Below are 64,585 nucleotides of genomic sequence, written 5' to 3'. Positions count from 1 at the left end.
CTCGAATGGGAAATCCTACAAGTGTCAACATCTGTGAAAAGCTATTCGAACCAGATATTATATATTAGCATTTGAAGCCATGACATACAGACAGAATTATGATAAGAATTAGTGCAATAATGATTCCCAAAACAATCAACTTAATCTTCATGTTCTGAAGCCACATCTTCCTCCTGATTTGTGTTCCTTGCTGTCTAAAATCCTGTGCCTCAGAGCAAAGGTTCTCAGTCTTATTGACAAGCAACTAAATTTTCTCACCACGATCAAGAACCTATAACCCAAAAAGATCAGTTAAAAAGAAACACAAAGAATGTCCTCAAGCAGGGAATGCCAAAAACCTAAGAATGAAATAATGTGACATCACAAGCACAAAGAACCTTTTCAATGTTTTCCATCATAACTCCTTTGACTTCTGAAACCTGAGCTTTCACCTTTGTGAGTTTGCTAATCTCTTCAAGGTGATCTATGCAGTACTGCATGTGCTCTTTCAGCTTGGACCTGATGAGTTAGCAAAATGTTCCATGATAATCGTGGTTAGACAAAAGCTGAAAGACTAGAATCTGAGTGATCATTGAAAACATTACCCAAATTCACGGGTAAGGCTATTGGTTGCAGCAATTGCAGCTTTTCGTCCATATCTTTTGTTGAAGTCCTCCTTCACCCTTTCCAGAAAGGCAATGGGAATTTGCCTCCCTAGTGATTCAACGGCAACCACACAGTATGCGAAGTGCTCCATGAAGGAGAAGAAGTACAGCAAGTCATGCCCAGAGGTTGTCGTCTCTTCCCTTGGTAAGAACATTTTATTTTATAGCTGGCTCATAAAATATTTAATTCGTAATAAAATTATACATCGAACCAAATTCAAACCCATAAACTGATAAAGGAGTAAACACAAACTGAGCTTCGATTACCTAAAAGAATCAACTTGAATGAGTGTTCTAATTAAGAGAAAACAAACTATGAAGTTGCAAACAAATCCAAGAATCACATACTATACAGAAACATCAAAATATATCTCAAAAGGATGTTAAGACCATAATATGCAACTCACAAGCACTATCAGTCAAAGTAAGCGAAAACAAAATGGGGAAATGAAGAACAAAAACAAAGGTAGACACCCTAAGGAGATCAGATTCCTAGGACAACAACCACCAAAATATTCCCACAAGCATTCAATGAAAATGCCCTAGAGCTAAAAAATTTCCAAAAGCAATCGAAGCTCAGGTATGACTCTCAAACCATTTGGAACCTGTCAAGAAAGGAAATCATATCAATAGATTAACTACCATTTCAAGTGCACATATAAATAGACTTAGACACATACGAGATCGTTGATGTCTAAGGGAAGGAGGTTGCAGGAGGTGGTCCAGCAAACTGCACATATGGGAATTGCACCTATAACATGTAACAAATTTAAACTATTAATGAATTCAGTTTGGGAACAAAGAAGTTACATGTAGTTCAACAAAGATGTATATATACCTGAGAAAGTTGTGATGTCAATAATGGTGGAAATTGAGTCTCAGTCATATTGAAACTACTAACAGAACTACCAATTGTCGGCACAAAATTTATAGGCTAAAACAAAAAAATAAAAAACAATCTTAGCTGGTTATAATATAAATTATCTAACATAAGTAAAACAAATACCAACTTGATCACTAAACCGGTCACATTGTACGCTGGCCACGCTGGAAATAGTTTGATCTACACCCTGTGTTATAAAAAAATAGTGTGATTTAACTTATTCGAATTTAACAACAAATAATACCAAATAAACAAAATTTGCGAAGTTTTGGAATAGAAACCATTACAATTGTTGAAGCTTGATTTGTTTTCCTCGCTGCTTTTCTTTTCCTTGAAATCTTCTCTAACCCACCTTTCAACCTTTTACCTGACACAGTTTTTTTCTTCATTTTAATCCCTTTCACTCCAGTAGAGTTCCCTTCAATTTCCCAGGATGCTTGGCTCACATTTGATTGTTGGACATTTGATTCAGTACCTTGTAACTTATCATCCACCATCTTACACAAGCTCAACATAGCATCTTTAACAAACATGTAAGTGTCATCCCTTTCTGCTGCCTTAGTAACCAATTGAACATTCAACCCACACAACTCTTTGTAACGCATATTTTGAAGTACTTTTGGATCCAAAGTAGCATTTGTTAGGAACTTTCGTACGGCTAGAGAGGGGGTGTGAATAGCCGCCCCAAATTCTCGCGTTTCTTCCTACGATTAGGGTTAGCGCAGCGGAAAATACAATGTAGAAACGACAAAGAAAGAGATCAAACCTCAACGCATCGATGTAACGAGGTTCGGAGATGAAACTCCTACTCCTCGGCGTGTCCGTAAGGTGGACGAGCCCTATCAATCCGTCGGTGGATGAGTCCCCGGAAAACCGGCTAAATCAAACACTCCTTCTGGGTGGAGAAACCTCGCCACAAAGTCTCTTGCAACAGCAAGATAAGTGTACAAGAAATACAACAAGAAGCAAGAACAATAAGAATGTAAAAACACACACTATCTTGCCTTCGACTGGTTTCCGTTGACGAAGCAGCAACTTCACGGAACGATAGCAGCAGCTGACCAGCCGGGGAAGCTCACACGAAGCTTCACGAAGTAGAGAGCTCAGCAAAGCTCAAGCACAGCAAGAAGCAGGGGCAAAGAGAAGAAGAAAAAGGAGTTCAACAGTAGCTTCTCAACCTCTTTTATAACCTGCGAAGAAGACAGAAGAAACTAGCCGTTGCGTCGCAACGGCTAGAACCCTGATCGGTCTGTGGACCGATCAGGGAAGAGGCCTTTGCTTCTGTTCCGTCCCTGATTGGTCCACAGACCGATCAGGGAACTTCCTGATCGGTCTGGGGACCGATCAGTGAAGAAGCTTTGCTTCTGTTCCGTCCCTGATCGGTCCATGGACCGATCAGGGAACCTCCTGATCGGTCCATAGACCGATCAGGGAACTTCCTGATCGGTCTGGGGACCGATCAGGCTTTGTGCTGATCGGTCCCTTGACCGATCAGCCCCTCTCGCGCCTCGCTCCTGTTCGGCTTCTGATCGACTCCTGATCGGTCACCAGACCTATCAGTTATCACACAGTATGCTACTGATGTGTTACTGATCGGTCACCAGACCGATCAGAATATTCGCGGTATCACTGGATCGATCACCAGATCGATCCAGCTCATGGTTTTCGCCCAAACCAAGTTCAAACCAACATCCGGTCAATCTTGACCTGTTGGTACATCATGCTTAGCATCCGGTCAGTCCCTTGACCTGCTAAGACTCTCCACCAAGTGTCCGGTCAATCCCTTTGACCCACTTGGACTTTCCTCTTCGTGCCAAGTATCTGATCACTCCCTTGATCTACTTGGACTTCCCAACACCAGATGTCCGATCACCCTTGATCCATCTGGATTTTCCCTTGCCTGGCTTCACTCACCAGGACTTTCACCTAGCTTCACTCACTAGGGTTTTCACCTGGCTTCACTCACCAGGATTTCCAATCTGCCTGGCTTCACTCACCAGGACTTCCAAACTGCCTGGCTTCACTCACCAGGACTTTCCCGAATGCCTGGCTTCACTCACCAGGACTTCCACTTTCACCTAGCTTCACTCACTAGGATTTTCACCTGGCTTCACTCACTAGGGTTTTCACCTGGCTTCACTCACCAGGACTTTCCCGACTGCCTGGCTTCACTCACCAGGACTTCTCCGACTGCCTGGCTTCACTCACCAGGACTTTCCACACTGCCTAACATCCCAGTTAGGACTTTCCCACTGCCTGGCTTCACTCACCAGGACTTCTCCGACTGCCTGGCTTCACTCACCAGGACTTTCCACACTGCCTAACATCCCAGTTAGGACTTTCCCACTGCCTGGCTTCACTCACCAGGACTTTCCCTCGTGCCAAGCTCCCTGCTTGGACTTCTCCGTGCCAAGTCTCCATACTTGGACTTTTCCAGTGCCAAGTCTCCATACTTGGACTTTTCCCGTGCCAAGTCTCCATACTTGGACTTTTCGCATGCCAAGCTCCCTGCTTGGACCTTTCCAGTGCCAAGTCTCCATACTTGGACTTTTCAGGTCAACCAGGTCAACCTTGACCTACGGTTACACCAATAATCTCCCAAACATCTATTCTTGTCCCATATCAAGAATAGAACTCCCTCACGAGTGTCAAACATCAACATGCAACTCAACTAGGTCAACCTTGACCTAAAGTTGCATCAACAATCTTCCCAAGTCAAACATCAAAATACAACTCGAGTCAAGTCAACTTGAGTCGGGTCAACCAGGTCAACCTTGACCTAAGGTGCAAACCTTGACCTAAGGTTGCACCAACAATCTCCCCCTTTTTGATGTTTGACAAAATCATAATCAAGTTAGGTTAACCCGATAACCTAACTTAGGTTTTCCAACCATCTTCCAATGTCCAATGTTCTTTCCTTGAACATTCTCCCCTTAGGTTAACCCGATAACCTAACTTGGGTTCTCCAATAATTCTCCCCCTTTTTGACACACATCAAAAAGAATTCCAATGTTCTTCCTCGAACATTCCTTGACATTCTTCCCCTAGCTTAGGTTAAACCGATAACCTAACTTGGGTTCTCCAATAACTCTCCAATGAGCACTCTCCCCTTTTTGACACACATCAAAAAGAAAAAGGAGAGTATCAAGGTCAAGAGTTTCTTCCTAATGAAAGTCCCATACCTTTCATTGAAACTCTTAATTTCCCCCTTGATACTAAACTCAACAATCAACTTAGTGATAATCCCATATCACTAATCCTTAAAAATCTTAAGGAGTAAAAACTCCCCCTAAAAGCCAACTCCCTGACCATTGCACCAACAATGTCTTTGGGAGTTCCAAACCTTTAGAAATCTATAAAACCCAACTTCTGAAATTTCAGACCAACAATTGAAATCGAATCAGATTCGATCGGTCCCCGACCGATTGAATCCCCATGGATCGTCCCGCACCATCAGCCTTCACCGATCGCACCTGCAATGAATTTATCGATCGCCCCGCACCGATCCATGCTGGATCGGCCCGCATCGATCAGATTTCACCGGATCGGTCCCCGCACCGATCCGTACTGATAAGATTTCAAATTTCCTTCCCTAAATTCAGAAACTCCTAGAAAATTCCAGAAAATTAAAAAATGTGAAATTTGAGGATACATTCCTCATAACATATACTACCATGGAAAAATAGTTTTCTATGAAAGTAGTTTCCATTTTTCAATCTTGATACAAAGTTCAAAAACTTTGAAAAAGTTCAAGTTTAACTCAACTTTGTATCACAATGTTCAATGATGAATGCTATCACTAGGAAAGCTTCATCAAGGTTTTTCAAATCAATTTTAAAATGCTTTTAAAACCATTTGAATTTAGGACCATAATCTTAGGGCTATATGCACATAACTTGTACACAAGCTTTCCCTATGATCCTCCATATCTTGAATTAGGCTCATCTAGGTACAAGAACTATGCACCTTGATCCTAATTCATGATCCTAATATCTCACACACATCTAAAGTGTATCAAGCACATCCATGTCAATTTTGATGTGAGATATGGGTTTAGGTATCTTAGGCTAAGGTCTCATGCATTTTCTAAACACAAATTTGATCTCAATATCAAAATATGTTTTTCATCCTTAAATCAATTCAATTGATTATTAATGCAAGAGATGATGACATGGCATAAAATGGTATCATAAATGAGAACATGTGCCAATGTCATGATGTCATGGCATAAAGTTTGAAACTAAACTAACACATGACATATAAACTAGCCTAAGTATTATCATGACATTTCAAATGATAATAAAATAAATATGATGTCATGGCATGGCATATGGCAACCAATCATGGCAAGTTAGCTCAAATAAAATACCTAAATCCGTATCTAAGTATCCTTAGCCTTAGCTAACTTAAAATCTAACCCTAGATTGCCCATATATCCCTAAGAGAAAACCAAAATCCCAATTATGGTATTTCTCTAGGTTTTCCTCAAATTGTGCCAATTGAAATTAACATCATCATTTTCCATGATGGCACATTTTACTCTTCCAAGGAGTAAATGATAATTCCTTTTCATTTTCAAAGGTTCACAAAACCTTGAAAATGCTCCTTGAGTGTCAATTTCCTCAAAGTTGGGTTAACTACCCTTCTTATTGGAGTTGACACTCTCTAACCCATTTATGGGGTAGAGAAGATGCTCCTAGGAACCCAATACCTATTAGAGCTCATTGGGTTCACTAAATATTCACTAGGGATGACTTCCCTAGCAACTCTCCTAATGACCCTCTTAGGCTTTAAAGCCTTGGTCATTTGGGACTCATCAAGATCAACTCTAGGGGTGACTCCCCTTGTGACCTTGGTGGTGGTCTTCCTAGCCCTAGGTTTTGTTCCATAATTGAATGGAACATTATGATAAGTGGGCTTGACCACTTGGGACTTAGGTTTGTGACCCAAACCCTTTTTGTCCTTGGACATTGGTTTTTGACCCTTAAACCCTAGAGATGACTTCTCCAAGTTCTTAAGAGCCTTTTCCAAAGTATCAAGTCTTGACCTCAAGACTTGATTCTCCTTCTCTAATACCTCAATTTTTGATTTGTCATTTTTCTTTGAGGCATTCCTAGGCATGTGTCTAGTTGATTTGGGATTCCTACCTAGGTTCTCCTTAACCTTAGATGAGGTAATTCTAGGGTTGGCTTTCCTAGGGTTATCCTTATCTAGGCTCACATGTTTGGCACCTAAGCATGTGTATTGATTTCTAATGTTATCATGCTTATCATTATTGACTAGTGCAATAAAATTTCTAGCATGTATCTTACTAGTATTGCACGAATGAGACTTAAATGATACCTTAGGGTTTGCCTTAGCTCCCATAGAAGTGCTCTGCTCTGCCCTTGTGAGGTTGCCTCCCCCTCGGACAATGACTCCGATAATGTCCCCTTCGCTTGCATTGGAAGCACACCACGTGCTCCTTGCCCTTGCGTGTCGGGACTCCGGCTACCTTGACCTTTGGCGCCGGTGGAGTCTTCCTTACCCTCTTTGGACACTTACTCTTGTAGTGCCCAAATTCCCTACACTCAAAGCATATTATATGTAACTTATTTGAAATTGAAATGCTTGAGTTACCTAGGTTTGGGGATGGGTGTGAGCTCTCTTCCTCATCCCTTCCGGAGGTAGATGTCTCTTCTTCTTGTCTGAACTTGAACAAGAGGAACTCTCCTCCTCTTCTTCCTTGGATGTTGAGTAGCCCTCAACTCCCAATTCGCTCCCTCCATGATGTGAGCTACTTGGCTCACTAGGCTCCTCTTCATGGCTTGAAGTGGAGCTCTCCTCATGGTACTTGGCCAAGTTATCCCATAATTCCTTGGCATTGTTGTATTCACCTATCTTACGCAAAATATTAGTAGGTAATGAAAATTCAATTGTTTTAGTTACCTCATTGTTGATCGTGGATTGATGGACTTGTTCCTTTGTCCACTTGTTCTTCTCTAGAGGCTCTCCTTCTTTATCCATTGGAGGAGTAAAACCTTCTTGTACACAAAACCAATTCAACATATTAGTCCTAAGAAAATACATCATCCTTACCTTCCAATATGCGAAGTTGTCGTTGTAGAAGGGTGGAATGGTGATGTCTTCTCCGAATTGATCCATCTCTAGCTTTGCTCCCACGGGTGTTGATCCGATGAAGAGCGACCTCGCTCTGATACCACTTGTTAGGATCTTTCGTACGGCTAGAGAGGGGTGTGAATATCACCCAAATTCGTGCTTCTTCCTACGATTAGGTTAGCGCAGAGGAAATACAATGTAGAAACGATAAAGAAAGAGATCAAACCTCAACGACGATGTAACGAGGTCTGAGATGAACTCCTACTCCTCGGCGTGTCCGTAAGGTGGACGAGCCCTATCAATCCGTCGGTGGATGAGTCCCCGGAAAACCGGCTAAATCAAACACTCCTTCTGGGTGGAGAAACCTCGCCACAAAGTCTCTTGCAACAGCAAGATAAGTGTACAAGAAATACAACAAGAAGCAAGAACAATAAGAATGTAAAAACACACACTATCTTGCCTTCGACTGGTTTCCGTTGACGAAGCAGCAACTTCACGGAACGATAGCAGCAGCTGACCAGCCGGGGAAGCTCACACGAAGCTTCACGAAGTAGAGAGCTCAGCAAAGCTCAAGCACAGCAAGAAGCAGGGGCAAAGAGAAGAAGAAGAAGAAGTTCAACAGTAGCTTCTCAACCTCTTTTATAACCTGCGAAGAAGACAGAAGAAACTAGGGTCTCGCTATAGTTCGATCGGTCGTGGACCGATCGGGAGGATGCCTGTTCGGTCTCATGGGGTACAACACCTAATTCGGTGCTCACTCGACACATTCCTAGAACAGAGTGGAGGAAAATTGAGCTCGATTGACCTTGAGGTCCGAACGATTCTGACCGCGGATCAGGGAAATTGTTATTTACCGATGAAAAGAGCTTGTCGGTCCACGGTTGCTATGCCAACTCCAATCGAGCTGGAGGCCCAGGATGGTGCCGGGCCTTGGTTCAATCAATCACCTGATCGATTGACCAACCCAAACTTGCTCAAACTCAAGTTTAGGGTTCCACATCCAACATCCGGTCACTGTAACCTATTGGAACTCCTCATTGCCTAACATCTGGTCAACTTTGACCTGCTGGGACTTCATCACCAAGTGTTCGGTCAATCTCTTGACCAACTTGGGCTTTCTTCCTCATGCCAAATGTTTGGTCAACTTTGACCCACTTGGACTTATCATCTCGTGCCAAGTGTCTGGTCCTCCATAACTCACTTGGACTTCCAAACACCAGATGTTCAACCAGCCTTGACCCATCTGGATTTCCACATACTTGGCTTCACTTCACTAGTGCTTTTCATCACCTAACTTAACTCACCAGGATTTTCCTCTACATAGCTTCACTCACGAGGACTTTTCACCTGACTTCACTCATCAGGACTTTTCCCACTTCCTAGCTTCACTTACTAGGGCTTTTTCACCTGGCTTCACTCACCAGGACTTTTTATCACCTAGCTTAACGCGCTAGGATTTTCCCACCTGGCTTCAGTCACAAGGATTTTTCAAATTGTCTGGCTTCACTTACCAGGACTTTCGTTCTACCAAGTTTCACTCACCAGACTTTCCACACCAAGTGTCCGGTCAACACTGACCCACTAAGATTTGTTAGGACCTTCGGATGGCTAGAGAGGGGGGGTGTGAATAGCCTCAACTAAAAACTCAATCAATTCCTCACAAAAGCTTGTTAACACAGCGGAAATAAACAAAAATAAAACTGATGCAAGGAAAGAAGCACAACCCACAGCTTACACAAGTATGTACGAGGTTCGGAGATAACTTGCCCCTACTCCTCGACGTGTCCATACTTGGACTTTTCCAAGCCAAGTCTCCATACTTGACTTTTCCTGCCAAGTCTCCATACTTGGACTTTTCAAGATGCTAAGCTCCCTGCTTGGACCTTTCCAGTGCCAAGTCTCCATACTTGGACTTTTCAGGTCAACCAGGTCAACCTTGACCTACGGTTACACCAATAATCTCCCAAACATCTATTCTTGTCCCATATCAAGAATAGAACTCCCTCACGAGTGTCAAACATCAACATGCAACTCAACTAGGTCAACCTTGACCTAAAGTTGCATCAACAATCTTCCCAAGTCAAACATCAAAATACAACTCGAGTCAAGTCAACTTGAGTCGGGTCAACCAGGTCAACCTTGACCTAAGGTTGCACCAACAGCATTGTTGGCCATTGAATCATTAACTCCAAAATATCCAATTTTTGCTTTTCTTGTCCACCTTTTCAATACATAATCACTTGGGATTTTCATGATATTTTTCCACATAAATATTTTCAGAATATGAGAACACAAAATTCCAGCAAATTCATATTTTCTACAGCTACACTCAATTTTTTCACACTCCTTATCAAGTGTAACAATATGATGGTTTCTCTTTTTGTGAGGAGTAACTTTATATTTTGCAAATGTATCAACATCCTCACAAATTTCTAGAGTAGAATCATGAGATAAGCACCACTCCTGTTGAAAGCACTTGTATACCTCAGGAGTATAAATTTCACTAGCATGCTTTAAAATCTCAATAGGAAACATTAAATAGGGAACAGTTGTGTTAGATTTGAAGTCAGCTTTTAATTCCTCGTATCGACGATCATCAAGGAGTCTTTGGAAGTGACTGAAGAAGTCTAAAAACTTGTGTTTATAAGTGACATACTTTTTCACAATACTATTCATGCTCTCACTTCTTTGGGTTGTAGTCATATCCGCACAAAACATTTGTCGCCTATATACTAAAGCCCATTTTTCCTTGATGTTGTACATACGCCTCAACCAATCATTGTCTTCAAGTGTATACTTGGCTAACATCATGTTCCATGCTGAAATAAAATCTTCCTCTTCATCGAAATCATATATACATGAGGCAAAATCTTTAGCAAAGTCTCTAAAGTTAGAAAAAACTCCACTCAAATGTATGGCAGCATTTTGATAAATATGCCAAATGCACAAACGATGATGTGTTTCAGGCCATCTAGAAGCTAACGCCTTTGCCATTGCTGCATCTTGATCTGTAAGAATAGTAGTTGGCTTTTTCTCACCCATAGCTCTAGTTAATGTATCAAATAACCACTCAAAAGTCAAACTAGTTTCATCATATAATAAAGCAGCACCAAAAAGTATGGATTGTTTATGATGATTAACACCTACAAACAATGCAATTGACCGACCTTCATTGTTCTTTCTGTAGGTTGTGTCAAAGCAAACAACATCTCCAAAATTAGCATAATCAGCTCTCATCTTAGCATCAGACCAAAAAATATTAGTAATCAAATCATCTTCATCAACTTGGATAGCATAAAAAAAATTAGGATCATCAAACTGCATTTTCTGCAGATATTCCAATACACCCCCTGTATCCCCAACTCTCATATTTATTGTTCTTTTGGATCGCAAGTAATTTTTATAATCTTCAGGAATAAATCCTAAATTCTCCCTCCCACCTACTTGCCTCACCATAAGATCATGAGATGCTTTTGGGGGGATTCCCACATCACTTGCCATCTCAATCTGTATCGCTGCAGAAGAAGAAATATTCCTATGACTTCTATAGAGGTGTGTTTTGCTTGGACTTGAGAGATAATGATTATGCTCTTTAACAAACTGCACCACAGTAAACTTGTTTTTTTTCCGATTACAAATCTTCATTTTAGCCTCACAACCAAACCTTGTTTCATCACGACTTGCTTTGACATAAAGATCTCGTTTGTCTTTTCCTCTTTTACCTTGGGCACAACAAAAAAAAACTCTATCAAGTAATTTACCCGATTCATCCTTGTGGATTCTACCTCTCCTTACACCAAACCCAACCTTTTTAGCATATGTCAAATAAAATTGATATGCATCTTCTTCTGTTTCAAATTCCAATCCCAATTGTGGTATATCCAAATCTGTTTCAATGTTCAAGCCTATACAATCAAACAAACAAAGCAAGATGGCTAAAAAAAGAAATTTGATATAATGAAGCTCAATACAATCCCAATATGATTCTTATTACCTTCATCAATATAATCAAAGTCACCTTCTTGTCTATCTTCATTTCCTTCAAAATTCAACCGACGACAACTTGTAGATTCATCCTCCATGATAATTACTTTGATCCTGTAAAAATAATTCAATTTAGGGCAAAATAAAAAAAAACAACCACAAAAGAACTGCATGTCCTCGGTAAACCTTCACGTCGTGGCAGAGCAATTACAGGAGCAGGAAGAGGTAGAGGAATCATGAAAAATGAAACAAAGAAACCTATACAAGCACCCCAGGATGGCATCGGCAAGAACACTGGTGATATTGAGATGGTCTATTTCTAAGATACTTATTAAAGAAGTATGTCTTGTAGAAATTCACTGTGCTTTTTGCTAGGCAAGTAATTTTTAACACAATTCACCTTGCAATCAGGCGGAGAAGGTTTTTTAGCACAAGCTCAAGTTTGAGTTACTATATAACTTGAATCTCAAGCGTTAATATACCAAACATGTCTGGTCTGCATATCTAGACAAGCTAAGTTGTAGATCAGCCCAACTATGCTGCAAGCTGATGGGCGTCTCTCTTTCACATCTAAATCAAGCAAAACACACCTAATCCTAAGGGTATGAAGGATGCCAAGAACTTGCTGAAAGTAAGGTAAATTATACAAATTATACAACTCAGTTAACAACTTACAAATGAAACAAATTAGACAAAAATTTTGATTTAAAAAGATATTGGAAACAAATCAACAGGAAAGGTCAACATTTAAATAGGAAGGAATTATTAAAGGAAAATTCAAACTTGCTAGAACCAACAGTTGAACTCCTAAATCCTCACTTAAAGAGCGTGGGTCGTCGTCGGTGAGGGCAGGGCTAGGCGTCGTAGGAGGTCGGGACTCGTGGGCGCGTTCCTCTGCGTTTGGGCTCGTTTCCGCGGGCACGCAGAAACCAAAAGTGGGATGTCGCGGTGGCTGGAGGTCGTCGGGGACGATGGAGACTGTCGGGGACGTTGGAGGGTGGAGTCTTCGTCTTCGGTGTGAGAGGTGGAGGATCGCCGACGGAGAGGATAACTCTGCGTGAGAGGTATGAGATCGGCGACGGAGAGGATCGCGAGAGTTAGGGCTGGGGTTTCTGTCGTGAGAGAGGTTTCTGCGTGCACGCGGCGTGCACGTGAGACCCTTTTATATGATTTTTTATGGTCCAGAGTGGTCCAGAGTTATTTGGTCCAGAGGATCCGCTCTGTTCTTCTTCCTCTTCTTCTTCGAAAACGAATTTGCTTCCGAACCAATTCATTGGAGCCGTGCGGCGTCATCAGGTTAATCTTCTTCTTCCCCGATTTGACTCAACCAACCCGGTCCACCGTTAAAGGTAGATCCGCTACCTTAGCGACCCCCCTAGTGTCGGTCCCATGGATATGGAGAAAGGTTCATGCAGGTACACAGGCCATAGGCGCATGACAGGGTAAACCTGATCCACCGTTAAGCTTCCATTATAAATGCTGAAAATTAATCACCTTAAAGGCTTCTGTCTCGTTTATAAATAATATAATTCACTCATCTCTCTCCAAATTTTCCTTGCCTAAAGCAGCAGCTAGCAGCAATCAGTAGACTACACACCGCCACAGCAAATGCCACCGTCTCCTGTTAAATGCATGCACAACGCCAGTCTCACCTTCCATCACAAAACTGAAACCGAACCACTTTTTGTCTCCGATTCCCATGGCCGTGCCGGCAGCACTAGTACTGTGATGTTTCTCCTCCTCCATGCCTCCACTTTCCTCACCCTCCTCCACCTCCTCGGCTTCCTCCTCACCAAGCTCTTCGTCCATCTCCTCGCCGAGCCATCCACAGCAGACCACCAAAGGTGCATGCCTATTTCGGTTCATCATCATCCTTTTTCCTCTGATCTCTTTTGTTGTTAGTTTATACTGAGCATTAATTCCAGTTGCAGGCGCACCCATCTCGTTGCCGGAGAAGGTGAAGCAGTGAACGAGGAGTTCGACTCTTCCGACGTCTTTAGCAGTGAAGAAAGCCTGTTCTTTTTTTACGGCGAAGGCTTCGTCAGCGATCCGTCAGTTGAAGAAGCAGAACAGATAATAGTTGATGGTCAACTCGAAGATTGTGGAGTGATATCTGGGACTGCTAAAGGTGCGTCCTGTAGATTCCTTAAGCAGAAATTGAGTCTTGAATTCTAACTAATTGATCAATCTTCCTTGTGCTGGATGATAAAGATGAAGGCCGTGGCGAAATTGGAGATTCTTTGTCGGATCATGAAGAGGAAGCTGAGTTTGAGCAGCAGGAGGAGGAGGAGATGGAGGATAATAAAGAGGAAGAAATGCCAAAGAACGAGAAAGTGGTGTTCGATGTGAACAAAGCAGAACAGTTCGACAGTAAAAAGTTTAAGCTCGAAGAGCACACGTTTGGTGCTTCTCTTACAAGTGAATCCACTTCGAAGAGCTCCATGGAATGGAGAAGCTCTGCGATCTTCAGCGATTCGGTGACCGAATGCCCCTTTTCATCTTCGTCGCGCAGGAGTTCGTCTCACTGGGAAACCTACACATTGTTCCGGAAGTACGACGAGGAGATGATGTTCTTCGATCGAATCTGCGCACAGAAACTCACTGAAACAGGTACGTTCATCCAGTTTCTTCATGTAGATCGATGCACCAAATTTTATGAATACTTAGGTTTCTGTAAATGTTCAGAAACGTTTAGATCGTTGAAGTACCAGACGAGATCATCGACATCGCAAAGAATAATTCACAAACAAAACAAGAAGCAGGGAAGTCATCGAGATCCTTATCGAGAGTTGGAATGCGTCTACGTGGCTCAGATTTGCCTAGCTTGGGAAGCTCTCAGTTGGAACTACAATTACTTCCGGCAAAAGAATTCCAAAGGATCAGAAAGCGATCAAAAATCTTGTTGCACCGCGTGGATAGCTGAGCAATTCCAGCAGTTCCAAGTCCTCCTGCAACGATTCATCGAGAATGAGCCTTACGAGCGTGGTCGTAGGCCCGAAATATTCGCTCGAACGAGGATCTTTTCTCCAAAATTGCTACAAGTTCCTGAATTCCGAGGTACTGTTTCAAAACCTGCAATTGCTAACTGCAAGCGCTGACTTAATTGGTTTTCTTTGGTTAATTATCAAGATCCAGAAGCAGATGAATTGCGCAAAGATGAAATGGTTTCATCCGCAGAGTTCCTACCGATTCTGGACCACGCGATCGGAACCTTCATGATCTTCCTCAAGGCAGACAAGGAGACTCCTTGCCAAATGCTGAAAGCCCTCTTCAAGAGGAAAACAAGCTCAGCGGACCCAAATCATCTCCATTTCCTCAAGAAAACTAACAAGAATGTGAGCCATCAATCAATCAATCAATCAATCATCTTTCGATTCAGACTGCTTAACTCGCTAACAAAGTTTTTTTAATGCTGCTGATGACTCGATATATATTTTCAGAACAAGATGACGCTTAAAGATCTGCTGAGACCGAGAAGATGCCTGAAAAGGCAGAGGGTGAAAGGGAAACAAGAGATGGACGTGCTCATGGGCTTAACTGACATGAAGATCGTCTCCAGAGTTCTGAGGATGCCTGAGATCAGACAAGAGCAACTGCAATGGTGTGAGGAGAAGATGAGCAAGGTGAAAGTGTTGGATGGCAGGATTCAAAGAGATTCCTCCCCACTTTTCTTCCCTGTTCACTGACTCCCACGTCACTACTGCACAATCTACTCTACTTTAGCTGGCTGATGACTAGATAAAGCTCATGAGAATATGCATTCCACCTTCGGGGAGTTGACATGTCCGAATTGCCGACATTGGAAGCATGTGGAGAAGCTTGAAGGATAGAGATCCACGTTGGTGTACAAAAGTCGATAGGTCTGTGTTTTCCTCATGAACAATATATGCATAAAAATAAAGTGAGTAAAAGTGAAAGCGAGCACAACTTTAGCTTTACTTTGCTTCACTGATGAGGTTTAGTGGTGGTGGATAGGGCTCCATGGACTTCAAATTGTGTTTTAGAACATGAAAAGTATTTGTTGAAGGTAGATATCACAAGAATTCACAGAATATTATATATGCTGAACGTTTGGTGCTTGTGGCTCATGCACTAACCTTTAACTCATATCATTTTTAAACAGAATTATGGCACTAATCAATCGTACATGGACTAATGGTTTGATAGTGATGAACTTATAATCACTAACTTTTGCAGTGTTTCAGGGAAAGATTCCTCCTTTTGGATCTAATTATGGTGCTTGCATAAGCATCCTTGAAGTGAGTGTGGATGCTAAAACCGTTTGTGTAGATCAAAACCATTTCTAGTTGAAAGTTGGGTGTTGTATAGAGAAGTTTAATTAGAGGTTTCAGTAGGAATTATGGTTGTTTAGGGTTGAATTGAAATGATTCGAGGTTAATTTTGATAAGTTTGGATTCAGTTTTGAGTTCTGTTTAGTGGTAGATGGTCAATTAGAGGTTGTGGTAGGCGGAGTTTTATTTGAATGTGCTTTGGATTGAATGAGGTCTCGCTTTAGGATGTCCCACATGGTGTTTTCTTTTCATTTGTTTTTTCAAAGTTCATTGCAACTTCACCAACAATTTGATTTAAAATATCAAATCAATTTGATCTAAATTCATAAATTCTCATATCTCCATTGGTCGACATAATTAGTATCTACACAAGTATTTGCTCAAATAGGTATTGCAATTAATTTCTAACTAATGTAAAATATCTCATTGGGTGTTTAATTTTTCCTATGTAAAGAACTATTAGGCTGAGACAAAATGTCCCTATGATTTACTTACTTGTATCTTATTGTATAGTTAATGATACTATACCGCTTGAGATAAAAGATATTACATTTTATTGTATTCTCATATATCACCTATTACTTCAATAAATAAGTATTCTAATATATTTCATGTAATAATTTTGACACGAATATTCTTACGATTTCCTAACTCTTTGGAGTCACTTTATATCTTTATTTTTTAATTAACGAATAATACTCTATGTCTTTTTCTTTTATAACTTAGAGTAGTTTAAAATCATATTAATTTTATATAGGGATGCATGATAGTGAATCAGATTCGACTTAGATTCAATATCCTTCATCTATTTATCTATCAGGAATCAGAAATTTATTCTCATATCCATACCTATTAAAGAATTGAATATATATATATATATATATATATATATATATATATATATATATATATATATATATATATATATATATATATATATAATCCCTTCATACCTTTTTCCATTCGAATCGAATGATGAAGGACCATTCGAATCGAATATCGAATCCTTCATCAGATTATAAGAAAATTATCATCTATAGTTTTGTCCATAAATTCTTTTATGCATTCTTTGCATCCACTTAAATCATGATATACCTTTATTCTCTAATTTAAACTAATTTAGGGTAATATAATCGTCTTATTTAAAACCATTATATAGATTTAAATTATCCTTACTTTTTAAGCAAGCATTGTTGTATTTTTTTTTTTTTTTTTGCATCCTCTATAATCTAAATTGGGCAAAAATCAAAAGGATATCTCTTTTTAAACTAATCATTAAATGAACACCTTATTAATTTATTATCAAAAGGGCATCTCATTCCCTATAAAATTACATAGCTGTTTTCACTATAAAGTAACAACTTATTTTTATTATTATCTCTCTTCTATTTTTTTCTCATCTAAATCGACACATTATAACAGCTACGAACTCATAACTGGTACAACTGAGCTGTCACACAATCGTATTTGCTACAACATGGGAAAAAAATTTAACACTAAAATTGTTCGAAGCCTTTTAAAAGGATTTAAATGATATTTTTTGAGCCTGAAACTTGACCGTTACGTGTTCCACCCTATAACAAGTTGTAGATATCTAAACGAGTTTCGATTTAATATATTGTGTGTCCTATGGTTTAACTCGAGTCAAAAGTTATGATCTCTTAAATTTAAAGATTTAATATTCGTGTTACAGTAGCTACGAAACCATCGCTACTACCATGTGAATGTTAAACCCTAAATTTTGAGAGGTCATAAGTTTTTGTTAGGACACGAAGAGAGCTACAGGGGGTGTGAATAGCTTTATTCGCTTCTTCGATGATAATTTACAGCGGATACTTGTAGTGAAGACTCCACAATACTAACACCTCCTATTCACTTGGTATCCACCATTTTGAGATGACTAATCTAAGGATCCACATCATGCACACAACTCCACTATGAGCACACTCCTTGAAAACTTTTCGGAGGTAAAGAAGCATCGTACAATCTTGAACATGATAAATACAACAAGAATATAAGCAAAAATGAAAGTAAACACTTTACAATGAGATCTTGCTTAGTGATCCGAATGTAGCTGAGGGCATAGGAGTCATTAGGGAATCAGGGAGGGGCATTTCGATCTTTTGAGATGGGGAGGGTTTGGGTTTTAAATGATGGCACTGTTCACCAGTGGAGGGGAAGTTGGGTGCTTGGGTTTTCCGCCGCCTCCAGGAGGAAAGAAAGGAAGTCTTCTTCTTCTTCTTTCCTCGTCGTCACTATCGAAGGAGGGCCGCCACCGCCGAGCACAAGGGGCTTCTTCGTGTTCTTTCTCGCCGCCGCCCTTTTCCCTGCCCGTCACGCCACCGCCAGCTACCCCGCCCAGCTCCTCGGCGGTCGCGAGGCGGGCCTGTCAGTTATCCTCACGGTGTTGCCCGTACCGACGCCGGTCAGCACGCACGACCTGGTCACCCACCTCGCCGGCGTCGACTTCCACCTCAGCTTCATTCGCTATAGCATCCAGCTAGCCCTCGTCGAGCTCACCATGCCTCTGCTCCTCACAGCCGCCGTCTCCAGTGGACGTTATCACCTTCCCGGCAGCCGCCGCCACCTCCTCTCGCGGCCACAGCCGCCGTCTCCAGCGGGTGTTGCCGCCGCCGCCTCCTCCCGTGGCCACAACCGTCGTCTCTAGTGGGCGCCGTCACCTTCCGAGCAGTCGTCGCCTTCATACTATTTGTTTGCTCCGACCTTCGAGTCGGGATGGTGTTCGGCCTGCGAGCCGATGTGGTTCCGGCCTTCAAGCCATTGATATGTTTCTACTCCTTGGCTTCATGGGACCTCCGGCCTTGTATTGCCCCCAGTCCTGTGTTGACTCAGTCTTCATCCAGTCCGATCCCTCAGGCTACAGAAATTCCCGCCCCTGCGGGCCAAGGTACAGGGAGGTCATCATTCCCCTTTTTACATATGATATTCCTATTCGTCATTATATTTTATATCGAAGAGGGCTAATCTGAGACAACTTATCATCCCTGCCCGATGCTACGGGCCAAGCACGGCGGCTAGCTCACCGATCCACTTGAGGGCACCCCCCCGAGGCCAGGGTACGTCACCGTTCTCATTCTTTTATTCATTTCATCGTCCTACTATTCAGCTGCTTATATATTCGTGGGACCAGCCTTGAGCATTGGGGTACCAGGGATCGGGGCAACCCGGTCGCTGGCTGCAGGTACTGTTGACCAGAGGACTTCTGATGACTTGGTCAACATAGAAGACAGCTCACCAGCCGGGTCATGGAGATGCGGTCAACATTCCCGACGCGTCATTCCGACAGGTCCGTCTTCTCAGCTTCCCGACAGGAACATATTTGGCGCCGTCTGTGGGAACTTCGCCTGATCTGGAACGTGAAGATGGACGACGCCGAAAAATTCTACCATACTCATGACTTTGGTGGGTTTCGACGAGCATGTCATATTCTCCTCACTCCACGGGTATTTGGGAGTCGAGGAATTGAGTCAGATCCTCTGCTGGATGGCATGTCAGTTTTTTCGTTGTATTTTCTCTTTCGATCATAGGATCTGCCATAGTTCTCCAGTCGAACACTCCTGTATTGATCAGCCGGGCTTGTCCTATATTAGAGCCACAGGCTCGATCTCGAAGACTCCCGTGCCGATCGGCCGGGTTTATATTTTATTAGAGCCACGAGCTCATTGTTGAAGACTCCCTCGTTGATCGACCGGGTTTGAGTTATATTAGAGCCACAGGCTCAATTGCGAAGACTCCCGCGCCGATCGGTCGGGATTATATTTGCGAAGCCTCTCGTGACAATCGGCCGAGTTTATATTTTATTAGAGCCACGAGCTCATTTTCGAAGACTCCTGCACTGATCGACCAGGTTTGAGTTATATTAGAGTCACAGGCTCAATTGCGAAGACTCTCGCGTCGATCGGTCGGGATTATATTTACGAAAACTCCCGCGTCGATCGGCCGGGATTATATTTCGAAGACTCCCGCGTCGATCGACCGGGATTATATTTACGAAAACTCCCGCGTCGATCTGCCGGGATTATATTTCGAAGACTCCCGCGCCGATCGACCGGGATTATATTTGTGAAGACTCCCGCGTCGATCGGCTGGGTTTGAGTTATATTAGAGCCACAGGCTCTAGAAGTCGAGCGACGACTATAAACCCCTGAGTCGAGCGGCGACTATAAACTCCAGAGTCAAGCGGCGACTATAAACCCTAGAGTCGAGCGGCGACTATAAACTCCAGAGTCGAGCGGAAACTATAAACCCCAGAGTCGAGCGACGACTATAAACCCCAGAGTCGAGCGACGACTATAAACCCCTGTGAAGACCGTCGAGCGGTGACGTTAAACCTAGGTCTCTACCGATGGTCGAGCGGCGACCTTAAACCCGAGTCTCCACCGACCAACTTATCAGAAGCATCTATATCCAGCTTATCAGCGCATCGTATTTTCTATCTCCCCCGTTCGGAGTCGAGCGGTCGTCACTGGTCTCGGACCAGCATATCGGATATTGCATCTCCCCCGTTCGGGGTAGAGCGGTCGTCACTGGTCTCGGACCAGCTTATCGGATATTTCATCTCCCCCGTTTAGGGTCTAACGGTCGTCACTAGTCGCAGACCAGCATATCGGATATTGCATCTCCCCCGTTCGGGGTCGAGCGGTCGTCACTAGTCTCGGACCAGCATATCGGATATTGCATCTCCCCCGTTCGGGGTCGAGCGGTGATCACTGTGTTGGTTGCTACTCGGAAAACCTAGAGGTTCTACTGTACAAAAATTTTGTACAAAGGTCTGAACCTTTTCCTAGCTACCGTGTGTTCTTTTAAATTAAATTTTGGATCGCCTGCGGAACTTAACACGTTTGATCCAAAACTTAATCTATTCGTTCTTTTAGGTTTTGACTTGGGTCTCCTGCGGAACTTAACACGTTCGACCCAAATCACCTTAAGTTATTAATTCCATTAAATATTAATTTCCATAATTGGTTCCCAGTACTGACGTGGCGAGGCACACGACCTTCTTGGATATGGGAACAACCACCACCGACTAGACAAAACCTTTTATGGAAAGACAATATTTAATTTCCTAAAATAACTTTAGGTTAACTGAAAAGAACAATCAAATCACAAGGAAAAATAAAACAAAAGAACACAACATCGAAAAACATATTCGAAATACTAGAATCGTAAGCCTCTTGTATTTGGTATTATTTCCATAAACAACTAGTATGATGCGGAAAAGGAAAAACTACTAGTTATACCTTCTAGAAAGACCTCTTGATCTTCTACCGTATTCCTCTTCTAACCTCGGACGTTGTGTGGACAACGATCTTCCAATATGAGAAACCACCAACCACCTTCTTCTCCTCCTAGCTAGGTTCGGCCACAACAAGAAAGCTTCACCAAGGAAGAAGATTAAAACACCAACCAAGTTCCAAGAGATGCTAGCTTTTTCTCCTTCTTCTTCTTCTTCTTCTCCAAGTAGTATCCGGCCACCGCAAGAGCTCCAAGGGGAGAGAGAGGTTCGGCCACCACAAGAGGAAGAGAGGGAGAGGATGATGGCCGGCCACAACACCAAGGAAAAGAGAAAGAGAAACAATAGAGGCTGTAACCATGAAGGCACCCCCACCCCTTCTTTTATATTCCTTAGCCTTGGCAATTTAGGAAATTTAATTACAATAAAATTTTCTTAATTTCTTTGACAACAATTAATTAAGAAAAATTAAATAAATTTTCCTAATTATTTGTATGTGGCCGGCCACCTCTTGTAGAGCAAATAGGATAATTTTAATCAACAATTAAAACTTCCTAATTTGTCTTTGGAAATTTTTAAAAAATAAAATTTTCCTTTAAAATCTTTTCATGGTTGATAAAAAGAAATTTCCATAATTTTAATTTTACAACATGTGAATAATTTTTAAAGAGAAAATAAAATATCTCATCAATCTACAAATAAGGAAAGAGATCTAATCTCTTTCTTTAATCTTTTGTAGATCTTTTACAAGAGAGATATTTTAATTTTAATTCTCTTTAATAAATTATTTCTTCCACATAATAAAAATTAAAATTAAAATTCTTTTTTAATTTAATTTGGCCGACCCCCACTAGCTTGGGTTCAAGCTAGGGCCGGCCACCCCAATTTATACCTAGGCCGACCCTAGCTTGATTCCCAAGCTAGCTTGGCTGACCCCCTATTGGTGGGTATAGAAGGTGGGTATAGGTGGGTATAGTACTCTATAAATAAGAGGCTACGATAGGGACCGAGAGGAGGAATTGGTTTTGGTCTCCCGATAAAATTAAGCATCCCGTGTTCGCCCCGAACACACAACTTAATTTTATCAATAATAATTCATTTCACTAGAGAACTATTATTGAACTACCGCACCAATCCCAAATTACATTTTTGGGCTCCTTCTTATTATGAGTGTGTTAATCTCCCTGTGTTTAAGATATCGAATGCCCACTAATTAAGTGAGTTACTGACAACTCATTTAATTAATATCTAAGTCCAAGAATAGTACCACTCAACCTTATTATCATGTCGGACTAAGTCCACCTGCAGGGTTTAACATGACAATCCTTATGAGCTCATCTTGGGGACATTATCAACCTAGATTACTAGGACACAGTTTCCTTCTATAATCAACAACACACACTATAAGTGATATCATTTCCCAACTTATCGGGCTTATTGATTTATCGAACTAAATCTCACCCATTGATAAATTAAAGAAATAAATATCAAATATATGTGTTTGTTATTATATTAGGATTAAGAGCACACACTTCCATAATAACTGAGGTATTTGTTTCTTTATAAAATCAGTATAAAAGAAACGACCTCATAATGGTCCTACTCAATACACTCTAAGTGTACTAGTGTAATTATACAGTCAAGATAAACTGATACTAAATTACACTACGACCTTCTAATGATTTGTTCCTTTCCATTTTGGTCGTGAGCTACTGTTTATAATTTATAAGGTACTGATAACATCATCTTCTGCATGTGACACCACATACTATGTTATCTACAGTATAAATTAATTGAACAACTACAACTAAATGTAGACAATTTTACCAAATTTGATTCTTTATTAATAATGAATGTTTACAAAGCTTAGGCTTTCAGTATACCCTCCAACAATCTCCCACTTATATTAATGACTAAGCTGCCATATCTTCTACCATACATCTGATTCTCATTCCCTCCACATGCCGATCGAAAGCTTTCGCCGGAAAGGCCTTAGTGAAAGGATCTGCCAGGTTATCTGCTGATGCAATCTTGGCGATGACAACTTCTCCTCGCTTCACGATATCTCGTATCAGGGTACTTAGCCTATATGTTTACTTGCCTTATGAGCTCGTGGTTCCTTGAGTTTGCATGATCGCTATTATCACAATAAATTGTGATGATTTTGGGCAAACCAGAATCACATCCAAGTCCATTAAAAGTTTCTGAGCCATACCGCTTCTTTAGCTGGCTGCTACATACTCGACTTCCATCGATGAGACCGAAACGCATTTCTGCTTAACACTCCTCCACAAAATGGCTCCACCTCCTAAAGTAAACACATAGCCTGATGTAAACTTACTGTTGTCCCTATCTGATTGGAAATCTGAATCCGTGTAACCCACAGGAAGCAAATCATCTGCTTGATAAACTAGCATATAATCTCTAGTCCTTCTCAGGTACTTTAATATATGCTTTACCGCAGTCCAATGTCCTTGTCTAGGGTTACTCTGATATCTGCTAACCATGCCCACGGCAAAACAGATATCAGGTCTCATACATAGCATTGCATACATTAGGCTACCTACAGCCAAAGCATAAGGAACTGCTTTCATGTCCTCTATATCTTTTGATGTCTTCGGAGACATCTCTTTAAATAGAGCTATTCCATGCCTAAAAGGTAAGAAACCTTTCTTGGAATCCTACATGCTAAAACGAGCAAGGATTGTATCTATATATGAAGCTTGGGACAGACACAACATTCTTTTCTTACGATCCCTTATTACTTTGATCCCAAGAATGTGTGCACACTCTCCTAAATCCTTCATATCAAATTGTTTGGACAACCATACCCTTACGTCTCATAATACCTTGACATTGTTGCCAATTAACAAAATATCATCTACGTATAGTACAAGAAATACCACCACGTTTCCGTTACACTTCTTATATACACAAGACTCATCCGGACTTTGAATAAATCCATATGACTGAATTACTTCATTAAACCGAATGTTCCAAGATCTTGAAGCTTGCTTCAGTCCATAAATGGACCGATTGAGCTTGCACACTAGATGCTCTTTGCCTTTTTCAATGAACCCTTCTGGTTGCCTCATATGGATGTTTTCCTCAAGACTTCCATTAAGGAAAGCTGTCTTGACATCCATCTGCCAAATCTCATAATCCATATGAGCAGCAATGGATAAGAGTATCCGGATAGACTTAAGCATGGCTACCGGTGAAAAGATTTCCTCATAATCGATTCCCTCTTTTTGAGTGTACCCTTTCACAACAAGCCTAGCTTTGAAGGTTTCTACCTTCCCGTCTGTCCCTCTTTTTCTTTTATAGATCCACTTACATCCAACGGCTTTTACACCATCAGGTGGTTCTACAAGCTCCCAGACCTTATTAGAGTACATAGACTCTATTTCAGAATTCATCGCCTTTTGTCAAGATACTGCATCTATATCTTGGAGTGCTTCGTCATATGTCCGGGGATCAGGTCCATATTTACCCGGGATCAAGTCCGAAGACTCTCCCAAAAACATGAATCTCTCAGGCTGCCTCACAACCCTCCCACTACGACGAGGCACTGTTTGTGGTTGTGTATCATGTGTGACACGTGTTACAGTCTCTTGTGGTACTTCATCTTGTATTGTTGGTACTAAAGTAGACGTGTCCTCTCTTAGTTCTTCTAAAACAACTTTACTATTGGGCTTGTGATCCATTATATAGTCTTCTTCTAAAAACTGGGCATTGGTGCTAACAATGACCTTCTGGTCTTTAGGACTATAAAATAAACCACCTTTCGTTCCTTTTGGATATCCTACAAACACACGAACTTCTGTACGGGATTCTAACTTATCAGCATCTGGTTTCAGCACATGTGCTGGACTACCCCAAATCCGAATATGTCTTAGACTGGATTTTCGCCCATTCCACAATTCTATGGGAGTAGAAAAAACTGATTTAGAAGGTACTAAGTTCAGTACATACACCGCTATTTCCAGAGCATATCCCCAAAACGAATTTGGTAATTCTGAATAACTCATCATCGATCTAACCATCTCCATAAGAGTCCTATTCCTTCGTTCTGCTACACCATTCTGTTGGGGTGTTCCAGGTGCAGACAATTGGGATTGAATCCCAGCCTCTGATAAGTAATTCCTAAACTCTCCTAAGAGGTATTCGCCACCACGATCAGATCGTAGTGTCTTGATACTTTTACCTAATCGTTTCTCCACATCAGCCTTGTATTCTTTGAACTTATCAAAGCACTCAGACTTGCGGCGCATTAGGTAAATATATCCATATCTTGAATAATCATCTATAAAAGAGAGAAAATATTCAAAACCACCTCTTGCCTGGATAGACATAGGACCACACAAATCAGAATGAACCAATTCTAACACTTCTTTGGCTCTATACCCCTTGGCCTTGAATGACCTCTTGGTCATTTTTCCTTCCAAGCAAGATTCACAAGTTGGAAAATTTTCCAACTCTAATGAACCCAAAAGTCCATCGGCTATTAGCCTCTGAATCCTACTTAAGTTAATATGACCAAATCTTAGATGCAAAAGATATGCTTGGTTCATTTCCGAAAGTTCTTTTCTTTTATTTGAGTTAGAAGATGAGTTATAAATTTCCATGTTTTACTTTGTGGAAGAAATTGGATTTAAAGTATACAAATTGCCAACTAATGTACCAGAACAGATAATCACTTTATTTCTCTTAATAACTACATCGTTACTGAAAGAAACTGAATATCCATCTAAAAACAGTTTAGAAACTAAAATTTAATTCTTTCTAAAACTGGGTACATAAAGACAATTTCTTAAAACCAAATTTCTATTACTACTAAAAGATAAGTAGACGTCTCCCACTGCAATGGCCGCCACCTTAGTAGCATTGCCCATGTAGACGGTAATCTCTCCTTCAGATAGTCGTCGGGTTTCCTGGAACCCCTGCAAGGAATTGCATACATGATCAGTGGCTCCTGTATCTACACACCAGGTGCTGGTAGATAACACCGCTAAACATATTTCAACAACTAGTGCATGAGATATACCTTTGTTGTTCTGATTCCTACGAGGACAGTCCGCCTTCCAGATGAAGCACTTGCCCTTTGGCTTCTTCACTCCAGCTTTAAATCCTGTACTCTGAGTTTTATTCACTTTCTTTGCTGAACCAACTTGTTTCTTCTTCTTATTTCCTTTCGGTTTAGAAGTAGAACCATTTTCAACATAGTGAATATGAGAGTTTTGACGAAACAATCCTTCTGCTGCCTGAAGTTCTGTCAGTAGTTCCGCCAATGAATATACCCTTTTATTCATATTGTAATTCAGGCGGAATTGCTCAAAACTTCTAGGTAGTGTTTGGAGGATTATATCGATATGGGTTTCCCCATCAATTTCTCCTCCAAGGATCTGTATTTCGTTCAGATAAGCCATCATCTTTAGGATATGATCCCTTACAGGAGTACCCTCTTGCATGGTGGCTGTCATTATCTTTCTCATGGCTGCTTGTTTAGAAGCCCGATCCTGATGACCAAAGAGTTCCTTGAGATTATTCATAATATCATAAGCTGTTGGGAGATCTTGATGCTGATGTTGCAATACATTTGACATTGAAGCCAAAATGTAACACCGTGCCATCTCATTCGCCTTTTCCCATTTCTTATGATATTTAATCTCCTCTTGGGTAGATTCATCAGTGGGTGCATCAGGACAAGGTTCAGTCAGTACAAACTTATAGCTTTCAGCAGTAAGAACAATGTCCAGGTTCCTTTTCCAATCTATGTAATTAGGTCCAGTAAGTCTATTCTGTTGAAGTATGATGGACAGTGGGTTGAAAGTCATCCTAAGAATCACAAATAACTTTTGGTCAGAACTCTAAATTTAGAATAATATTGATTCCTCAAACAATACTATTTTAAATTAACCAACACCTCAAAACACCGTGAATTTTGTATGCCACGTTAGTGTGGACGTATACAAATTTAACATTTGTAAAAGGAGGGTTTTAACCCATTAATTTTATTATCTTGTCAACCTAACTTTTGACAAATAAAATTAATAGTTGGTGTCTTTTGGTCACACAAATAATAGCAGTGACTCCGATGGGGAGGATACTATTAGATGTGTCTGAGTGTATACCATTACTTGACACTAAGTCCATTAATAAGATTATGCCCCTTCCGTTGGGGAAGATCACACACTCTTAATTAACTTCCTATAGTCATCCAAAAATGGAAGTCTGTTCTAGTGATCCACAGACAAGCTCATCCGTTATGGAGGAAGGCACTCAGAGCCAACGCGCAAGCTTGTTTGCATCACTTACAAACCAGTAATGGAGACCATGGGATTTACTTAAAAATCCCTCTCCCACTTAGTTATTTATAAATGAGGAATTTTAACTATGCTAGCCTACTAAACATGTAAACTAACATACACACACAGCACAATATAAAAACAATAAATAGAAAATCTAATTTTCAACTATTATGGCTTTTATCTCTAATTGTCCTTCGTGTGTTGTCATCCCAAGCTGCTGCCATATTTGGCCACCGCCACCGGGTCTAGCTGTCGCATCTATCTTGCTCCTAGTTCCGCTGCGCCTCTGGTCCTTAGAAGGTTCCACGCTTTGCAAGATTTTATCCGCGACATATAGTAGAATTTTACATTTTTGATCCTATATTCCATAAAAGGAATGTACATGTATCTAGATCAAAAATAAAAATCCTAATAAAACTAAATACAGCTCCTGTTGTATTTTAATACAATCATGCACACACATATAAATGCCATTGACATGTCCAAGGGTCCAATCACACATAATAACTAAAAGCTATAATAGTTGGATCCTGCATCCACAAAGTTAGCACATCCTACTATTAACCTGCCTAAATTATGTATGACATGTGCATAATTAAACTAATACCAAATACACAGAGGCAAAACCCTAGCTCTGATACCAATTGTTGGTTGCTACTCGGAAAACCTAGAGGTTCCACTGTACAAAAATTTTGTACAAAGGTCTGAACCTTTTTCTAGCTACCGTGTGTTCTTTTAAATTAAATTTTGGATCGCCTGCAGAACTTAACACGTTTGATCCAAAACTTAATCTATTCGTTCTTTTAGGTTTTGACTTGGGTCTCCTGCGGAACTTAACACGTTCGACCCAAATCACCTTAAGTTATTAATTCCATTAAATATTAATTTCCATAATTAGTTCCCAGTACTGACGTGGCGAGGCACACGACCTTCTTGGATATGAGAACAACCACCACCGACTAGACAAAACCTTTTATGGAAAGACAATATTTAATTTCCTAAAATAACTTTAGGTTAACTGAAAAGAACAATCAAATCACAAGGAAAAATAAAACAAAAGAACACAACATCGAAAAACATATTCGAAATACTAGAATCGTAAGCCTCTTGTATTTGGTATTATTTCCATAAACAACTAGTATGATGCGGAAAAGGAAAAACTACTAGTTATACCTTCTAGAAAGACCTCTTGATCTTCTACCGTATTCCTCTTCTAACCTCGGACGTTGTGTGGACAACGATCTTCCAAGATGAGAAACCACCAACCACCTTCTTCTCCTCCTAGCTAGGTTCGGCCACAACAAGAAAGCTTCACCAAGGAAGAAGATTAAAACACCAACCAAGCTCTCCAAGAGATGCTAGCTTTTTCTCCTTCTTCTTCTTCTTCTTCTCCAAGTAGTATCCGGCCACCGCAAGAGCTCCAAGGGGAGAGAGAGGTTCGGCCACCACAAGAGGAAGAGAGGGAGAGGATGATGGCCGGCCACAACACCAAGGAAAAGAGAAAGAGAAACAATAGAGGCTGTAACCATGAAGGCACCCCCACCCCTTCTTTTATATTCCTTAGCCTTGACAATTTAGGAAATTTAATTACAATAAAATTTTCTTAATTTCTTTGACAACAATTAATTAAGAAAAATTAAATAAATTTTCCTAATTATTTGTATGTGGCCGGCCACCTCTTGTAGAGCAAATAGGATAATTTTAATCAACAATTAAAACTTCCTAATTTGTCTTTGGAAATTTTTAAAAAAATAAAATTTCCCTTTAAAATCTCTTCATGGTTGATAAAAAGAAATTTTCATAATTTTAATTTTACAACATGTGAATAATTTTTAAAGAGAAAATAAAATATCTCACCAATCTACAAATAAGGAAAGAGATCTAATCTCTTTCTTTAATCTTTTGTAGATCTTTTACAAGAGAGATATTTTAATTTTAATTCTCTTTAATAAATTATTTCTTCCACATAATAAAAATTAAAATTAAAATTCTTTTTTAAATTAATTTGGCCGGCCCCCACTAGCTTGGGTTCAAGCTAGGGCCGGCCACTCCAATTTATACCTAGGCCGACCTTAGCTTGATTCCCAAGCTAGCTTGGCCGACCCCCTATTGGTGGGTATAGAAGGTGGGTATAGGTGGGTATAGTACTCTATAAATAAGAGGCTACGATAGGGACCGAGAGGAGGAATTGGTTTTGGTCTCCCGATAAAATTAAGCATCCCGTGTTCGCCCCGAACACACAACTTAATTTTATCAATAATAATTCATTTCACTAGAGAACTATTATTGAACTACCGCACCAATCCCAAATTACATTTTTGGGCTCCTTCTTATTATGAGTGTGTTAATCTCCCTGTGTTTAAGATATCGAATGTCCACTAATTAAGTGAGTTACTGACAACTCATTTAATTAATATCTAAGTCCAAGAATAGTACCACTCAACCTTATTATCATGTCGGACTAAGTCCACCTGCAGGGTTTAACATGACAATCCTTATGAGCTCATCTTGGGGACATTATCAACCTAGATTACTAGGACACAGTTTCCTTCTATAATCAACAACACACACTATAAGTGATATCATTTCCCAACTTATCGGGCTTATTGATTTATCGAACTAAATCTCACCCATTGATAAATTAAAGAAATAAATATCAAATATATGTGCTTGTTATTATATTAGGATTAAGAGCACACACTTCCATAATAACTGAGGTATTTGTTTCTTTATAAAATCAGTATAAAAGAAACGACCTCATAATGGTCTTACTCAATACACTCTAGTGTACTAGTGTAATTATACAGTCAAGATAAACTGATACTAAATTACACTACGACCTTCTAATGATTTGTTCCTTTCCATTTTGGTCGTGAGCTACTGTTTATAATTTATAAGGTACTGATAACATCATCTTCTGCATGTGACACCACATACTATGTTATCTACAGTATAAATTAATTGAACAACTACAACTAAATGTAGACAATTTTACCAAATTTGATTCTTTATTAATAATGAATGTTTACAAAGCTTAGACTTTCAGTATACACTCCAACACACTGGTCTCGGACCAGCCTATCGGATATTTCATCTCCCCCGTTCGGGGTCGAGCAGCTTTCACGGACCAGCTTATCGGATATTTTATCTCAATCGTTTGGGGTCGAGTGGTCTTCACTGGTGTCGGACTAGTATATCATATTTCTTTGTCTTCCCTGTTCGGGGTCGAGTGATCTTCACTGGTCTCGGACCAGCTCAGCGGATCTCATATCTCCCCCGTTCGGGGTCGAGAGGTCTTCATTGGTCACGGAGCATCAGAGCAGCTTATCTCCCCCGTTCGGGGTCGAGCTATCTCCAATGATCGTGAACAAGAGTATCTCCACTTGTTTCGGGCCAGAATATCTCATAGGCTCTGCGCCCGCTCAGTACACGACTTTTGCTTCCGTGCGTCTTCGATTCCCAGGCTACACCTCCGTTCAGCTCACGGGCGACGCGCCTGCTCGGCTAACGACTTTTGCTTGCGTGCGCTTTCGGTTCATGGGCTATACTCCCATTTAGTTCACAAGCGATGCACCGGCTCGGCTCATGACTTCCGTTTCCGTGCGCATGTGATTTTGCGGGCTATGCTTCTGCTCCGTTTTCGAGCTCCACTTCCGCACGGCATTACCTCATCGCTCGTTCGGTATTCGCCCGGGCGCTCACTTGTCGTTCGCCCGATAGCTTGCGTGGCATCCGCTCGGCACTATTTTTCGTCGCTCGGTCGACACTTTGGTAGCCACCTGATCCTTCGCCCGATCGTCCACTTAATCACGTGCTTGCTTCGCTCGACATCCTGGTGGTAGTCAGGTCAGCATTTTATGGTCACCATGTCGACATTTCGAGATCACCCGATCACATTTTACCGTCATCCGACTAACATTTTGCGAGGCACGATTTCCATTCTTCCGATCGTCGGTCGGCATCTTCGCGGTCGCGTGCTTGGCATCGTCTTCCCGACGTCTTGTAACGTCACGACCCCTCGGCCCCTTGGGCGGCCACACTAGCGGCCCAACTGGCGGCCCCTGATGGTCCCTTGGGCAGCCACAATGGCGGCCCAACTGGCGGCCCCTGATGGTCCCTTGGGCAGCCACAATGGCGGCCCAACTGGCGACCCCTTATGTCGTCATCCGACGACCCTCGGCCGTGCCGTTACTCACTAGGTCTTCCCACCCCTGGCCAGTGGATTTTTACCTTCCCCAAGATTCGAACTCTAGATCTCCAGGTTAAATACTAGAGTTTATGAATCCTGGTAGCTCCGAGGGTCGTCGGATGACGACATAAAGGGTCGCCAGTTGGGCCGCCATTGTGGCCGCTCAAGGGACCATCAGGGGCCGCCAGTTGGGCTGCTAGTGTGGCCGCCCAAGGGGTCGTGACGTTACAATAAAAAGGCGTGTGGCCGCCCAAGGGGCCGAGGGGCCGGGTCCTTACAATAAAAAAGCGTCTTTTTATTGTAACGACCCGGCCCTCGGCCCCTTGGGCGGCCACACTAGCGGCCCAACTGGCGACCCCTTATGTCGTCAACCGACGATCCTTCGGCTGTGCGGTTACTCACTAGGACTTCCCACCCCTGGTCAGTGGATTTTTGTCTTCCCCAGGATTCGAACTCTAGATCTCCAGGTTAAATACTAGAGTTTATGAATCCTGGTAGCCAAGTGAGTGCCTAAATTGTCACGCCCCGAGGGAGTCTCTGTTCGAAGAAATTTCGGCAGCACCTTGCCTGTACGGGTGACAATCTGAAATATTTCTACAGACACAATATACCTCAGCCACAGGCGGCTGGAATATACACACAACCACGCAGTTTATATTTAGATCTAACAGCCCACTCGGCTGTACCAAAACCAAACACGGTGAAAATCCAATAGACAACACATGCAACTATAACAAAGACTGCTAGCCGGCTAGGCTTACACCACACAACAACCCAACACTCCGGAAACAAAACCGGAACACAAAGCTAAATACACACATATCATATACCAAGATAAGAATAAACAAAATGCGGAGACTGGTCTTCCAATGTGACGTGGGGACCGGCAGTCAGGATACTCCAAGCGACTCCATAAACAACCTGGTACCTGAAAAAGATAGTGTCCACGGGGGTGAGTTCAATAACTCAGCAGATACCTAGTTGACATGTATAGTAAGCTATAACAAATGGTAATAACTATGGAGTACAGTTTCCTGGACAAAAGCTGGTAATGCAGAATAGAAAAGGCTGAAGAGAACTGTACTCACCAGGGCCTCCTATCAGAATAGTCAGGTCGTCAGACCGAGAGCATCATAAATCCTGTATGCATGTCAAACATATGCATCCATCCAAATGCAGCATATAAATGTAATAAACACAATCAGTAAATGCATATGATGCAAATGACATGGTCACCCCTGACGCCAGTCAGCCATCTCACACACAATGGTGAGACCGAGTGGGTAGGGCTGTGACAACCGTGCACTCTGCTGTCACTGCTCCTAACGAGGATGCTGTCGGAGTACACCTATCCTCCTACCCCAAATCATAAATGGGGGAGCTCAATGCTCTCATCTCCCGGTACACGATAACGGGGAGGAAATCTCTGCCGGCTACCACGCTGCGTCACACTACCCATGAGCGGACCAACGGAGCCAAACAAAGTCCAACCGCCTGCCGGCTACCACGCTGCTACACTAAAACCAGCGGAGCCAAACAGAGCAGAACTGTCTGCCGGCTACCACGCTGAGTCACCAGACCAACGGAGCCAAACAGCAGAACTGTCACACACCTGTCTGATATACCACTAACCCATGAGTGGTGATGTGCGCGGATACATGTAACTGGCGATGTGCTCAACAATGGAGTTGACTATCGCACAGCATGCAATCATGCGAGATGATGCATGACACTAAGCATGGCAATATCCTGAACAGTATAGCAATATCCATATATATATATAATGTGTATCATAGGGCAATGAACCAACTCAAAGGTACACAGATCAGATAAGGTATAAAAACCTAGATCCTGAACATAATAAACACATGGTTATGTCACTACCCCTATAAGCATGTATAATCAGGTAGGTACTAACATGCAGTGCATAATAAGTAAACAAAATAAGCATGTAACAGATATCGGGTAGTGACCAACCGAAGCAAAGACGAGCATAATCATTACTAAAGGTTATAACCTACTAAACATATCAACATGACATTATCAAAGATAAGTCAAGGTACCCGCCTCAAATATCGCGCGTGCCAAAGGAAATCCCACGTAAGGCAACTCATCGCAAATCAGAGTCCTGTAATACATGATATACAGATTTAGCTAATTACATATAAATTAATTAGCTAAATCAAATCTCCGAGAAACTAACCTAAATCCACATCCAATTATAAACCCTAATTGGATCATCTAACTCCTCCCCCACATCTGATAATCATTTCTATACTCTGAATAGCAATCATTAAATCATAAATCAACTAGTGATAAACTAACCATATAGTAATCCATATCATCTCCAATTCAACACATACCTAATTCATCTAGTAATTATCCAATCACTCATGAACAATTTACTACAATATGCAAATCAATTCATAATCTACAGCGAAGAACAAATTGTTACACCTTACCTCAAAGATCAAGAAGTGGAGATCACGAGTTCAACCAAGCATTCCACCAGAAAACTCTATTCACATGGATCATCACTCACCTCAAAAGATCCCCAACCCCCTTCAATCGAACCACTGATGGCTCTATGAACTGCTTGGGAAGGAGGAACAAAGGAATCGGTCGGCTGTGGAGATCCTAGGGCACGGCGTGGAGAAGGCCGGCGCTGTCCCGCGCGGTGGCGGCGCTGATCAGAGGTGCGGCAATGAGGAACAGATCTAGGGCAGAAGAGTTTGGCAGGCTGCTGACGCTCGGAAGAGGAGAAGAAGGGCTGACGCTAGGGCTGAGGAGGAACGACACCCGATGACCAGTGGCGTCGGAGATCGGAGCGGCATCGGCTGTAGCGACCGGGACAACACGAGAGGGAGGCGTCGCTTCCTGATCTCAACAGCCGAGATAAGGAAGAAGCAGGGGAAGTCGCGCCCAATGAATCGAGCTAGGGCTCGGCCGCAGAGGGGAAAGGTGTCACTAGGGCACGCGAGGAAGGGGAAGAAGGAACCGCGTGGGCAGTTTTGCGGTTAGGGCATGGGATCGGGAGAAGGAGGCTTGGCGTCGGGCGCGTGAGTTCGGCGGTGAGGGAGTGAATACGGCGATTGGGGGAGAAAGAAAAGAAAAAGGAAAAGAATAAAAATAAATAAACTTTTCCTCGCTTAAATGGGGTAGCCTAAACAGGCTTTCCCCGACCCCATTTTTATCCCCGTAAACTCGTTCATATGGTCTCCGAAAAATTTTAGAAAAATTTCTAAAAATTCCAAAAAATTCCCTTATCACTATTCACCATTTTTTCAGTATTTTACACGTCTATCCACCCGATCCGCATCCTTCCGATCTCCCGGTCAACATCTTCGCAGTCACGCGCTCGACATCGTCCGTCTGGCGTCTATCCACCCGATCGGCATCCTTCTGATCGCCCGGTCGGCATCTTCACGGTCGCGCGCTCGACATCGTCCGCCCGGCGTCTATCCACCCGATCGACATCCTTCCGTTCGCTCAATCGGCATCTTCACGGTCGCGCGCTCGGCATCGTTCGCCCCGCGTCTATCCACTCTATCGCCCGCTCGTTAGCCCGGTCAGCATTTTACGATCTATTGGTTGACATTTTCTCGGTCGCCCGTTCGGCATCGCCCGCTCGTTCGCCCGTTTGCTTAGCACCGCTACCGTCTCTCGTGCGACCCCATTACTGTAGTGACCGCTGGCGTGACATTATACGAGGGGTTCAACGATTCGACTCTGTTATCAAGAGTGATTCAGCTTTGGCGATGGACTGTCTAGTCAGTCGGACTCGGGCCTCCTTCGACTAGACTTGAAGGGGAGGCTTGTGATTCAGATGTAGCTGAGGGCATAGGAGTCATTAGGGAATCAAGGAGGGGCATTTCGATCTTTTGAGATGGGGAGGGTTTGGGTTTTAAATGATGGCACTGTTCACCAAGGAGGGGAAGTTGGGTGCTTGGGTTTTCCGCCGTCGCCTGGAGGAAAGAAAGGAAGCCTTCTTCTTCTTTCCTTGTCGTCACTACTGAAGGAGGGCCGCTGCCACCGAGCACAAGGGGCATCTTCGTTTTCTTTCTCACCGCCACCCTTTTCCCTGCCCGTCACGCCACAGCCAGCTACCCCGCCCAGCTCCTCGGCGGTCGCGAGGCGAGCTTGTCAGTCATCCTCGCGGTGCTGGTCGTACCAGCACTGGTCAGCGCACACGACCTGGTCACCCACCTCGCCGGCGTCGACTTCCGCCTCGGCTTCATTCGCTACGGCCTCCAGCTAGCCCTCGTCGAGCTCACCGTGCCTCTGCTCTTCACAGCTGTCGTCTCTAGTGGACGCCATCACCTTCCCGACAACCGCCGCCACCTCCTCCCGCCCGATGCTACGGGCCAAGCACGGCGGCCAGCTCACCGATCCACTTGAGGGCGCCCCCCGGGGCCAGGGTACGTCATCGTTCTCATTCTTTTATTCATTTCATCATCCTACTATTCAGCTGCTTATATATTCGTGGGACCCGCCTCGAGCATCAGGGTACCAGGGACCGAGGCAACCCGGTCGCTGGCTGCAGGTACTGTTGACCAGAGGACTTCTGATGACTTGGTCAACATAGAAGACAACTCACCAGCCGGGTCATAGAGATGCGGTCAACATTCCCGACGCGTCATTCCGGCAGGTTCGTCTTCTCAGCTTCCCGACAGGAACATATTTGGCGCCGTCTGTGGGAACTTCGCCTGATCTGGAACGTGAAGATGGACGACGCTGAAAAATTCTGTCATGCTCATGACTTTGGTGGGTTTCAACGAGTGTGTCATATTCTCCTCACTCCATGGGTATTCGGGAGTCGAGGAATTGAGTCAGATCCTCTGTTGGACGGCAGGTCAGTTTTTCCATTGTATTTTCTCTTTCGATCATAGGATCTGCCATAGTTCTCCGATCGAACACTCCTTTGCCGATCGGCCGGGCTTGTCCTATATTAGAGGCACAAGCTCGATCTCGAAGACTTCCGTGTCGATCGACCGGGTTTATATTTGCGAAGACTCCCGTGCCGATCGGCCAGGTTTATATTTTATTAGAGCCACGAGCTCATTGTCGAAAACTCCCGCGCTGATCGGCCGGGTTTGAGTTATATTAGAGCCACAGGCTTCATTGCGAAGACTTCCGCACCGATCGACCAGGATTATATTTGCGAAGACTCACATGCCGATCGACCGGGTTTATATTTTATTAGAGCCACGAGCTCATTGTCGAAGACTCTCGCGCTGATCGGCCAGGTTTGAGTTATATTAGAGCCACATGGCTCAATTACGAAAACTCCCGCGTCGATCAGCCGGGATTATATTTGCGAAGACTCCCGCGCCGATTGGTCGGGATTATATTTGCGAAGACTCCCGCGCCGATCGACCGGGATTATATTTGCGAAGACTCTTGCGTCGATCGGCCGAGTCTGAGTTATATTAGAGTCACAGGCTCTAGAAGTCGATCGGCGACTATAAACCTCAGAGTCGAGCAGCGACTATAAAACCTAGAGTCGAGCGGCGACTATAAATCCCAGAGTCGAGCGGTGACTATAAATCCCAGAGTCAAGCGGCGACTATAAACCCCTGTGAAGACCGTCGAGCGGCGACGTTAAAACCATGTCTCCACCGACGGTCCAGCGACGATCTTAAACACGAGTCTCCACCCACCAGCTTATCAGAAGCATCTATCTCCAGCTTATCAGCGCATCGTATTTTCTATCTCCCCCGTTCGGGGTCGAGCGGTCGTCACTGGTCTATATGTTCCTGTCGGGAAGCTGAGAAGACGGATCTGCCGGAATGACGCGTCGGGAATGTTGATCGCATCTCTATGACCACGCTGGTGAGCTGTCTTCTATGTTGAGCAAGTTATCAGAAGTCCTCTGGTCAACAGTACCTGCAGCCAGCGACCAGGTTGCCCCGGTCCCAGGTACCCCGATGCTCGAGGCGGGTCTCACTAATATATAGGCAGCGAATAGTAGGACGATGAAATGAATAAAAGAATAAGAACGGTGACGTACCCTAACCCCGGGGGGGGGGGGGCTCAAGTGGATCGATGAGCTGGCCGCCGTGCTTGGCCCGTAACATCGGGCAGGGATGATAAGCTGTCTCAAATTAGCCCTCTTCGATATAAAATATAATGATGAATAGGAATATCATATGTAAATGTAACAACCCAAATTTCTCCCTTCCGAGTCCCAAAAGTAATTTAGAAATATTTAAAAATGTTATAGAAATATTCTAGAGATTTTTAGAGTATTTTTATGTAATTTTTGGAGTTCGTTTAGTATTTTTACAAAGCAAAAAAAGTTTAGGAAAAAATCGTTGAAGGCAAGGTTCGAACCCACGACCTCGGGTCAGGCTGACCCAAGCAAACCGGCCCAACCAGCTGAGCTACAAGGTTTTTGATAACCTTATAAGGAAAGAATTAAATTTATAGCATAGTTTTGATTTAACCCTAATATAAGAAAGGGAATTAGGTTTTGATTTTCCAAAAACAAAACAATTCCTCCCGAAATTCTTTCCTCTCCTTCTCCCTCGCGACGGCGCCGTCTCTCTCGGCGGAAACCAAGAGGAAGCTAGGTTTGGTTTTTTTCGGCGCCGGCGAAGCTTTGTTCCAGCCATCCTTCATCGGGGGTGGTCATCCCGACGGAGAAGAACTCACGGGCACAAGAAGAAGCCGACGATTTTGCAAGATCCGAGCCCTTCAAAAACCCTAGAAGCCTTCTCCTTCCTCCTTCTCGGTTGTAAGTGCAAGAACAAAGAGTGAGTTGCTACTCACCTGCAGTAGGAGTAGTTCCCTTCGATTGGTTTTCGAAAGAGTTTTGTCTTTGAAGATTCCTGCCGTGAGTATGGGAAGTTTTTAAAACCAGCATGTTTGTTTTTATTCTAGCATGTTTTCAGACCTTTCCTTTGCTGTTTGCAAGTATTAGCAGTTTCTCTTTGCTTTGTTGTTGTGAACATGTTTGCAAGGATTTTAGTTGCTGCCGAGTTTGTGCTTGCTAGGAATTTGGTTCCTTTTATTTCGAATCAGGTAGTGCAGTATTTGGATGGCTAAAAGTTTAGGAGTAGCAAGTGTTTCCTTTTTTTTTTTGGTTCTTGAAGATTCGGACACATTGTAGAAGTGTTCCAGCCTTGATCCAATATGCTTTTGGTAGTCTTAACACTTAGAAGTGTTGAACAGATTAGGATGGTGTAATAGAGTGGATTTAGGGAATCCCTGGTATGAGTTCGCGGAGGGGTTAATTAACCATGCTAGCTTTGTTTTTTTTTAGAGGAGATTTCTGATAGTTTGATTTCCTTTATAGCTTACTGGACCAGCATGTGTTTATTAAGCATTTAAGTTTCAGTTTTGATGTATATACATATATATGCACATTGAGTATTATGAGTTAGTTTAATCTGTTGGTTTCCTTAATGATAGATTAATGGATTTATTTAGAGCAGTGTATAGGATTGACTGTACTTAATTCCTTGGGTATTTAAAGCAAGCTATTAATTCTGTATCTTTTGGAAATGAATAAGTTGAGTAGATGTTAACAACATTGTGAATTTAGTTTATATAGATATACATGAGTAGATCTTTTAGTTCCCATTTGCTATTGATTTCGGGTTCTTTTCTTTTGCTGTTTTCAAGCATGAGCAGTTTTAGTTTTCATTGTTGTTTAGTATTTCCTGATGAAGCATGATATTCTGTTAATTCCATGCAGCAACAATTCCTTTATTTTCTAGATTCTATTGCATGCCTAGTAGTTGAATTGGTTTTACTTTCACAGCATGCTTAAGTTATTCTAGTTTCCTATTTGCTATTGGAATAACATGAGCAGTTCTATTTTTATAGCATGCAGATTTTTATAAGTAAAGTATGCAGATTTTGATAGGCTTAATATGCAGATTTTTGTTAAGCTTTGCATGCAGATTTATGTTAAGCTTTGTATACAGATTTTTAGTACTTAGGGTGTGTTCTAGTGCACACCAAGTGCTTGATAAAATGCTTAGCTCAATATAATGCTACAGTAGGCATTTTAATAGCTCAGTTAATGCAGTAGAAGCATTTAAAATAACTTATTTAGTCTTGCTTCAGCTTATATGGGACTACGGTCCAATGGGTGGGCTCCCACAGTCGCCTCTAGGTTCAGATAACCTAGTTCTAGGTTCAGATAACTTAGTTAAAGCAAGGTAAGAAAATTAGCTATGAAATCAGTATTTTATTTTCAGCAGTGGCACTGTACTGGATTAGATATCCATTGGGTTGGGCTCCCACAGTCGTCCCTAGGTTTAGATAACCTAGTAAACCCTACTAGACTCGGAACTTGCAATCCCGGGTTTAGTTAGGGATGCGCGCACAGCAAGTACAGTTGCCGGGCCCATCAGCAGCATGATTACTATTTTGATCTATTATGTAAATAGTTTTCAAAACTTCACAAATTAGTTATGTGAATACAAGTTAGACTCAGTTTATGTATCAGTTCAGTTTTCTATTGATACACATGATAGTTCTATGATTAGCTATACATGTTTAGCAAGGTTCTAAAATTCGCTAGGCGCTAGTCGGGCGGCAGACCAGCGCCTAGCGCCTAGGCCGCCTAGGCGGGGACTAGGCGCCGCTAGGCGGATTCCTCGGTATCCCTTGTTTCATGTGGACTGTGGACAATGTCATATGCAAATCTAAATGTTGTCTTAAACAATTTCATAGCAATGAAGATCTAACTATGTATGCTGAAATAAATACATACTTTCCGATACCAAAAAATGAAAAACTATAAAAGAAAACTAATAGTTTTGTGCAAAGGAAATATACTAGGCTCAATAAATATGAGTAAAAGAAACAATTAACATGCAGTAAGTTATCATAATCATATAGTAAACAGTAGAAGTAGAACATTGGAAAATAAAAGCAATAGTTCAATTCAAGATTACAATGCATTGTGAACTAGTAACACTAAGCAAAATATAATTGTTAAATAACATAAATCATGTCTTAACAAAATGAGTTCAAAATTACACAACTAATAATATCAAAATAGACTCATATTTATTCTGCTTCTTCTCCATAATTTTCAATAACTTGTTCTTCATCCTAAACTCAATATCATTATTGTGATCCTCGTCTTCTTCTTCGGATTCATCCTCGTGAAGTTCTCTCACTCTAGAGCTTCTTGGGTTGCAGATTTTCATCCGCTCCACTTGCTTCATCGACCATTTGCCGAGTGAGCCGGAACCTAGTTCAACTTCATCATCTTCCCCACCGTCCACAATCCGACCTTGTGAAGCATCTTTTGCAAGAAGGACATCAACATTTCTTTCTTTTCTCTTTTTGTTTGTTCAACAATCTAGCATTAAATTGACAAATACTAGATTATTCAACTGTTGGCATCCAACCTATTTCTTTTCTTTGTGTGAATCTAAAAAAACAGAGAAAATTATAGTCACTACCTGAATATAAAGTATAGGCGTTAAAATTATAACTAATTTAATTAAAGAGTAGACAAAGTTTAAAACTTACTCTTCAAATGTACTCAATTTCTTTCACACCGGATGAACTTGTAGTTAATGAAAGTATCCTCAATGCCACCCTTAGCAAGTTAGGTGTGTCCGTATGTACTCCACCATGCACATGGATCAAATGTATCATCATTTTTTTCACATGCTTTTACTGCCAATGTTTTCCCAAATAACCCAGTCTTATTTCTATATTTTGGAAATTCCTTGTTAATAATTGTATCTTGTAGATCTAACTCATTGGCATGCAAAGTTTCCATGCATTCAAAAATCCCTATCGCGACCTCCTCGTAAAGAGCAATAGAACTATCTCTGTAGTAAAAATAAGGATTCAACAAAATAGCAATGGTATGCAATGATGTATCAAGTCCATCCTTCTTTGACTCAATAATGACTATGATAGGCTGATAATTTGATTCCACGTTATTCAGAGCCACCTTGATATCTTCTTTAGCTTGAAGAAGCTCCCCATATAGAAACCCCATCGATGGCTTTCTATCTCCATCTACCAATCGAAGAACTCTTACCAAAGGAGCAAATATTTTTAAACAAAGTGTCACACCATTCCAAAAACTCATGCTCATCACTGTAGAGTAAGCCAATTATCCTTTGTTTATTTTTGACCATTTACATTTCTCCCACATATCACTTGTAAACATGGCCCTTAAACGCCGGTAACGCTAAATCAAACTTTGCAATGTGAGGAAATTTGATGCAAACCTGGTAACGCTAAAACCCGTCTCTGTCGCGAGTCTCGCGCGACGGCGCGGACGCCACAGGCCGCCGCCGGCAGCTCGCGGGAGGGCTCCGGCGCTGCCAGAAGCTTCGCCGGACGAGTCCGATGCGTCCGGCGAAGTCCGGCGTTGCTTCCAGCAGCGCCGGTAGCGTCGCGCGAAAAGCTTCTGGCATATCCAGAAGCATCGCGACTCTACCGGCGTTTAAGGGCCATGTTTACAAGTGATATGTGGGAGAAATGTAAATGGTCAAAAATAAACAAAGGATAATTGGCTTACTCTACAGTGATGAGCATGAGTTTTTGGAATGGTGTGACACTTTGTTTAAAAATATTTGCTCCTTTGGTAAGAGTTCTTCGATTGGTAGATGGAGATAGAAAGCCATCGATGGGGTTTCTATATGGGGAGCTTCTTCAAGCTAAAGAAGATATCAAGGTGGCTCTGAATAACGTGGAATCAAATTATCAGCCTATCATAGTCATTATTGAGTCAAAAATGAAGGATGGACTTGATACATCATTGCATACCACTGCATTTTTGTTGAATCCTTATTTTTACTACAGAGATAGTTCTATTGCTCTTTATGAGGAGGTCGCGATGGGGATTTTTGAATGCATGGAAACTTTGCATGCCAATGAGTTAGATCTACAAGATACAATTATTAACAAGGAATTTCCAAAATATAGAAATAAGACTGGGTTATTTGGAAAAACATTGGCAGCAAAAGCATGTGAAAAAAATGATGATACATTTGATCCATGTGCATGGTGGAGTACATACGGTGCTCACACACCTAACTTGCTAAGGGTGGCATTGAGGATACTTTCATTAACTACAAGTTCATCTGGGTGTGAAAGAAATTGGAGTACATTTGAAAGAGTAAGTTTTAAACTTTCTGTCTACTCTTTAATTAAATTAGTTATAATTTTTAACGTCTATACTTTATATTCAGGTACTGACTATGGTATTTACTTTCTCTGTTTTTTTTAGATTCACACAAAGAAAAGAAATAGGTTGGATGCCAACAGGTTGAACAATCTAGTATTTGTCCAATTTAATGCTAGATTGTTGAACAAACAAAAAAGAGAAAAAGAAAGAAATGTTGATGTCCTTCTTGCAAAAGATGCTTCAAATGCACAAGGTTGGATTGTGGATGGTGGGGAAGATGATGAAGTTGAACTAGGTTCCGGGCTCACTTGGCAAATGGTTGATGAAGCAAGTGGAGCAGATGAAAATCTGCAACCCCGAAGAAGCTCTAGAGTGAGAGAACTTCATGAAGATGACTTTGAATCCGAAGAAGAAGACGAGGATCACAATAATGATATTGAGTTTGTGTCCGATGAAGAACAAGTTATTGAAAATTATGGAGAAGAAGAAGCAGAATAAATATGAGTCTATTTTGATATTATTAGTTGTGTAATTTTGAACTCATTTTGTTAAGACATGATTTATGTTATTTAACAATTATATTTTGCTTAGTGTTACTAGTTCACAATGCATTGTAATCTTGAATTGAACTATTGCTTCTATTTTCCAATGTTCTACTTCTACTGTTTACTATATGATTATGATAACTTACTGCATGTTAATTGTTTCTTTTACTCATATTTATTGAGCCTAGTATATTTCCTTTGCACAAAACTATTAGTTTTCTTTTATAGTTTTTCATTTTTTGGTATCGGAAAGTATGTATTTATTTCAGCATACATAGTTAGATCTTCATTGCTATGAAATTGTTTAAGACAACATTTAGATTTGCATATGACATTGTCCACAGTCCACATGGAACAAGGGATACCGAGGAATCCGCCTAGCGGCGCCTAGTCCCCGCCTAGGCGGCCTAGGCGCTAGGCGCTGGTCTGCCGCCCGACTAGCGCCTAGCGAATTTTAGAACCTTGGAAAATGTTGTTCGGACTAAGCGTCAGCCAATCTTTGCGGTGGTAGTTTGGGGAGCTTCTTGTTAGTTCGAGAACCCGCATGTGACTGTAAGTTGTAAGTTGTGCTAAGCGGGCAGTGCCTTTGCTTTGCTTGCAGGCAGGAGCGAGGTGCGACGGACAACAACGATAAAGGAAGGAGCGAGAGAGAGAGAGAGGGCGGGAAATTTAAATTTGGGAACAAGTCGAGCATTACGTTTTTAATGTGCAAGGCGGAAGGGGGAGAGAGAATAAAAGTAAGGGGGAGAGAGAATAAAAGGAATATTTTTTTACAAAAACATCGAGCTGGCAACACCACATAAGCGCGTCGCGCATGAAGCGTCGGGCAGCATATCATTTGTGTGTGTGTGTGTGTGTGTGTGTGATGAAATGACATTTCCTGCTTAAGTGGACTTGAATGAAAGAAAGAGCACCAATCTGAGAGAGTAACATGACACTAAGATTTAGCAGTTGGGTGTCGTGTACTTTTGCACTAATTCAAAACCCTCTTTTCGTTACCTATCAGCCATCGCGCCTGAGCCCCGCCTGACGTTGCCGCTACCCGTTGCATCTTCTCGCGACGCCTCTGACAGCAAGTGGCATGAGCCATACCTCCCTTCCACCTTCCGTCTCCTGTAGTGACGCTTCCGCCTGTGGCATGAGCGATACCTCCCTGGCCTTTCATCGTCAAGAAGCTAACTCGTCCTCCTTCCAAGGCCCCTTTTTTTAACCGGCTGTGTACGTTTCCCGAGGTGTCTAGGCATCGTAAGTCTATGTACCTTGATGTAATTTTTGATTTCCTCGCATATCTTTATTTCGAAGTAATTTTCGTCGTCGTTTCTTATTTTGAATAGATCCGGTGAGCGACATATCGTGCAACATGTAGGAGCTTTTTTTCCCTCTCGCAACGTATATTTGACGTTATTTCCATTAATCGTAGTGCATAGGCTGCTTCTCTTTTCTTAATCTAGAGTGTCAATTAATGGTACATAATGCTTGACGTAATTAGTCTGATACTCAATGTTTGAAGGTTCAGCAATATCTATACATTAGTCTTCTCTTAGATGTATGTAGAATTATCAGTTTCTAGTAACAACTAATACATTTTGATAACTCCATATCACTTATTATTAATTTTAATATAATTTGCTGTTTTTTAGTCAATTCATTGAGCAGACGTGTGATTGTCTTAATGGTTGCAGCCAAATCATCTCCTTGTATAGTTCTTATAGATATATTGAGATTAAGAAAATATAGAGGAAATCAGTGTCATCAATTAAGGGTTTTCCATCTTGTGGAACATTTTATGAAGGGAAATTTGAATTTTACTTGTTATGTATTGAGGATTATTTAGTGGTTAAATTAGAGAGTAGAAGACTAAATCATTATTTTACTTCGCTAAAATAATGGTTTTTGGCTGTTTCTCTTTGTATACAGTTCTATTTAACAGAAAAGAGGTGAAAGAATAGCATCATGCCTCTGTACGATTGCCTCCTTTTAGCAAAGCCTCATGTCTCCAAGCAGGCGTTGGTTGAGATGGTTGGGCGAATTGGGAGTCGGGTCTTTCTCCAGAATGGTGTCCTTACTGACATCAAATCTTTTGGCACCATCCAGCTTGCTTATGGCATCAAGAAACTTGACGGACGCCATTTCCAGGTTCATTATCTTCTTACCTTATTCTACTCTCCCCAATTTCCCCATAGGATGCAAAAGTAATCTCTCCTTGCTCTGTTTTCTGTTTTTAGGCTGCTATATTGTACGGTTCATAAATGGGATCTTTATGTTTTTTACCCTTGTTTTTCCTCGGTCTTAAATACATCCAAGTACTGTTAGTGGTTTCCTAGGATTCAGTGTGCTTTGTTTTCTGTTTCCATTTATGAATTGAAGTTATGTATGCTATCCTTCTCAGCAGAAGCACCTCTACAAGTAGTACAGAGGGCATCAATTCACTTCCAGGTGGAGCAACTCTTCATCATAGAATCACAACTGAACAAGTCAAAGATGGCTCCCTTCTTGTCGCCAAGTTTTGAACTTTTTATGCTTTCTTTTTAGGCTCAAACATCAACATTTTTTTAAGTTCTGCAGATGGCAAATGATCTAGTAGTTTAACAAACCTTTGACATGTTTGGAACAATATCAAAACCCTTTATCTTGGTGCACATAGAGATTAGTCAAGTCATTTGTGTTAGGACCTTTGGCGGCCGGCTAGAGAGGGGGGTGAATAACTCCTGCACAAAAACAAACAAAAGTACTTACCTGGGCTTATAACTTAAACAAACACTTGCATAAAAATAAAAGATAAACTAAAAAGATGAGGCTCACACAGATTTACTTGGTTACAACCAGGAAGGTTGTTAATTCAAGGCAGTTGAATTACACTAATAATCTCCTTCAGGCGGAGAAGCCTCTTATAGCAATGAACGCACAGAAAAAGAAAGCTAAACAAAACAGAAAGTGTCTACAAGTGTTGTTGCACTATTTCTTGTTGTTCTTAGCTTCTTGGACCAAGGCTGTATTTATAGTCTTGGTCAGGGCGCCTGGAAGGGTTTCAAACGCCTGAGTGGGATAAAAACTTATCCCCGACGCAACGGTCAAAGACCACGTCGAAATGGCTAAAACTTGGGTTCCGGGCGCTTGGACTGCTCCGGGCCCCAGCTTCAGCTCCATTTTCTTCGGTTCGGGTCTTCCGCTCCGGCTCCGCTTGCTTGGTGATTTCGGCCATCCGAAATAGGGCTCACACGAACCCAACTTCCGGCTTTCTCGAGCAAGCTTCTGCTCCTGGCTTCTCGTCCCTCGGAAACGCCGCGCCCCTCCTTCTCATCCGCCCGCGTATTCTTCCGCAGCACCTCGTCCCTCAGATACACCGAGCCTGTCGGCTCTCTCCCCTGTCGTCCTTCTCGCTAGCTGCGTCATTTGCTCGACGCCCTGTGCTCCTAAATTCTTGTACACTTAGACACAAAGTTAAACACAACAGGACCTAACTTAACTTGTTTGATCACATCAAAACAACCTTGGTCCTTGGGGTACCAACAATTTGTCTTGAAAGCTATATAATAACAGAGGTTTATTTGATATTCAACTTCTTGTGCAATAACAAAACACAAGGATAATTTTGAGTTATTTATGAACCAAAGAGCATAGAGCGTACACCGCTTGGTTCAAGTTTGGAGAGATAGAGTAGACTGGCACAACTTGAATCAGAATTTTTCTTCTTTTGTGCTAGTTATCAATGTGTCAGCAATGTTGGTAGCTCACGGACAAGCTACAAGTTAAATGATGGAGCAATTATTGATTGCTCTAATTGTTGATATCTTCAATACTCTCTATTAGTATTTCTTGATATTTAAAGGCCGTTTTTCATACTTTTTTTTGTGTCAAATGATTGCTTAAACTCCCTCAGTGATCCATCTAAACACACTGGCGTTGATTATAGAGTCTGACTATTTTGCTGATCATAATTGTTGAGGCGCCCTGGGATTATCTGTTTGATAGTGGATTTTCAAGATAGAAACTCCGTTGAGATAATCTCTGTTAATATAGGGAGCTTGAAAGGTTAGCATAAGTACCCTCGAAATTGGTTTCTATATTTCTTTTTTCATATTAGCAATGAATCCTCCGACCAAAATATCTATTTTTTCCCTTCTAAATTACTCATTTATTAATAAAGTGGGCATTTTGATAGTAAAATGAAAAATGTTAGAGTACATTTTGACATTAATTAAACCTTGAGGGGCATTTAAAAAAAAAGTTAGTAGATGTTGGGTGCATTTTGAAAAGTATCCATAAATATATACTCGATCAAACTTTATGTAAATAGCATGATAGCACCATGACTGTATCTTGTTAAATTTTTTCTTTGTTGACCTCTCCTTTATCGGTGTGCTTAAACATGATGGTTTCTGCAGGGACAACTGATGCAAATGACCATGATGGTACCTCCCACATTTAACCAGGAGCTACACTACTTGAATAAGGAAGATCGTCTATTGCGATGGCTGGTAGTGAAACACAGGAATACAATATACGGGCAGGAGTTCATTAACGAGGACGTAGGGAAAAATGAGCTAATGCATCAAAAAGGTGGCTTGTTTAGCAAAAGGACTGTTGCAGACGGAGATGAAGATGAAGACGAGGATGAAGACGAAGATGACGACGATGATGACGATGATGATGATGAAGAGTATGATTTGGAGTAGAAACTGCCATCTCACAATAAAGCATATTATCAGTTCAAGTCCATGGATTTGTGAATCGAGAATAGCATGATTTGGACTAAATTCACATTTGGCTCTTGAAAGTTTGCCTCTTTATGGATGCTTTAACTGCAAGAGGACTTGATTTTGTAGGAAATATTTGGTGTTTTTCTTCTGTATTTCACTACTTATTCAAAACTTCTCTTTGGTTAGAATTCATTGAATCGTGGCGTTCATTAGATTGGTGCAAGATATGCCACACTATTGATTTAATTTTTAAAAAATAAATCGTTAGATTGCTCTCCTACAAAAGTCAGATGCTTTAAACAAGTTTTTGAAGCTCAGCGTCGCCCACAAATTTTACTAGTTTGAACTGACCCATGATAATGATATTTAGTTAAATGTTAAATTCTCTAAGGGTGCGTGGTTTAGGTAATTGATAATTTTCGAGTAATGTTTCATGTCCGATATGTCAACAAAAGAGGTATACAATTCGAAATCAGAAAATCTCGGGAAACTAAGGGTGCGTTTGGTTTGCCTCATTTTTATTTTCATTTTCTGAAAAACGCACGTTTTTCGTTTTTTAAAAAATGACTTTTCCACGTTTTTCATTTTTTTAAAAAACACTCTCTTAAAAATGAACGTGTAAACACTCTCTCTTAAAAATGAACGTGTAAAACACAAACCAAACGCGTTTTTCATTTTCTCAAAATACTTTAGAGAAAAATATGAAGAAAAAATATAAAAATAAAATAAAAAACTTTTTTAAAAATTAAAAATGTAAAAAAACATTAAAAATTTAAAAAATAGAAAAACATTTTAAAAAATAAAAATAATAAAAAAAATGAGAAAATAATAAAAAAATAGAAAAAATGTAAAAAAAATTTAAAAAATAATAAAAACACATAAAATATAAAAATATAAAAAATATATAAAAAATTTAAAAAAAAATTTAAAAATATAAAAATATAAAAAAAATATAAAAAGTAAGAAAAACTTTAAAAAAATAAAAAAAAAGAAAAAAACGAAAAAAGAAAGAAAAAAAAATAAAAAAACACATAAAAATAAAGAAATGTGAAAAATAAAAAAATATAGAGTTTAAATAATAATAATATATAGTTGGTTTTGTAAGTAAGGATAATATAGTAAAATATTAAATTAAGTTATTTATTAAAATCTTTAAATAAATAAATTTTTATTACATTATCTAGGTTGAACCAAATAATATTTGATTATGTTTTATTCCTCATAATTTTTGTTATCACGGAATCAAACGTATCTAAAAGATTAAATTATAAATATAAATATAAATATAAATATTATGTATACTTTTAAAAATAAACAATCTTTATAAATAACTCAATGCGTCACCATATATATTTAAATTATATAAAGTCATGTTTAAACTTAATATTCTCATCTTAATATAATTAAATTATGTGATATTATTTATTTTTATTTTTTTTATATGAGGTAGACGACTTTGTTCTAAAAAAAAAATGCTTTCTAATTTATTTACTAAACGAGTCAACGGCGAGAGAAACCGAGCGTCTGATAGTGAACTGCTCCCTCCATCGATGATGGTAGGCCCCGCCGCTTTGAGTGCAAGGATCCGACGACTCAACGCCGAATGAAGCATCCGGGAACCTTCGCCACTCTTTCGGCATTGGCAGCCATAATTTTGATTTGATGGCTTTGATTCTTCCAATCACTTCTCCAATTCCTCTCCTTTCCGACCCAGAGGACGAGTGATTCCTAATCGATGGCGGAAAGCAGGAGGTATGCCAGGCTAGGGTTTTTCTCCCTGATTCGTTTTTCTTCCCAAATTATGGAGCTGTGCCAAATTTCTCCATTTGAACCGTTTTAGGGCCTGTTCATCGACTGATTTCTTGATATCTTTACTCATCAACTTTATAAAATTGAATATACGTGTTCGAATATAGGAAACAAGATTAGGTGTGGAAGTGGAACCAAGATGTGAAATTGCTATTTCATATTAGTTGCCTTGGTCGAGTTGCCGGAAGTGGGTTAAAGTGGCTTGTCTGGAAGAAATTGCTTATGTTAATTAAAGTATGTACTGACACTAGCGGAAGAAGTAAATGATGACCTGTGGACGTGGAAACCTTTTAAGGCTTAATTAGCTTCTAGATGTTGGGATTCCCAAGAATCACACTGCAATAATTATGACTTGGGCTCGTTAGAGTGTTGTTTTCTACATGCGCGTGATAGGGTTCGTAAACCAAATTCATAAATTATTTGACTTGGCTAAATACAAGACACACAGTGAGTTACAGAAATATCTATGCTTTTTTAAAGGAGAGAAACCAATTTTTGTGAATATGATTAAATTCTATACTGCAGATGTTTGTATATGTGACAATATAGTTCAGTTATTTATGGTGGTGCAATGGTGGGATTTTCAGTTTGCACCACCATCAAGTTAGATCAATGTTGAATTTAGCAATGTTTTGTGAGGTCAGTCACTATCCACTTTTTAGGTTATACATCCCTAGACATCACAATGTAGTGGTAACTTGTTATTCTGTAAGGTACATTAATCCCCAGTCAAGTTTCTATTGTAAAACTTCTATCTTGGTTCCGTGTTTGTTTTTTGGCGGAATCTATCTTGGTTCCTTTGAATTGACTAATGTTCTTCTGTTGCATGCTACAAAGCAATTACTTAAAGATACATTTTTGTACTAGGCACCAATCAGAAGTTATGAACATATAGGATGCTTTAAATTCTCAGAAGTTCCTGTTTTGGTTCAATACGAGTGGGTTTATGTTTGTATTGATTAGTGGTATCAGTTTGGAAGTTGGCTTAATTCTTACAAAGGGAAGCTTATTTAGTTACTCGAGAAAGATACTTGCTATTCAATTTAAACAACCATTCTAAGTTTGTAACATTGAAACAGTAACTTATGATTCCTTATCAGCTGTAACTAATTTATTAACCTTTGCATATCCTTTCTTTTTGTAATATATATATATATATAGCCAATGTATTTTCCTACTTTTAATTAACTTAATTGTCAATTGGTTTTAGTTCACTTATGGAACTGGTAGCAAAATATATTTTACACAGTATTAACCTTTTAATTAGAATTTTGGTTGTGATTTTCTCAGTTACAGGCCTCAGGATACGTGTTCAGAGAAATCTTGGGGTTCAGAGATGTCTCTTCTGCAAAGCAGAGAAAGAAATTCTAGTTCAACAAGTGTCCAAAAAGGACTTGGTTGGTTTAGAAACAATACTCTCTTTAAATATATGACAAATTCATCTGTGGAGAAGCCTTCCAAAACAAAAATTCTAGATCCTCAAGGACAATTTCTCCAGAGGTGGAATAAAATATTTGTCATAACTTGTGTGATAGCAGTGTCTGTAGACCCCTTCTTCTTCTACATCCCAGTTATTAAAGATGGCAATAATTGCCTTTATTTACATAAGAAGATAAAGATCACTGCGAGTATACTGCGATCTTTCGTAGATAGTTTCTACTTACTCCGTATCTTATTTCAATTTCGAACTGGATTCATCGCTCCTTCATCTAGAATATTTGGACGAGGTGTTTTAGTTGAAGATTTGTTTGCTATTGCCAAGAGATATTTATCATCATATTTCATAATCGACATTCTTTCAGTTCTTCCGCTTCCTCAGGTATCATATTAATTTATGTCCTATAACTTTGGTATTAAACATGACTTATTTACATATAAATCTTGGTGGGATAGTGAATCACATCTGGTAGTTTTTATTGTATGTTATAAGGATAAAGTATAGAATACTAACATGATTTTTGGTGATTCTTGTTTCTCCTTTTAATTTTTGTTAGATTTAATGACTTTGGATCTTATTTTTCCCCATATTGTTATTTGCATTCACAGATAGAATAAATTCATCCTGTTGATATTGTTTAATTATTTCTCTTCTTTGTTCAACAACCATCTTGATGAAATGCATAGTCTTGATTGCTTTCAATTAGCATCCTTAGTTTCATGTGGATAGGGGCATATGACCTAAGAAAGAGCATAATTTTGAAAATTTCTTGTTCTCATTGAGATAAAGTCATTTGTTTTTATATGTTTTCCTCATATATGCTGCTTTCTATGCCTTGTTTCTTGCTTACGGAGGCTTGACCTGTTGCACAATTAAATGTTTACCTACTCCTGTGGATGACGGCTGAACTCATATGTAAAAAGGGCAGCCCGGTACACGAAGCTCTCGCCATGCGGGATCCCGGAGAAGGATCCACGCAGCCTTACCTTGCTTTTTGCAAGAGGTTGTTTCCAGAATTCGAACCCGTGATCTTTTGGTCACATGACAACAACTTTATCGTTGCGCCAAGACTTCCCTTCAGCTGAACTCATATGTGAACCACATAAATCCAATCTCAATATTCATGTACAAGAGACCATAGGATGACTCCTGGTGTTAGTCACCACCCGATCTTGTTCTTGCTAAGTTGTGAATTCTGATATCCCTAAAGGACTATTCTGCAAATTTTAAGTTCATTATAGTTTCATAATTTGTTTTTTACAAAAAAGTGGGCACCTTGTTTTTTAGATAAGTCAATTGAGGCCCTTATTTTCTTTTTCTTTTTACTTGTTTTGTTGCTATTGCTCTTTGTTATTGCTAACTAAGAATGCACTTATATACTCCATGCATAGAAATAATAGAAAAATAGTTAACAATATGGTGGAAGTAAACTTTATGGTAAATCAATGAGGGATAGCTTTGAATCACAACGTGAGGTTGTGTTTGGTTTGATGGAATAGAAGGAAATAGAAAAAGGGATGAAATGACATGAAAAAACAGGAGCAATGCTTGTTTCCATCTTGTACTTGATTTAACTAGTTCTGAGTGATTTTAGAGTAATTAGAGATAATTTGCCTTGGCCCAAAGCACCCTAAACTTCTAAAAAAGTTCTTTTGCGCACTATATAATTTATTTTCCATTTGCTACTAATGCCAGATCTCAAGTAAAGTAGTAGCTAGTGCCATTTAGTGAGCAAGTTGGGCATGGAAGCAGACTGAAAACATTCGGAAAGTACGGGAGCCAATTAACATTTATGGAAGTATGTGGTCATTTGGCAAAAGGTGAAATGCATGGCAAAATGAAACTTTATTATTAAATGGTTTTAATTAAAATATATCTTAAATTATTAGAAAAATATTAAGTTATTAGAAACATGGCTACTAAATATCTTCACAAAAGTTAGAACAATTGGTATATAGACAGATGCAACTTTTGAAACTACCAACATGATCTAAATATTTGTGTGCAAATGTTTTCTGAACTTTGATATCTTTTATATTTTTGCTAAAATATATTACATCATTAGTTTCACTTATCTAATTTCGTACTGTTGCTGTTTATTTTTTTTAAACGTAACAAATTTACCCTTTGATTCTTTTGACAATTGATCACATGTTTTTATCTGCACAGATGATGATCCTGATCATAATGCCCAAGCTTGAAGGAATAGAACTCCTGAATGCCACACATGCATTAATGCGTATAGTTGTATTACAATATATTCCACGACTTCTTAGGATCAGGCCATTGTATCTTGAATTCACTAGGTCTGCTGGTATAATTACAGAGACAGCATGGGCTGGAGCTGCTTTTAACCTTTTCCTTTATATGCTCGCAAGCCATGTAAGTTAACAGAAAGTGTTGAACTTTGTTGTCAACTTTTGGATGATGTTTAAAGAGGAATTTTTGAGGGAACAGCGATTCAATGTGACTTTGCACTGCCTTCCAATTTTACTGTTTTAATTATCTTTGCTGCTTGATGGTTGAATCTAAGTTTTCTCCTTTAACCCTGCTTTTTTATCATTTCATTCTGGATAAATTCAGAGATTTATTGAAGTTGTAGACTAATGAAACAGGAGAATTGATGCAATATGAAGGATTTTTTTTCCAAATAACCTGAGCAGTATTGTATGCCATGCTATTTCTAAATGATTATAGCAACATGCGGCATTATCAGATGGGTTAACCAGGTGCACTGCTCCTTGAGGAGCAAAATTGTAATAATTTATTTTGAGCATCAAGTGTGATGATGGTGAAATTTTTCTTGAAACTAGCATTTTTTCACTATCATTGGAAATAATTGTACTCCTATTTCATGTTTTCATACATGTTTTATTTGGGAATGGTAAGAATTCTTTGAATATTTGGTCCATCTATTCTCTCTAGAGTTAGATTAAGTTAATTTTTGTTGATTCTTCTTGATTGCAACATGTTTTATTTTGTTTTAAGGTCCTGGGAGCTTCATGGTATTTGCTTTCTATTGAACGTGAAGATGCATGTTGGAGAAAAGCTTGTGGCCGTAATAATGGTTGTGAAATTGATTCTTTAGTCTGCAGGCAACGGAACACCCAGAGCAATAATTTTTTGGCAACTGATTGCCCTATTAACAGTATTCAAAATCCCCCTCCCTTTGACTTTGGAATATATCTACCAGCTCTCAACAATGTTGCTCAATCAGAGAAATTCTTGGAAAAGTTCTTTTATTGCTTTTGGTGGGGACTTCAAAATTTAAGGCAATATACAACTTTCCCTATTTTGATCTGCAAAATCCTGTGTTGCTTCTGCGATTTCACACATCTACCATCTGCAATTTATGCATATGGCATAGTGTGTGAATTTCTTCTTACATAACCATACAATGTTTTCTACCTCAGTCATTCAAACTTGGATCATTTCAATCATGCAATAAAATTGGTTCTTATTTTTATTTACTTTACCCAATTTGGTTTCATCATACCTCAGAAATTGCATTTGACATTCAGATAACAGATATGTTGTATTTCTTTATGTTTACTTAATATCATACATTACCGTCACTAACTGAACTTAATTGTCATGTTGTCTTCTTCATATCTAGTTAATCTTTCATATATTTGGATTCATTTGTCATGGTAAGTCACAATGCATTATTTTAGGTTTGTCATATTTCCTTATTTTGTGTCTGAAATGATGCTAAATTGCAGTTCTCTTGGACAAAACCTCAAGACAAGCACTTTCATATGGGAGAATTTGTTTGCAATTTTCGTTTCCACCTCGGGTTTGGTTCTGTTTGCACTTCTGATAGGAAACATGCAGGTATAGCATTTAGGCATTTAGGGGATACCAATATCTGGTTATTTTTATTGGCAAAATTATGGTTTCTATCTTCTACCTTTGGATTTAGAGATTTTTTTTTGTCTATTAAGGTAAGTCAACGGTCTCTTTACAAATTGTGACTTATATATTTTTGAGCTCTTCTGCTTTCTCGATTTAGCTTATTTTTTAGCTTGTTCCCTGGATACACATCAACTTACTCGGTCTTAGTGCACTAGAAGGGAAAGACTTCAAGTTTAGTAGATTAAAGACAGAATATATGGAATTTAAGTTTAGCAATATTAGAAGTAATGAACCAATTGTTAAGATAGGAGAGGACGAGTTGCTCGGAATCGAAAGATTTAAATATTTAGGATCATTTTTGCAAAACGATGGAGGGATTGAGAGAGATGTCTTACATAGAATACAAGCAGGATGGGTGAAATGGAGGGGAGCGTCGAGTGTTTTATGTGACCGTAAAGTACCTCTTAAACTTAAAGGTAAGTTCTATAAAATCGCAGTTAGACCTGCTATGTTATATGGAACTGAATGTTAGGCTATGACTTGAGCACATGACCAGAAGATGAGAGTTGCAGAGATGAGGATGTTAAGGTGGATGCGTGGACATACAAGGATGGGCAAAATAAGAAATGAGAGCATTAGAGAGAAAGTCGGAGTTGCATCTATTGAGGAAAAATTTCGAGAGACACGTTTAAGATGGTACGGACATGTACTTAGACGACCAATAAATGCTCCAGTTAGGCGATGTGAAACTATGATAAACATGCATATCAAACGAGGAAGAGGAAGACCAAAAAAGACTTGGTTAGCAACAATAAAAGAAGATAAAATTTATTTAAATATAGATTATGATATAATAGGAGATAGAGCTCAATGACGTAAAAGGATTCATACAGCCGACCCCACCTAGTGAGAAAAGGTTTGGTTGTTGTTGTTGTTATTGATTTTCTATTTCCATGTCCCATGTCCCATGTCCCATCAAGCAACTTCCAATGCAGTGATGTTCTATAGTTGCATGAATTTCAATGATTTCATTGGATAATAATTGTAGATTCTATATCAATTTCATTTAATCAATTTATTTAGCCTTTCAATTCCTTGCTCTACAATGAGATATAGAACAGGATTTACTTCTATGAACTTCTTGGACATCATGAGCTGCATTCAATTTCACAGGAGTTCTTGAAAAGATGAGGTTGCTATGGTTGAGTATAGTTCACTTGTTTGAGTGAGACAGTGAGTTGAGTGTCCAAATAAATTGCTGTAAACTAGCTTTCTATCAAAAATGCTTTCCTATATGTTGATTGGACTTGTTTTTGTTCTATGTAATTTGACAATTGTCATTCCATTCTGTAAATTCACAATCACTTTTTTTTCCAGACGTATTTGCAATCTACCACTTTGAGAATAGAAGAGATGAGACTGAAAAGGAGAGATGCAGAACAATGGATGTCACATCGGTTGCTTCCTGAGAATCTAAGAGAGCGAATACGCCGTCATGAGCAATACAAATGGCAAGAAACAAGAGGGGTAGATGAAGAGTGCCTTATTTACAACCTTCCTAAAGACCTTCGAAGAGATATAAAGCGCCACCTCTGCATAGCACTTCTCAAGCGGGTAGGATGGCTAAGATTGTTTCTCTCATTTCTATTTATTAAGTCCTCATCTAGATTTTTTTTCCTTCACTGCATACTTGATATACAGCCTAAAGAGAGCAAAATTAACTTTAATAGCTTATAACTAATACATATTATCCATTTGTCAATCCATTGCAAAGTAACTTAGAAGGGATATTGAAATTTACCGCAGCATATACTGAGTTACTAGTAACTGGAACACAGAAGCTAGTGAATTTAAATAGTCTAAAGAAATCAACAACTTAGTGACTTATAACCAGCACATATTATCTATCTGTCAATTCTTTGCAAAGCAATCGAGAAGAAATATTGAAGTTTATTGTAGCAAATTACTAACTAGTAACTGGAAAAGATTGCATCCATTTTGCCATACCAAAGATATCCTATTAGTTTTTTCTTTTCATTGACATACTTACCTTTTCATTGTTCAAAGATAATGTTCAGATGTAAATGGTATGTGATTTGGGTATTGGGGAAAGTCGGGCGTGTGATTTCTCAAAATGCCAAAATGGTTATTGTTATTCCTCATGGGGGTGCCTAGTTGGTTAGTGGATGGCAAATATGCTACAATAGGGTGGGAATCAATTCCCGGCAGGCACATGTCCTTTGGAAAAAAAACTCTTTCGACCCCTAGCCACTTGACGGTCGGCTATAAGTTGACCTGTTACCTCACCGGATGAGCATAATCATCTTTTGCTACAAAATAGTTATTGTTCAAATCAGCAAGAGTAAAATATTTTCTTCCCAAAATTATATTATGTTGACTATGCATTTTTTGTAGGTTCCAATGTTTGAGATAATGGACGATCAACTGATGGACGCCATGTCAGCCCGCCTCAAACCAGTTCTCTTCACTGAAAACAGTTGCATTGTCCGCGAAGGAGACCCAGTCAATGAAATGCTATTCGTCATGCGTGGAAAGCTAGAGAGCACAACCACAAATGGCGGGAGAACTGGCTTCTTCAATTCAGACATCCTCAAGGCCGGAGACTTTTGTGGAGATGAGCTTCTCACCTGGGCTCTCGACCCCAACATCCACACCAGCCTCCCAATATCCACCAGGACAGTAAAAACGCTCACTGATGTCGAAGCCTTTGCCCTGTTAGCCGACGATCTGAAATTTGTTGCTTCCCAATTCAGAAGGCTACACAGCAAGAAGCTGCAGCATACGTTTAAATTCCATTCACAGCAGTGGAGGACATGGGCTGCTTGTTTCATACAGGTAGCTTGGCGCAGATACGCAAAAAAGAAGCTCGAGGACGCTCTACATGAAAAGGAGAAGTTGCTGCAATCAGTAATGGTGAGTGATGGTGCTTACTCATCAAGTCTTGGTGCTGCATTATACGCTTCGAGGTTTGCTGCAAACATGCTGCGGGGATTGCGACGAAATACGAGTAAAGCTCGTCCCATGATATTTATTCCAAAGCCAGCGGAGCCAGATTTTTCTGTGGAAGAACATTAGCGCCTAGTCTTGAATTCCACTCTTCTGCCAAGTAGTTTGATGGCATATTTTGGGTATATTTTGAAGAGTGTAGCAAATTATGCTGTATATAATTATTTGAATAGGCCAGTGTAAGATAGTTAATTCCATTGTGTGGTGAAGTATATGTACAGGTAGTTAGCTGTTAATGCCAACTCGAACGATAGAAGATAAGAAATGCTAGTGTAGGTGTGGGGTTCTCTTGTAAGTAGTGTTTTGTTTGGCTTCTTTTAGATACATTTCTGAAACCACTGCAGAATCAGGATTTTGTGAAACTGCTTGTTTTAGATTATCTATGATCGATATGTCTCAAAGAATTGGCTTTCTTACAGGAGGTGAATATGTCATAATAGAGGCTTATGTTTCTATAGATCTTCTATGAGAAGGGGTCCAACGCTCACTATGAATCATACTTTTTGTGCATGCTGCAATTGTGTGGAAGTAGACTCGATCCAACTCAAAGCCCTTTGCTTCCTCAATCTCTTGCACTGCATCTTCCCCTTCAGCTCATCAAACCTTGTCCATGCGCCTCTTTCTCCGTAAACCTTTAGCATCATTGAGTAGATGACTGGATGGTCCTTCTGCAATCTTTGCATTGCCTTCACTGCAGATAGCCCATGCTCCAAATTGGAATGCAAGCCACACGCAGTGAGAAATGCTCCCCACACCGCGATATCGGCTTCGAAAGGCATTCTCTTGATCAGGTTCTCTGCTTGCTCAATGTTCCCTGAACGCCCAAGCAAGTCCACCATGCATCCATAATGCTCCAACCGTGGCTCGATGCAAAATTTCCTCTCCATAGAATCGAAGTAATGCACACCTTCATCTACTAGTCCACCGTGCACGCAAGCCGTTAGCACGCAGACAAAGGTGATGGGATCAGGTCGAATTCCTTCCTCGATCATCTTTTGGAACTCTTCCAATGCTCTCGTAGATAGGCCATTCTTGGCGTAGCATCCAATTATGGAGTTCCATGAAGCCACATTTCGGGTTTCGCACGAGTCAAAGGATCGAGCCGCATAGCTCACATCGCCGCACTTGCCATACATCTCGACCAGGGAGGTAGACAAGACGACGTCCCACTGTGATAAAGACCTCGAGATTTGCCCATGGATTGATTGCCCGAAATGGAGGAAGCCTCCAATGGCGCAGGCAGCGAGCACCGTGGCGTATGTGAATTGGTTTGGGAAGACATCAGAAAGCCGACGCATCCGGATGAACAGAGTGAGAGCTTCTGCATGCTGCTTGTTTCTCTGGTATCCTTTGATCATTGATGTCCACGTGATGACATTCCTCTGCGGCATCCGATCGAAGTATCTTCGCGCCTCGTTCAGCTTGCCATTGTCGATGCATCCATTCATCATGGTAGTCCAAGCGACAACATTTTTCACTGGCATTGTCTCGAACACGTGCTCTGCATCCTCGAGCATTCCAAGCTCCATGTATCCTGAGATCAGCGAAGTCCACGACACTGAATTCTTGACCGGAATGTCTCCGAATGCTCGACGCATGGAAACTGGGTCCTCCAGACTCGCATAGCCACCAACTAGTGCAGTCCCGAGAATGGAATTGAGAGGGGTGAGGCCAGTGCGAATAGCCATCGAATGGAGCTGGGGAATGAGGTTGCTGGATGGAATGGCCGCAACCATGGTCGTCAGCGTTGCCCCATTCGGACTAACACCGGCACGTTGCATCCGTAGGAAATGCTGGAAGGCCAGCAATGGATGCCCGGTGCGCCTGAAGGCGGAAAGAATGGTGTTCCACGAGACAATGTCTCGGCGTGGCATTTCGTCGAACATCTTGTGGGCGCATTGGGGGCGACCGTGTGTGGCGTAACCGGAGAGCATGAGGTTCCACGAGGTGATGTCTGTTAGGTGAGAGTTGCTGCGGAATGCTTCGATGGCATTGGTCAGCCGGCGGTGGCGGAGATGGTGGAGCAGGACGGAGTTCAATTGGGCGGAGGAGTGGAGGGTAACACAGGACATGAGTGGCGGTTAAGTTGATTCCACCGTCAATGAACCAGAGGCCGCAGGAGATACACAGAGAACAACACCATTTACCCTTAAGCTTCAGATTCAAAAGCAGGGTTATATCACAGTCGATCGAACTAGCTTTTTTTGGTAAGATAATCACAACTTTTTCATATGTTCGACAACATTAGTGAAGAAGTGCAGGGTGAGGCCGATGCTGACTGCCACAAGGGCTACAATTCCTACAAAAACAATCAATTTTCATCTCGGAGAACTATTTTCTCTTGCGAATGATGCGTGAATTTGATCTGGTTTGAACTCACCAGATTGAGCGAGTCTCGCTGAGCTTTGCCTTTCTTCTACCTCGCCCTCGTTGGAAGAGACTTTGAGCTGCAAGCTCATGGACAAAACCACCAGTCCACTCCCAAGCGTCTCCCTCACGACCCTCTCGCGCATGTCCAGCGACAAAAGCCCACTACACCCGTCGACATAATCCTCCACCACCACCTTCACGAGAAGGAGAACGCCGCCCCAAAGCACCAGCGAGGCCACCTGACGCAGCCTTCTTGATGCAGCGAACCCAACGTAAAGGAGATCGACAATGGATGCAAAGGCATAGAAAGGCAACCACAAATACCAATCTGATAAAAAAAGAAGGGACGACTTTCCTGAAGCTATAATCTGGTTCTGACGAGGAGGAACGATTAGAAAGGGGCATGAATTTGCTTGCCTGGATCGTTAAGCTGAACAGATGCAGAGTAAGCAAAGAGGATGCTCATGATGATAGAGCAAGCGGAGAGAACGGGAGGCTGCAGGGCGATCCTTGTCATTCTCGTGGGGATGAGCTTGCCTTGCACCAGTTTCTGCAAGCAAATTGTTGTCTGGGATTGGAGGAACAGCGAGATCGATGATTCAATGAAGATGGATAGGAAAAAAAAGTCAACTGATTACACAATTTGATATTCCATGTATGTTTTAATAATTAAAATTATATATTAAAAATGATAATATACAAGAACAACAACGAGCGTAAAGAAGAAGAATGATAGAAGACATACTATACTCCAAGAACAACAATCCGGGGATGAACACAAGTCAAATTTACAAGCTTAGACTACAGATTCATTCCCTGATATGCTCAATTTAAATTGTGTCGACTTTATGCCAGATACCAAATTTTTGTTCTATTTCTAGCTACCAAGTTATTTAGTTTCCATTGTAATGCAGGTCCAAATGCAGTAGAGTTTATCATCAACCATGCAAAGTATCAGTGGCTTTAATTTCAATGAGGAAAAGAAGATAAACTCTGCAAGTCGTATTCTTTATGACCTTTGTGCATAATAATAATAATAATAATAATATTATTATTATTATTATTATTATTATTATTAGATTTTCTATTTATTAGCTATTAAGGATATATTAGTTTTTTTTCTTATTATGGACCTAACTGTATAAATATCTTATTGTGCAACTTTTCATTATTGATTGACGTACATAATATAACAAATCTTAATTTTGGTACATTTGTATAGTACGGTTTTTTATTCTGAGCGTTTTGATTGAGATTTTTTTATTTTCATATCACCTTAATTTTGTTTACTGATTGGTTATTCGTGAGCACTATTTGTTTTGTCGCAATGACTGGTCGTACAAATGATTTACTTCAATCGATTAGTGTTCAATTGGATGAAAAAAATTATTCATATTGAGAATATGTTATGAAAAATTTCATGCGGAGAAAGTCTATGTGGGGATATGTTTCAGGTGTGTAAATTAAACCTACGATCTCGTGCTTATTTGAAAAGTTCTCTACAGTGTTACTTCACTTCGTTTTCATCTAAATAATCATGATTCAGCATTGTTTATCAAATATACGAGTGCATGTCGTATTCTTTTATTGTTATATGTTTATGATATGATTAAACTGGTGATGATTATGATGAAATTATTTTCTTGAAGCCTGAGTTGGTTCATTGTTTTGTTATGAAAAACTTAAGTATATTATGCTACTTTCTGACATTGAGGTCGCCTATCCTTCAAAAAGTTATCTTTTAACTCAGTTGATGCGAATGTATAACAAGGGTCCAAGAGAGATTATGGAGGTGGCAAGAGGCATTTTGGTCTTTTTCATGTTTTGAAGGTTTGGGTATTTAGGGGTGCACTGTTCATACCAAAGGGAGGGGAGGCTGGCTTCATGTTTTTCCAGTGTCGCCGTCAGAGCTTCGATTGGGTTCTTTCGCTGTCGCCACCACAACCATGCCCACGTCTGTTCTACTTAGGCCATCTTGATCGCTGTCCTCCCTCTCCCTGTGCGGCCTCTTCGGCGTCTTCGACCTCAACGGCAACGAGAAGATCACCCAGCCCGAGCTCAAGGATTGCCTCCACTGACTCATTCTCAATCCGCCCTCCACCAATGAGGTTGCCTATCTAGTCACTGACGTCGACCGCGACGGCGACAACTGCATTAGCCTTGACGAGTTCGCTGCGCTCGAGACCGCCGGAGGCCTCCGCCTTGCAAGCGGTAGATCCGAGCTCCGCGACACCTTTGCCGTCTTTGACTCCGATGACAATGGGAAGATCTCGGCGGAGGAGCTGCTCGGGTCGCGCGGGTGTAGGTGGCGTCGAGTGCTCGCTCGAGGACTGCCGGAGCAATCACCAGCAGCCTCCACGTGCCAGCAATCCACGGGTCGGCAGTCCACGCGCCGACTCTGCCACCCCATGATAGTTTTGATGTGATCAACCAAGTAAAATTAGGTCCTTTTGGTATTTAACTCCTGTGTCTAAGTGTGCAAGACTTAAGAGCATAGAAAATCGAGCGAAAGACGCAGCTAGCAAGAAGGACGGCGCAGGAGAGAGCCGACAAACTCAGTGCATTAGAGAGACAAGGTGCTGCGAAAGAGTATGTGGGAGGTCAAAAAGGAGGCGCGCGACGTTCTCCGAGAGACGAGAAGCCGGAGCGAAAGTTTGCTCAAGAAGGCTGGAAGTTGGGTTCGGGTGAGTCCTATTCCAGATGACCGACATCACCCAAGCGAGTGAAACTAGAGCAGAAGATCCAGACCAATGCGAGCGAAACCGAAGCAGAAGACCGGAACCTAAAAGTCAACACTATGTTGACTTTCTGGTCCAGGCGCCCGGACCCCCCGGGACAGCCTGGGGACCCCTTGTTTCAACCGCTTCGCGGAGCGGGTTTAACCCGGTCCGGGTGCCCGGAAATGGTCCAGGCGCCCAGACCAAAAAAGTTATTGACACGACAGGTGTCACAAGTCATTGCGCGTAGAACCCTTCCAAGCGTCCTGACCAAAGCTATAAATACAGCCATGGTCCCAGAAGGTAAAAACAACACTTGTAATTGATTATTATTTAGTCTTGTTCTGTAATTGAGTGCTTCAACTGTTGTAAGAAGCTTCTCCGCCTGAAGGAGATTGTTTAGTGAGTTTTTCATCTTCATTGGATTAACAACCTCCTCAGTTGTAACCAAGTAAATTCTCTGTGCCTCTTCTTTCTTTGATTAGTTTTCTTTTGTACAAGTGTTTATGTTAATATAGCTATAAAGTCAAGAAGGGTTTGTTTTTATTATGCAGGTTATTCACCCTCTCTAGCCGGTCACCAAGGGACCAACAAGTGGTATCAGAGCCCAATAGCTTCAGGAGGACTAATCGTCGAACAAAGCACAAGAGATGGTCTGATCAAGCATCAACCCACCGAAATTCGAGGAGAAATTCGTGAGTTGGAAGAAAAAGATGGAGGTATTCTTCAAGACAGATTTCGATTTACTTTTAATAATGAAATTTGATTTTGTAGCACCTGAGGGTAAAAAAGAATACCAATGGATGAAGAAGGAGCAAGCCGACTTCGTGGCAAACGGCAAAGCAGAGTTCCATCTGTTGAGCATTTTATCGCCATAAGAAGTCAACCGGATCAAAGCCTACGAGCCTGCCAAGGAGCTCTAGGAGAAATTCCTAGAACTACACAAAGGAACCTCTAAGGCAAAACTCGTGAGACGGGATCTTCTCAGGAACCAGATCAGCAACATCAAATTAGAAAAAGGAGAAATTGTTGCACACCTTCACTCAAGAATAAAGGAACTCATCACCAGACTCTCGAATCTTGGAGAAAAGGTAAGCAACTAAGATTCGTTAAGGTACGCGATTAACGTATTTCCTAGGACTACTGAATGGGCATCATTAGTAAATGCTTATTATATATCTAAAGATCTAGAATTAAGTACTTTAGAAAAATTATTTTCAACATTTGAAGCTCATGAAATAAGATGTGCAGATCTGAAGGAGCCAAAGCACAACATTGCCTTAAAGACAAAAATGGACGAACGAGATTCTGAATTTTCTCTCGATGACGACAAAACATCACTCATGGTAAGAAAA

At 40.8% G+C, this 64,585-nt stretch overlaps 5 protein-coding genes and 1 pseudogene across 12 annotated transcripts; 3 read left to right on the top strand and 3 right to left on the bottom strand.

Annotated features, from left to right (window-relative positions):
- Window positions 1-31: 31 nt before the first annotated feature.
- Window positions 32-1,310, bottom strand: LOC121987838 (annotated as a pseudogene).
- An 11,816-nt stretch (window positions 1,311-13,126) lies between these two features.
- LOC121985802 lies at window positions 13,127-15,689 on the top strand. 3 transcript variants are annotated; one of them, XM_042539458.1, is made up of 6 exons: window positions 13,127-13,454; window positions 13,536-13,738; window positions 13,822-14,220; window positions 14,296-14,667; window positions 14,746-14,945; window positions 15,051-15,689. In XM_042539458.1, the coding sequence occupies exons 1-6, from the start codon at window positions 13,219-13,221 to the stop codon at window positions 15,294-15,296; spliced, it is 1,656 nt and encodes a 551-aa protein (XP_042395392.1). In that variant the 5' UTR covers window positions 13,127-13,218; the 3' UTR covers window positions 15,297-15,689. The 3 variants fall into 3 exon arrangements, with proteins under 3 accessions (XP_042395392.1, XP_042395391.1, XP_042395390.1); XM_042539457.1 differs by having other exon boundaries at window positions 13,130-13,454; window positions 13,542-13,738; window positions 14,740-14,945; XM_042539456.1 differs by having other exon boundaries at window positions 13,130-13,454; window positions 14,740-14,945.
- A 22,454-nt stretch (window positions 15,690-38,143) lies between these two features.
- Window positions 38,144-48,211, top strand: LOC121985801 (30S ribosomal protein S6-like). Of its 4 annotated transcripts, none has more exons than XM_042539454.1 (4): window positions 38,144-38,411; window positions 44,321-44,559; window positions 45,232-45,450; window positions 47,700-48,211. In XM_042539454.1, the coding sequence occupies exons 3-4, from the start codon at window positions 45,268-45,270 to the stop codon at window positions 47,988-47,990; spliced, it is 474 nt and encodes a 157-aa protein (XP_042395388.1). In that variant the 5' UTR covers window positions 38,144-38,411; window positions 44,321-44,559; window positions 45,232-45,267; the 3' UTR covers window positions 47,991-48,211. The 4 variants fall into 4 exon arrangements, with proteins under 4 accessions (XP_042395388.1, XP_042395387.1, XP_042395389.1 ...); XM_042539453.1 differs by having other exon boundaries at window positions 43,916-44,559; XM_042539455.1 differs by lacking the exon at window positions 44,321-44,559 and having other exon boundaries at window positions 38,144-38,392.
- Window positions 48,212-49,539: 1,328 nt separating this feature from the next.
- LOC121985799 (cyclic nucleotide-gated ion channel 1-like) lies at window positions 49,540-58,526 on the top strand. 2 transcript variants are annotated; one of them, XM_042539447.1, is made up of 7 exons: window positions 49,540-49,766; window positions 51,114-51,642; window positions 53,431-53,643; window positions 54,250-54,533; window positions 54,984-55,095; window positions 56,494-56,730; window positions 57,532-58,526. In XM_042539447.1, the coding sequence occupies exons 1-7, from the start codon at window positions 49,750-49,752 to the stop codon at window positions 58,210-58,212; spliced, it is 2,073 nt and encodes a 690-aa protein (XP_042395381.1). In that variant the 5' UTR covers window positions 49,540-49,749; the 3' UTR covers window positions 58,213-58,526. The 2 variants fall into 2 exon arrangements, with proteins under 2 accessions (XP_042395381.1, XP_042395382.1); XM_042539448.1 differs by lacking the exon at window positions 49,540-49,766 and having other exon boundaries at window positions 51,123-51,220.
- A 111-nt stretch (window positions 58,527-58,637) lies between these two features.
- On the bottom strand, window positions 58,638-60,215 carry LOC121987014 (pentatricopeptide repeat-containing protein At4g02750-like). Its single transcript, XM_042540928.1, has one exon. It carries the CDS (start codon window positions 60,213-60,215, stop codon window positions 58,638-58,640), a length of 1,578 nt encoding a protein of 525 aa, XP_042396862.1.
- A 51-nt stretch (window positions 60,216-60,266) lies between these two features.
- On the bottom strand, window positions 60,267-61,382 carry LOC121985800. Of its 2 annotated transcripts, XM_042539450.1 has the most exons (4): window positions 61,259-61,382; window positions 60,931-61,063; window positions 60,524-60,841; window positions 60,267-60,442 (listed from the first exon to the last, which is right to left on the bottom strand). In XM_042539450.1, the coding sequence occupies exons 2-4, from the start codon at window positions 61,028-61,030 to the stop codon at window positions 60,360-60,362; spliced, it is 501 nt and encodes a 166-aa protein (XP_042395384.1). In that variant the 5' UTR covers window positions 61,031-61,063; window positions 61,259-61,382; the 3' UTR covers window positions 60,267-60,359. The 2 variants fall into 2 exon arrangements, with proteins under 2 accessions (XP_042395384.1, XP_042395383.1); XM_042539449.1 differs by lacking the exon at window positions 61,259-61,382 and having other exon boundaries at window positions 60,931-61,236.
- Between the last annotated feature and the right edge of the window lie 3,203 nt (window positions 61,383-64,585).

Source organism: Zingiber officinale, chromosome 5B (genome assembly GCF_018446385.1).
Source record: "Zingiber officinale cultivar Zhangliang chromosome 5B, Zo_v1.1, whole genome shotgun sequence".
NCBI classification, from domain to species: domain Eukaryota; kingdom Viridiplantae; phylum Streptophyta; class Magnoliopsida; order Zingiberales; family Zingiberaceae; genus Zingiber; species Zingiber officinale.
The sequence above is the reverse complement of the archived record's forward strand: the minus strand, read 5'-3'. Positions and strand labels throughout refer to the sequence as shown.

Coding starts and splice junctions, on each gene's coding strand:
- LOC121987014 (XM_042540928.1), bottom strand. CDS start 60,215: ATGTCCTGTGTTACCCTCCACTCCTCCGCCCAATTGAACTCCGTCCTG.
- LOC121985800 (XM_042539450.1), bottom strand. CDS start 61,030: ATGACAAGGATCGCCCTGCAGCCTCCCGTTCTCTCCGCTTGCTCTATC. Junction 60,842..60,930: donor TGTTCAGCTTAACGATCCAG/GCAAGCAAATTC, acceptor TTTTTTTATCAG/ATTGGTATTTGTGGTTGCCT. Junction 60,443..60,523: donor AGCGAGACTCGCTCAATCTG/GTGAGTTCAAAC, acceptor TTGTTTTTGTAG/GAATTGTAGCCCTTGTGGCA.
- LOC121985802 (XM_042539456.1), top strand. CDS start 13,219: ATGCCACCGTCTCCTGTTAAATGCATGCACAACGCCAGTCTCACCTTC. Junction 13,455..13,535: donor TCCACAGCAGACCACCAAAG/GTGCATGCCTAT, acceptor CATTAATTCCAG/TTGCAGGCGCACCCATCTCG. Junction 14,668..14,739: donor ACAAGTTCCTGAATTCCGAG/GTACTGTTTCAA, acceptor TTAATTATCAAG/ATCCAGAAGCAGATGAATTG.
- LOC121985801 (XM_042539455.1), top strand. CDS start 45,268: ATGCCTCTGTACGATTGCCTCCTTTTAGCAAAGCCTCATGTCTCCAAG. Junction 45,451..47,699: donor TTGACGGACGCCATTTCCAG/GTTCATTATCTT, acceptor TGGTTTCTGCAG/GGACAACTGATGCAAATGAC.
- LOC121985799 (XM_042539447.1), top strand. Junction 55,096..56,493: donor TTCTGATAGGAAACATGCAG/GTATAGCATTTA, acceptor TTTTTTTTCCAG/ACGTATTTGCAATCTACCAC. Junction 56,731..57,531: donor GCATAGCACTTCTCAAGCGG/GTAGGATGGCTA, acceptor CATTTTTTGTAG/GTTCCAATGTTTGAGATAAT.